At 38.5% G+C, this 72,089-nt stretch overlaps 2 protein-coding genes and 1 long non-coding RNA gene across 3 annotated transcripts; 1 reads left to right on the top strand and 2 right to left on the bottom strand.

The window, feature by feature from the left end:
• Positions 1-14,387: 14,387 nt before the first annotated feature.
• LOC131691935 (zinc finger protein 286A-like) lies at positions 14,388-17,057 on the bottom strand. The gene is made up of 6 exons (XM_058978700.1): positions 16,743-17,057; positions 15,757-16,681; positions 15,549-15,661; positions 14,954-15,488; positions 14,661-14,895; positions 14,388-14,598 (listed from the first exon to the last, which is right to left on the bottom strand). The coding sequence occupies exons 1-6, from the start codon at positions 16,814-16,816 to the stop codon at positions 14,411-14,413; spliced, it is 2,070 nt and encodes a 689-aa protein (XP_058834683.1). The 5' UTR covers positions 16,817-17,057; the 3' UTR covers positions 14,388-14,410.
• Positions 17,058-31,594: 14,537 nt separating this feature from the next.
• LOC131690829 (uncharacterized) lies at positions 31,595-44,502 on the bottom strand. Its single transcript, XM_058976886.1, has 3 exons — positions 44,245-44,502; positions 43,928-44,182; positions 31,595-33,591 (listed from the first exon to the last, which is right to left on the bottom strand). The coding sequence occupies exons 1-3, from the start codon at positions 44,271-44,273 to the stop codon at positions 31,752-31,754; spliced, it is 2,124 nt and encodes a 707-aa protein (XP_058832869.1). The 5' UTR covers positions 44,274-44,502; the 3' UTR covers positions 31,595-31,751.
• On the top strand, positions 42,953-44,183 carry LOC131690830 (uncharacterized). Its single transcript, XR_009305638.1, has 2 exons — positions 42,953-43,049; positions 43,992-44,183. It is a non-coding gene; the product is annotated as an uncharacterized LOC131690830 (long non-coding RNA).
• Positions 44,503-72,089: the final 27,587 nt, after the last annotated feature.

Genomic DNA, 72,089 nt, shown 5'->3' with positions numbered 1-72,089 from the left:
AATAGTTTCTACCTGAATTGGTATCCACTAATAAGAAATATGCATGGTGCATCTAGCATTTTAAACTGAAACAAATAGATAAAAGCCGTTTTCAGGTACATTTGCTGCTGTAACCTTCACCATTGCTCATTATGAGCAACGATGAACTTTTGATGCCACATGACAAATCGCTTGCCATACCACCACCTTTTGTCGAAGTGACATAAAATTCACATTGTTTCAGCTGTTATACCTACCTGAATCGTTTTCTCGATAAATCTTCTGTTTGCTGTTGTTTGGGTGTTCTTTGTTTTCTGTAGATCTTTATGTTGATCCTCTCCTATCGCTCATTTTTAGCAATAGCAATAGCGGTCAGAAAGCGTTTTGTTTGATATCAGGAGGCCTACGGCTGCATTTTCATTTTTGTGTTCTACGGGACCGTTTCTTTGTCGGGATGCAGAATTAAACTCAGAACCGGATCAGTAACTCGGCCCATGCCTATAAAAATGGTACATTGTTTATTCGTTTGTCCGAAATACACGAAGAATATGAATTCATCACTTTTCATCAAGTTGTAGTTGAGGAATTCCACGAAGATCCGTCCGAAAATCTTTAAAATCGTGGCCGACCATCTTAGATTCCAATGAAACTTTACACGTTTCACCGTCATACAAGACTAAATATTTTCCACAGGTAATAAGATTATTTTGACTCAAGAGCAATTTTTCAAAAGGGCGTAAACGTTTCTACGTGCATGAATTTCAATTTTTTTTTGTTCGATTACTGTATTTTATACAGCAAAACTATCTGAGAACGAGTTACAGGGAATGAATATTTCTGTCTGAAAAAAAAACACTGAAAAAAATGTTGTTTCTCATTTTTTAAATTTTTTATATTTTGTTACCAAAAACCTAAAGAGAAAAGAAACATTTTGAATGTGATTGCATGATGGAGAAAAAATCGGTAAAAAAGTTTTTCTAACAATAACTTCGTACATGTTTTTAAATTTCATACTAATTGACATACAAAATTGTAATTTTATTACAGAATATAATTCTAAGCACCATTTAAAATCGAAATGCATTTAACAAAAATCTTCCAAAATGCGATAGTTTTCGAGATATTTGAAATTTTGCTACTTCAAAAACAATTAATTCGTGTAATTATGCTCTTTTTAAAAGTTATTCGCGTTACCCCATCAAAAAATGTCAAAAATTTAATGTTTATCGTTTTAAAGACGTAAAAGCAACCTTTTAGTGCATTTGGATCATGGAGAAGCTTTCAATAAAAAAGTTTTCCTAACAATAACTTTTCACATTTTTTTATAATTCTTACTATTTGCAGTCAAAAATACAATTTTCTTTTTGAATATGATTCTAAACGCCAAAATTAGTAGCAAAATTTCAAATATCTCGAAAACTATCGCATTTTGGAAGATTTTTGTTAAATGCATTTTGATTTTAAATGGTGCTTAGAATTATATTATGTAATAAAATTACAATTTTTTATGGCAATTAGTAAGAAATTTAAAAACATATACGAAGTTATTGTTGGAAAAACTTTTTTACCGATTTTTTCTCCATCATGCAATCACAATCAAAATGTTTCTTTTCTCTTTAGGTTTTTGGTAACAAAATATAAAAAATTTAAAAAATGGGTTTTTTCGCAATTTAAATTTTTATCATAATTTTTTGTTTTTTTTGAAAAATGACACAACATTTTTTTCAGTGTATATTTTTTTCGGACAGAAGTATTCATTCCCTGTAACTGGTTCTCAGATAGTTTTGCTGTATAAAATACAGTAATCGAACAAACAAAATTTGAAATTCATACACGTAGAAACGTTTACGCCCTTTTGAAGAATTACTCTTGTATCAAAATATTCCAATTGCCAGAGAATATCATGGAGATTCATACAGCGAACACACCTGCAAAGTTTCGTTCGAATCGACGATGGTCATATTTTGCGGTCGGCCGGTTTCCCATGGAATCCCTCAGTTGTAGAAGCAACATCAAACAGATATCAACTATAATTATTTTTAATTTAAGCCTCGTCAGATACCAACATTCTTACGCCAATGATGATCAAGAGCACGCCAGACAACCATGGTTGACACTCTTCGATGCCAGTTTGGTCATACTACACTGTACCGCGGGTGGCGTCGTGCAAACTGTCGACCTGTTCGACAAAAGCTAACAAAAGCTTGAAACCACAAATGGATAGGTTATTTGTTTTATAAGTTAACATGCTTGCAAGCAGATGCTGAAAAATTCATGTTATTAATTATACAAAACAGCTTTTGCGGTTAAGGTTTTGGATTAAAAATAAAAGAATTTGGTTAGAACACGACGGGTAAGGTTGATTGGAACTGTCATCATTAAGGTTTCTGTTTTCCTACAGTCACTTTTCGCTCTTACCGGCAAATTATGATTTTTTCTGAACATTATTCCACATTCAATAACTATAAATGTAAATATATTGGACGATCAAAGGGCCGCACATCAATTTTTTTGGCTTGCTAAGCCAAACCAAATGATTTGATTTCACTAGTTCTCATCCGATTAAAATGAGTTTCTTTTTTGCGGGACATCACGTTTGACTAGTGGTTTGCTCAGGAACACAAATTATGTCTCCGTTTTTTTGGAGCTAGCACTAACCCGGCGCTAGCTTAGTCAAGTGAAAACTTAATTTTGTTCACAGGAAGTTGTACAAAAAATTACGGTATTCGTAATAAATCAACATTTGTTGCACGTCCAGTTGAAAGTGCTACGATCAAACAAAGTGTGTAAATTACACTATCACTGCACCGTATTGCATCATCCAGCGCTACAAACTAGAGACCACATCAATTCATCCATATGGTGTCACAAATATGTAGGATATCTCACCCGCTATTTTAAGGCTTTGTTTTGTTTGATTAAGTGGTATACTGCCACAATTCGTTTCGATTCACAAAATCGCTTGCTGCATTGAAATCTACAAACAGAACTCGACACAATTTTACAGAATTTACATCAAGTTCTCCCTTTCTCATGAAACAATCCTCGATGCCTCCGTAGGGTAAGAAGAGAAGAAGTTAATATTCATGCACCCATCGAAGCACTATTCCTAGGGAGTCGATTTGAGTGGGCTGGCCGTTTGTGCAGATAGAATGCTAAAAAACGAAAGTTATCTGTGCGACTCTGCTCTAGTGTGAGCCGGTATAAGCCTAACCCAGCCGAAAGAAGCAGCGATAGCTGCTTGCTTGTGGCTATATTTGCTTATCTCGTTGCGAATTTAATCAAGTCGTTTCGTGTTTGTTTTGATTGAGCTATTTGCTTTGCTGGTTCTTCATCAGGAATAATCATGAAGAATTGAAGATGCGAATGTATATTATCACTTCACAAACATTGCCGAACAGGTGCGTGGTTCTCGCAAGCTCTCTAAATTGATTAATACGGAGTTATTCACCTACTAGTGAAAGGAGTTTTGTTGTAAGTCTCTATCTAGTATACTTTGCTCGAAGTTTTAGAAGACGATAATTATTTTCAGGTTTTTTTTTCTTTTGGATGGGGGTCGACTGTAATAACTATGAGGTTATGTGTTTCGGCTATGCAGTCTGCGGTTTACAAAAACACTATTTTGTCTTTATCCGACGTTTCGGTCCGTTTGGGACCTTTTTCAAGGATTCGATAATGTGTGTTCTGTGGTCCGATGTCTTGTTTTGCACCAAGCAATTGTCATTTGTCTAGCCAAATTTCGCTGTTTCGATCGTGTCCACATCGATTTTCAGATCGAAACGCTTATTCTTCTACCTCGGAATTCGGGCTGAACGGATTTCAACCAGCTGACAGAGTACTCTGTCGTATCGTACGTTTCGATCGTGTCCACATCGATTTTCAGATCTAAACGTTTATTCTTCTACCTTCTACCGAGGTAGAATAATAAGCGTTTCGATCTGAAAATCGATGTGGACACGATCGAAACAGCGAAATTTGGATAGACAATTGACAATTGCTTGGTGCAAAACAAGACATCGGACCACAGAACACACATTATCGAATCCTTGAAAAAGGTCTTAAACGAACCGAAACGTCGGATAAAGACAAAATAGTGTTTTCGTAAATCGCAGACTGCATAGCCGAAACACATAACCTCATTATTTTCAGGAACAATAGCTTGTCGTATATCGTGATTAGTGAGCAAGGCGGGATGTTTTGAATGCCCAGTAGTACTTCCAATTCTCGTCAAACATGTCAAATGGTCCTAAGTGCAAATGAGAGCCTCTCTTTACTTTCTCTTTTGATTATTACTGCGTCATCTTAAAATTTTATTGTTTCAGGATATAATGTTAATAAATCATGTTAATTGACGACAATAGTTCAAGCATAGTCTTTCTGTTCGGTGTATAATTTAGTGATAACTAGACTCCACAGAGTACAAAAAAAATTACCAGCATCGATTCCTAGTCCCATCAGGAATGACTGCTTCAAATTTGAGCCATATCATATCAATTCTATAGTTACCGGACCAATGTGTACGAAGTGTGTATAGAATTTTTTAACAATTTACATGAAGAATGCACCCTACCATGCATGTTTACCGCAAAGAGAATAGTGAAAGAGACGAAGAGTGAAAATCAGTCAAAACGGCAACACTCCCTTTATGATGATTTCAACACTAGAATTTTGGCAACCGCTTCTACAGGCAGCACTTTAAATGACTCCTATTATATTTTGAAAACAAACCGTATGTCGATCGATGGATTTGTTTATGAAACGATGTGCATTTCGAAACAAAGAGATGAAATAATTCTAAAGCTTATTTTTACTCATACATATACTCTAGAATGCACCTTACAATCACGATTGAGCTAAATTCTGACGAAAATTCAAATTTCTTTTTTGATAGAAGTACAATACTTATCTCCTCCAACTCAGGCATGAGTAATGTTTATTTACATTGCACGATTGGTCTGCTCAATAAGGTATTTTTGGCTTCACACTATTCGTCTCTTTCCCTATTCTCTTTGGTTTACCGCTAGGTAGAACTGTATGACGCAGTATTATCACTGCAAATTTAAACAAGAACGGTATTTCAATTGTCCATCCCCAGGAATATTTTTTTTTGCAAAATAATGGTTGTGTGGGGTTAGGTTACACCAACTCTCGACAGCTTTAAGCTAGTCGCTACCTTAACAGAGCGAACAAGCCTTACCCACACACCGCCCATGTTTGGTGTTGCTGGTGGGATGATCTTCCACGTAGTCTGCGCCGCAGTGAATTTCTCGACCAGCGCCTTGTTTGCTTCGTTGTGTGCTTTTAACTCGTTGCTCGTGCCTTGGAAGCAAGTCGCATTATCGGACCAGAACTCCTTCGGAATACCGCGGCGCGATACAAAACGTTGGACCGCCATGATGCACGACTCTGTGCTTAATGAATGTACCACCTCCAAGTGTATAGCTCTTGTTTTGAGACAGGTGAAAAGGGCCACCCAGCGCTTGGCGTTGCTTCTGCCCACCTTAACCAGCACCGGACCGAAGTAATCCAACCCAGCTTTCAGACGCATCTCAGAAAGCGGGGCCATGGCAGGTGGCGTCGGTGCTGCTTTCACGATGCGACAACATGCACATTTGCTTTGTCCAACAGCCGTCTCAGCTTCGGGATTTTAAAACGTTAGCGAATTTCGTTGAAGATGGTCTCTCGGTTGGCGTGGCGGTAGCGACGATGGAACCAGTCTACAATTAAAAAGGTAATTAGGTGTTGATTGGGGAGGAGTACACCGAACTTAGGTTCGGTCGGCGCGTAAGGTGCAGCACCGATTCGGCCTCGACTCCGCAGGATTCCTCTTTCGTCGAGGAAAGGCCATTTAGTGTAAATATTACTGGACCTCTCTACGATTTGGTGACGCTTTTCGGGTGGTCCTTGCGTTTTGACGAGAACGGAGATTTCGTCCGGAAATATTTCGCCTTGCGCTGACTTCCATAGTGCTTCTTCTGCACGTCGTAGTTCGTCGCTGGTTAGGACGCTGCGCTCCAACACTTGTCTATCCTTTTTCCGACAAATGTTGTCTACAAGGCATAGTACGTATGCTGCTGCTCGGTGCATTTTAGTCCATTGGCCGAAACGAGCGAAATTCATTATTGGGGCTAAATGAGCTAAGTGACACTGAGTTGGTCGTAATTCTTCTTGCGTAGGATTGATGGGCTGTTGCCGTGGGCAGTTTTCTGCTAAGGCATGGATAAAACTCTGTCCCTGGAACCAGACATTATTCATATTCAGCTGCGGACCGTTACCCCACTTTGTTGCAAGATCGGCGACGTTCAATTTTGATGGCACCCACATCCATTCTTTCGGCTCAGTGGACGTTAATATCTCGCCAACGCGAACAGCGACAAACTGCTTGTATCGCCTGTGATCGTGTGAACGAATCCACGCAAGTACGGTTCCAGAATCACTTCAAAGGTAGCTTCGGCTAATGGGGAAAGTGTGTTGACTTTGAATTGTACTCATTAATCCAGTGCCAAGAACAGCCGCATTCAGCTCTAGTTTCGGGATAGAGAGCGTTTTCAACGGCGCGACCTTGGTCTTTGCACCGACAAGCGCCACTTGCACACCATTATCTGCCTCTAAGCGAAAATAAACTGCGCAGGCATACGCTGCTTCGCTGGCATCCACGAAAACATGGAGTTGAAGATTATCAAGGTTTTTGGGGAACGGTGAGCGGAAGTAGCATCTCGGTAGATGAAGAGTGTTTAGCTCCGGAAAAAGATTTGACCATTGTTGCCAGTGTTCATTGATTTCATCCGGTACTTTCTGGTCCCACTCTGTTCCTTTTGCCCAGATATCCTGAAGGAGGATTTTACCGTGCACGAGGAAGAATGCGATAAATCCTAGTGGATCGAACAAGCTCATGACCACCCGGGCTATCTCTCGTTTAGTGAGGATATGATTATCGAGAAGAATAAACTGCAGATCTTCTCTCAATCCCAGGGCGTACACGAACACATCCTCGTATGGTTCTGCTCTAACTCATCCGTCTCTCCTATTTTCTGCAGAGCTTCGGTCTCGTTAGATAGGAAGTGCCGTAGGGTGAAGCCACCTTTCGAGTGTACCAGCTTGATTTCGTTTAGAACCGCGATCACCTCGTTGACCGACTCAAAACTATCCAGATAGTCGTCAACATAGTGGTTGTTCTTGATGGCTACGGCAGCTCGTGGATACTCGGTCGCAAACTCGTCAGCGTTGAGATTTTTCACGAACTGTGCTGATGCCGGCGAGCAGGTGGAACCGAATGTTGCGACGTCCATCACGTACACTTGGGGGTGGTCTGATGGGCGTTCTCGGAACAGAAATCACTGAGACTGGCAATCGGGAGCTCGCATTTTAATCTGATGGAACATCTACATGATGTCTCCACACACTGCAACGGGATATTGATGGAACTGTTAGAGAACTCTCGGAAGAGGAGTCAGGAGGTCTGGTCCTTTAAGTAATTTTGAATTGAAGGACACATCACCCACTTTGGCTGCTGCGTCCCAGATCAATCGTAGTTTCTCTGGTTTTCGAGGGTTGGTAACGACACCCAGGGGAAGGTACCATACACGTCCGGATTCAACGGATGTCAGTTCTTTCAGATTTGCTTTATGAGCATAGCCCTTACGCTCGTACTCATAGATTTGCTCACGAACTCGCTTCTCTAGAGATGGATCCTTTTGGAGTTTTCGTTCCAGTCCCTCTAGTCGCCGCCAGGCCATTGGGTAGCTGTCTGGGAAATTTGGATTATTTGTTCTCCAAAGCAAGCCGGTTTCGTAGCCAGATCCGGACGTTACGCGTCTCGTTGTCTCCACTAGCAGCTGCCTGGCACGCTTGCCATTGTCGGACTCAGGGACCTCGCACAAATGGGAAATACCAGCTTTATCTAAAGTGAAGAAATCGCGGAGTTGCTCGTTCAATTCCCGATCCGGGTCAGACACTGCTCCAACATGAAAATTTACCACTGCCGTTAGCGACGGTTGGTCAGGTATACATCCATAGATACTCCATCCTAGTCGGCATTTTGCACCGATTGGGTCGCTAGGTCCTCCTTCTCGTAGCTTCAGGAGAACGCATAGCCTCAAGTTGTCTAGACCTATTAGTAGCTTGGGCTGAACCAGTTCATAGTCCTGCAACGGAAGACCACGTAGATGGGGAAAGCTTTTGGCCAAATTTCCATGTTTTAGTGATTGGGAAGGTAGAACCAGGCGGCTAACTGTACGAGTGCCAACGAGCTTGTACTGAGTGCCACATCCCTTACCGGAGATATTAACCTGCACACGTTGTGACTTCGGCTCGACCCGCTTTACCTTTCCGGTCCACTGAAGTGTGAGTGGTTCCGTATGACCTTCGACCCTCAGCTGCTTTGCAACAGATTCTTCTAATAGAGTGTACGAAGAGCCTTCATCGATGAATGCGAAGGTGGTTAGTCGCTTGTTGTCGCTAGATAGAACGACATGCACGGCCATTTAAAGTCACCAGAAAACACGTGACTAGCCGATACGCCTACGTTTTCGGTGGGAGGGGATGAGCAATGTAGGAGAGTGTGGTGTTTCTGGCGACACCTCTCAATTCCACACCCGTTCCATGATCTACATGGCCATTTTACATGACTATTGAGGCAGGTTCTGCAAAACCCTTTTTGCTGGACCAATTTCCATCGCTCGTCCAAACTTGCACCTTTAAACTGGTGACAATCCGCCACTCGATGACCCACACGGCCACATGCCCCGCACGGCTTTCCAGATTTGAAGTTTTTACAAGCAGTACCAGTTGCGACGGCGGAAGTTCGCTCATTGGATTGAGTATGAATGACACCGGTTTCTTTTGGCTTCCATTTTTCGTGTCTAAGAGCACTTCCTAGTCCAGGAATGTCGAAGGAAACCTCACTCGCAGCGGTGACCAAACCGGACATGAATTCCCCGAACGTTTCAAGGTTAGCTGGTTGGCTTTTATTTTTGTAGATGGCCCAATCCAATCGCATCGAGCCTGGTAACTTCTCTACGAAATCCTGCATTAGCGTCGGACTTGACAGGTGGTTTTGCTGGCCAGCTGCTTTAAGATGATCCTCTAAGTTCTGAATTGAGAGGCCAAAACTGATAAGCGTTTCCAACCGGTCGTGCCTTGGGGCCGGTAAGTACTGAATTTTGCTCAACAGCGATCGAATTATTAGCTCCGGTCTTCTGTAGAGCGTGCGCAGGGTCTTGATAACGTGCGGCACACTGGCGGGCAGAAGTAAACGGCTACGTACCGATTCAAGGGCGTGTCCCTTCAGGCATCGTTGGAGGCGGACGAGATTTTCTGCATCCGAGTATCCGCAGGTGACAGACGACTGCTCGAAGTTGGATATAAATATTGGCCACTCTTCTGGGTTTCCGTTAAAAATTGGTAAGTCCCTTCCCAAAATGTGCCGTGCGGCAATCTGCTCTTGTGTTAGCGTTTGGTTCGGCAAAGGGGAGTGTACGCGAGGAGCCGGTACGTTCTGCAGCTTCTGAACGGGTGTCGGTGGGCGTGGTGCAGGAGGATGAGGTAGTTCGAGGTGACGTGAGTGCTTTGGGAGTGCTGAAATATGACTAGCTGAATAATCGTCTGCTGGGTCTTCAGGAACATCTTCGCCGTCTTCATCGACGGATTGGCCATCGTCGCCGTTGTTATCTTGATTTCCCTCCGATCCTCCAGTATTTGCCGAGGAATTCAGCCAGTTTTTCATTTTGTTTCCCATATCCGAAATCGAACTACCTCTGCTGCTCGTTTGCGCCTGCTGTCGGATGATTTCTTGCCGCTTTTCGAAGGACTCCTTCCTGATTTGTTTGCTGCATTCTTTTTAGTGCCAACTCCTCTTTCAGTTTGCGCTCACGTAGGTTCCGCTCCTCTTCGGCGAGCTTTCGTTTTTCATCCAACTGGCGCTCTTCTTCCTTTAGCTGCCGCTGCTTGATCTCGTTTTGTTCCAAGAGCTCATATTCCTTCAGTCGAAGTTCTTCTTCGACGAGTTTTAGTTTTTCTTCTAATAGTGCCACACGGACACTTGAAGTAGTGCTCTTCGGCGGGTCGGGATTCTTCTTTCCCCTTCTTGAGCCCGCTTTTGACGTCGTTTTTGATCCCTTCAATGGACGTGTTTCCCCCGAAGGAATCTTGAGGAGCTGCTCAATGAACGGTTCCTGCTTGGCCTCACACAGCTTGCAGGTGTATGTGATACTGCGCTGCTTTACCTGCTCATTTACTCCGGCACATCCGAAGTGCTCCCAGACTTTGCAGATGCTGCACTGGACCATCTCTGCTTCGGCGGAGTCCGGACGATCGCATGACTGGCAGTTCCTTGCTGTGTGTGATGGTGGGGAGTCTTTCATTCTCGTTTCCACTTGCCCGATCAAATTTCTTAAAGAAATGTGGGGTTAGGTTACACCAACTCTCGACAGAAAACTCGAATTTTGTATATAGTTAGCTTTAAGCTAGAATTAAGGTTTATTAATATTAATTTCATTGTAAATAATTAATGCGCTTACAAATTTGGTGACCGCTTGAATCGAGTGGAAGGAATGGGTCGAGCTGTCCCACACGTGATAGATCTGATCTAGAGTAAATCCTAGCAAGATAGATTTAATTATAATTATTCCTTACAAAGCTGATCTGATTTGCGGGCAATTTACCAATTTCTGCACTTAATCCTAATCTATACTGCACTTACTCGTTTCTCGAATTAGAAACTGATACTGATTTAGCCGTAGCCGAAATAAATGTGTGTAGACAGCTTCCGTTCGTTCTTATAATTTGTATCCTGACGTTTCTCGCATGTCAGTGTCGCCAACCGGTACTGCGCCGCGTTCCGCAGCGTGACTGCGATCGGCAGCGTTGCCGACACGAGGGGGTCTGTCGGCACAGGTTGGTTGTAGCTAAATAGTATGTTTGATATAATTTTAGTACAGTAGTACATATATCATCTTTTAACTAGAAAATATTAGTTCTACATTTCACCACATAGAGGACGCCAACGCTAACGTTTTATTGGAAAAAGGTAACAAGTTGGTTTCATTTATAAAGTTCTAGATGAAGCCTTGTCCAATAATTCTTGTGAACATATCCATATTCTATCTCTTTTCCTTTAAAAGTTAGTATTTGCACCCTCTGCGGTGAAATACGGAACTAAAATTTTGTAGGCAAAATATGACTCATATTATGTACTAAAATAGTGTCAAACATACTATTCAGTTAAACTTCACCATTATTTTGGAAAAAAGTTCGTGGAAATCGACTATTGAATCACCACCAAGTGCCGTTAGGCCCCTTGGCTGTGGTCCACTACCCAGTTTAGCTAAGCCGGAAATAAACAGGAATTCCGCCTGGTTCCAGTTCGTATTCCGGCGTATTTCTAACGCGGCTGCGCATGGAGAAGAACTACTTGACGTTTAGAGACAACTTCTACAAACAAAAAGGAGCACCGATGGGGAACCCACTGTCACCGTTTTTAAGCGAACTCTTCATGGCGAATTTTGAGAAAAGATAGGACGAAAAACATCTGCTGCCAGAACGTTGGTGGAGATACGTCGACGACACATTCAGCATCATCAAACATGTAAAACTACCAGATCTATTAGAATTACACCAAGACATTATCTTTCTCCGGACAAAAGCGGCCTAGAGGCTATGTGTCATCCGACGGTTTGAAGTATCTCAACCAAGAATTGATCCACAGGGTCAGTGCTGAAGGCTGTATGGCTTGCAGGGCTAAAATATTCCAATCGTGCTCGGGTGTAATGGATATTACCCTTGTTATGTTAAGCGAACAGCGACTTTTCACTTAAACTGCCATAACAAACGGAGGAAATACTTCAAAGCTAAATCAGTGTGGTAAAGTTACAGAGTTTGGTGGGAAGTTCTGAGAACCAAAATCGATTGCAGAGAAAATACAGCAGTATCGATAACCGATCTTTGGAATTTCTGGCGAAAAACGATGGCTTTCTTCATGTAATTTGTTGAAAAATCAAATACAAACTGCGAACACGTTGGTCCGGTAGTTAGACTTGTTGAATTTTGATTCAAATTTATAGCAAGGACTCCTGGTGGAACCAGGAATCGACTCAAGGGTGGGCCGATTGAAGGTTTTGAAAATGTTTTTTTTTTCTGGGCAGTCAATTTCACATATTACACTCTTTCGATTCACACACCAACAGTTGCTTTATTGAAGATTATACACTGATCGCGGCAGGTCACTTCTTAGCAATGGATCAGTGGAAGACACATCAAATTGCATCACGAAAAAAAAAACGCTGTAGAAAATTACTTTGCGTAACGATCCTTTTCAAACTTTCAGACAATCAAATATAACCCATTATTAAGGTTTTGGCATTTATTTCATTCAACTTCAATACCATAATCTTACGCTCGCACCTTATGTTCTGTACAACATCTGGTTACCGCTTCTTCTGTACGGAAACTGGCATTTCCTTCATGTCTTAATCAGATTTGTCCTCCTTGGTATGTTTCCGTAGTGCTTGCTTCATAATTACCCAATAGTTTGGCGAGGTGTGTTGGGGAGGTTCATGTCCTCTGACACGAAAGCGATGCCGTTGGCTTCGTACCACTCCAGGACGACATTTGAATAGTGACATGCAGCTAGATCCGGCCAGAAGATCGTAGAGCCCTCGTGTTACTTCAACAGAGGAAACAGACGCTTCTATAGACACTCCTTAAGGTAGATCTTCCCGTTTAGTCCCGAACAGCGCACTTCGTTTGCCACATGAACAGATCGCTTACCAAATCATGTATTTATTGGCTAACTTTGAAAGTTCCTGCTTCCTTACTTTCTCTGGAACATCAAACTTGTGCTGGGCGGTGAAGAATAGTAGCCTTGGAAACTGCCGGAATTCCGCCCTGGCGTCTCATCCATGATGAGACAATGACTCTTCGTCAACATCTGGGTGTAGTTTCTGGGCCCGTGACTTTCCCACCGTATTTTGGCGTTCGTCATGATTTGGAGCCTGTTGCCTTTTTTACGTATGTAACCTATCCCGGTCCTTGTTTCTCTGAACGAAAGCTTTTGACAGATTCAACTTTTTGGCCACATGCCTGGCCGAAGCGTTGAAAATCCGCTTAAACGCTTTCACTACACGCTTGTGATCCTGTTCACTAATAGAACATCCATTTTGACCACATTTCCCCTTCCGTTCGATGCTCAGAATCTGGTAGTAACGTTTAATCACACGACTTATCGTTGGCTGCACGATTCCGAGTTGTTTTCCGATGTCCCGATGAGAGTTGAGGATTTTCCAGGTGCTTGCGCAAACTCAATTCGCCACGTTGCTCTTTTACTTCATATTTGAGTTATTTTCCGTCGACCTATTTCCGCTACAAGGCCAAACACCCATCCCAGAGAGGTGACTCCCACTATCTGAACTAGATATCGACCTATGGACCGGGAATCAACGGCCTTACTTCTCTTCCGAAGGAAGGTTTGATCATAGATTTTTTTCACATCAGAAAAATCTCAATGATCTCGGCTTGGATTGAACCCTGACCAACTGGGGCGAGTGGCGGTCACGCTTTCCACTCAACGACCGGTAGTTGCTATTCGGGTGACGGCATTTTTTTTCCGATTTTCGAAAAACTGACAGCGATAATAATACAGTATAAACAATACACTCTAAACTACTCCTACCTAAATTTTGAAGAGAAAATACCCAATGGGTTATTTTCTACAGCATTTTTCCGTGACTAACACTATATTTTTTCGACAATGACGGTTTTAAACAATTTTCTCCTCAGTGAAGAAAAAATAGTTTTTACATAAATTTTTCTCCACTAAGGACAAATATAGCATATTGCATTGGCTTGCTAAGCCAAACCAAGTTTCGATTACATTAACTCTCATCAGCTTAATCAGAACTCCTTTTCCTACGGGACATAACGCAGGACTACGGGTTTGCTAAGAAACACAAATAGTGTAATTAGTCCAGGTATTTGCGTTTTGACTTCGTCTCTTCAGAAACACGGTTCTTGAACAATGCACTGGGCTGACGCTAAGTCCAAAATTGGAAACACTACTTGTGAACACACTAAACGACTTCTACCATACGACGTCCCGTAGGTGAAGAGGTTCTGTTTGCTGATTAGTGTATTGGTTTTTGGAGCCAGAGTCAATATGGCGCTAGCTTAGTCCTGTTACTAAGTTAGTGATCGAATTCTGATGAGATGAAGTCGAAACGTAAATTCCATAACTGATGAAGCTGTTGATTTTCGATGCGGTGTGAAAATGACTTCTGTTTAGTAGCACCAGTCGCTACAAGTGTTCGCATAGGACTGATATTGAAACAATATGTAATGTGAGGACTTTTTGGTGACATAGTTTTCGACTGCCCCTTATAATGAATGTGATTTATAAAATATTACCAATAGCTAAGTTTTTGTGCCTAATATATGTATATTAAATAGGGTCAATGTTTGACAGTGAACCCTCGGGTTCGATTGGATTGATAATTTCTATCGAATATTGAATCATTTGGTCACCATCCCCGGACACACCTTCAACCAAGTCTGTGGACTCATTACACACCTGTAGTACGTAGCTTTCCGATTTGGCCATCAAATTTCGCTGCGATGGCTGAAGAAGCACTGTAATTAAATTACACACATAATAGTTATCAAAGCGATCGTCCAGCAAGCGGAAACCTTACATGATTCTCCTCGGTGGTTGTGTTTGATGTGCGATGCCAGAGCGCTGTTCGAAACAAACGTTTTCGGACAGTCCCGACAGTAGAATGGACGTTCCTTGGTGTGCGTTCGTATGTGAACCTGCAGCGAAGAGGGACGATCGAAAACCTTGTTACAGAACTCGCAACTGCTAGTCTTTCGTGAAATATTCCCCACACGAACGTTATGCCGTTTGAACAGATGTACCTCGAGATTAACCTGTGAATGACGATAAAGCTTAATACCAATTCCGATTTCACTAACAACTTCGAACAACCTTTTGTGAAAAAGCCCTTTCGCAGTGCTGACACATGAACGGTTTCTCTTGCGTATGAACTCGCACATGCTTATCCAGTAAACTTTTGTACAGAAATCGCTTAGGACATTGGGAGCACACAAACACTTTGGGATGCATTTTCCGCTTGTGCTTTCGGAGCAACCGTTCGCTGCGGAAGGATTTGAGACAGACTGTACACATAAAGCTCCCATCTTCACCGGTGACCGAGTATGATTCTTCCGGCACAATCAGCTCGGCGTTTTCGTTCTGTGCAATCATATCGATGCACTCCTGAAGCGTCAATTCGTCCTTGTGTTGGGTTTTAAGGTGATCGTAATAGCTGGTAACCTCCGCAAAGCGTTCCGTGCAGAGCTGGCAAGGATGTGGCAACTTTTTCCAATGGGTTTTCATATGAATCTTCAGTTCGCTCATTCGGGTACATTTTTTGTCGCAGAAAGGACAAGGGAATTTTTTAACCGTCTCTTCGCCGGTGTGGCGTCGCGAGTGGATGGTGAGATTAACCTTTTGAGAGAAGCTAAAAATCACTTCGTCTTAAGATTGATGCTAACTTTTACGTCCACTAGTCAACGCTTACCTTTTTCCACAAATGTTACAAACGTGTGGCTTTTCGCCGTTGTGTACGAACTCATGTTTCTTGAGACCACTTTCATAAGGAAAACCTTTCCCACAGGATTTACAGAAATGTTTCTAAAATGAAATATTTTCTATAAATGTTGGCAAATATCGTTGGCAACATTGGCAACATTTATTTTTTTTTACGTTGGAAGGCAAATCAGACTTACATCGATTCTAGCTCCTTTCCTTCGAACGGTCGACTGAGTACCAGAATCATCTAGCATTTCCACCGTACCGTACTCTGTCACTGGAGATTCACTGATCGCCAATTCATCGTCTTCAATAACTTCAATCAAAGAACCAACCTCCTCGTGATCCTCCTCCTTAACTACCACGTACTCAATATTCGATTTCAACTCCGAGTAATCGTTGCTTGGACACTCCGATGGGGCGATACTATTGGCAAATTCTATCATACTGTCGGCATCCGTTTCCATCACGATCTGATCCGTTAAACTGTCAGCCCCCAGCTTAGCCTGCTTTAAGCGAAATACTTCATCGACAACTATACTAAAATCACTAGCGCTTGGATCAGTTTTTTCAACAACGTGATCATACGAAATCACGTCTTGCGGGGGTAACGACAAAACAGTACTTTTGCATTCAGATTGATCGTCACGTTCGATCAAATCGTCGGCGCATTCATCTTCTGATTGCAAGAAGTAATACTTTCCATCGGCATACTCGATTCCAATCGCTTTTGTTGCCTGTTCCAGATCACTAACCGATGTTGCGACGGACATATCCTCTGTTCCAAACTCCTCCAATGTCTGTTTATTTATATCGAACAAAATGGGTTTTGTTTCGCAATAGGAAAGCAGATTGGTTTCATCCTCCACAAGATCGTTAGCATCTATGGCATCGTCCGGAACAAGATCCACCGAAGCATCTTCCTCGATAGGAGGGAAAACGGTCGGTATAGCCGTGGGAAGTAGAAAGCGATAGCCATGCACTGGATGCTTGCCGAAAGCGTCATCGTCAAAGTGGCAACTGCAAATTTTTGTTCTTTCGGTAATAATTCCATCAAGAAGCGAATTATTGGAGGCAAGAATATTCATCCATTCTTTGTGAAGCATAGGATTTGTTGGAAAACTGAGAAATAAAGGGTACATTAAAAATATAATATTTAACTCTATTTTATCGAGTTGTCTACCCAACAAAGAAAACAGACGTAGAATTGACAACATTCTCGTCAGTGTCGCAACTCACGACACAGCAGCGAATCATTTTGTGATCTGTATGCTAGCTCACTTCATAAGATACATATTTGAAAGTTATTAAACAGTAGCTTTGTGGATTCACCGTTTGTCAGGATAAGGGTGGGTTTACACGAGAAAACTATTCACACAACTGCTCTAGCCAATTATGATTAGGAAATCTTAAAAATTTACACAATAAGTATGCTTTCTAGACTCAAAATTTTTGATTCGAAAATTCGTTTTGAGCTGTTATTGACTTCCAAATTCACTTCCACAATATTTACATCTGACGTCAGATGTATGCTGGCAGTTTGATTGTCATCCAATCTTTAATTGCCGAGGGGCTACTGAATTTTGTTCAGAGTTTAATGGACTCTTCAAAAGCGCCATCTGAACATGAATTGAAATATTGAAGCACTCACCCGGATAGAATTTTACAATAGCATTTACCCTACAAACAATCATAAAACAATAAATATTATAGTTATTACTGTTTCAACATTGTTCGATGCCAAGTTCTCACAGTAGATTTACAATAAAATTTCATGTAACAATAAATTTCACTGTTCAGCAAAAAACTGATACAGTGCATTCACATTAAATTTTATTGTTTTTGAGAAAAAAATGCATGGAGAAAAATTGATTTTTTAAATGTTAAGATACATAACCACCCCCCTTTTTCACTGTAAAAGTCTATTTTACATTGTAATTTACTGTAAAAACGTTGAAGTTTCTTGTTTTTATATTGTAGCATAACACTAAAACTTACTGTAAATTATTGTAAAATTACTGTACTGTCACAGTGAAAATCAAGGTTTTGTTACTGTACATTTCTATTCGGGCTGTCCAGCAGGATTCGCGATCTAACGCTGAATTGCGACCGCCAGTTGACACGAGAGTTCAATGATGATTTATAGCATGATGTAGCCCCTGTCAAACTCATCCGAAATTGGGTCATTAAGCTATACGCTGTTTTCAATTTTTTCCAATGCAGCTAGCCGGTTAAAGATATGTACGAATCTAACTTTTTTTTCACTGTTTCATAACAAATATAACAAAACAAATTTCTAAAACTGATTTTTTATGACCACACCTTCCACTGAACTACAGTCGTGATTCGCCGGTTGGGCCACACCCTCTGTTCAATTAACAAATTTGTTTCGCTAGTTGGACCAAAAATGCATCTGCTCGCATCTAGGGTTGCCACCTCTGAAGAGACTTTGACCCGGAGATTTTCGCTGACCGCGGGGGGGGGGGGGTGGATTTTGAGTGGAACTAGACAGAAATTGAAATCAAAGCGATTGCTCAGCATTTTAGACCACTTTAATAGCTTTTCATTACTACGTTAAAATAAAGCTGTAAATTTTTCACGTTTGAGAACGGTTTTGTTGGTTTAATATGGTGTGGTATTTTACTTCCCCGACTAAGTGCCAGGAATACAAAAGCACAAGCTATTCTCGCTGTGGAGGATAAGTTGAACTAGCATTGCTCTCCTCCATAACTAACAGGAAAAGGAGAGTAAAGGAGGCAGGGCTGCGGCATTACATGGAAAGCATTATGTGGTGTAGGTTATTCATCACCAGAGGTCACAACTAAGGGACAAAACTCACCTACCTAACCAACAGTTAAGGGTCGCCGAAGGAGTGGAAACAGCACCGGAAGAACTCGACTGATGTTGACCTAGTCAGTTGGTTTAGAACAAATATCTGTCATACCGTGGTGCAGCTGGTTATAAGCACCACCAACAGTGAATTGATTTGGCAAGATTGCTGCAAAATAACTTTTGAACGACTTAGTGGGATGCAACAATTCAATTGTAGCATATAGCGAAATATTACTTTCCTTGATTTGTATTGGTTTTTCATTTTCATTACTTTGTGGAAGAAATCAGCAATATTTGGTGAACTCATCTTCGCCACCTTGAAATGAAGCATTACGCGGGAAAAATAAATCTGAACCAGAGTAATAGTTTACTTATGCTGATTTCGTTTTTAGAATCGAGTCGCTCTAGGTTCGCTCTGAGCTGTCACTTTTGTATGGATTTTGTAAATATTAGAGGGAAGCTAGGGCGACTCTGATCTAAAACCGAAATCGGCATTAGACTTTTTAAATATTTTGTAAAGAGTCAAATAATTCAAAAAAAAAATGAAATTATGCTTCTTCCCAGCAAACCCGGAGAAATTGATGTAAAACCCGGAGGCCCGGAGATCGCTTCCGAAAATCGGAGTCTCCGGGCCAAACCCGGAGGGGTGGCAACCCTACTCGCATCTCTAATTAAGGGGAGCGTCTGGTGTAAAGAGTTCAAAACGAAAGTTATTTTGTTTTACAAGGCAACAATAGATCTTTTGTGTAATATTTGGATCGCGTTATAATTCATTGTGCACAAAAAATATATTTTCAATCACACAGAGCAACACATGCGAGCGTTCCAAGAGTAGCTAAAACTTGTAGTTAGTCGATGAACCACAAAAAATAGAAAAAAGTTCGAGTTTCGGAAAATGGCTTCATGAAAACCGAAAAATCTCATATTTGAATGTATAATTCGTTTATTTTTTTCAAAATAATAGGAAAAAAAAATTAATTCAGTTTTCTATGGTTCATCGACAGGCTACGCATGTTGGGAATCCTCATTAAAAATCAAGTCAATTCGTTGATTATTTTTGAGTTATCGTGTTCGCCAATTTGAAAAACGCGGTTTTGAGAAAAACGCTATTAAAGGGTGTCCCACATCAAATTGCATCACGGAAAAAAACGCTGTAGAAAATGAACCATCGGGTATTTTCTCTTAAAAAATTGGGTAGAAGTAGTTTAGTGTATATTATTTACACGCAAACGAAAAAAATACCTAAAATTAAGTTCTTTTAACTCAATCCCGGGGTATCGTGCAGAAAGATAAAATAGGTAAACTGTGTTGATGGTAGTTTTCATTTAACCACAGCAAAAATCACAACTCATTGATAAGATTTTAATACTCAACCTTGAGTTCAATTTACTAATATTTAAGTAGAATTCACATAATGGGACCATTCATAAATTACTTAACGCAAAAATTGCCCAAAATTGGATCCCCCTACCCCCATGTAACAAATTGTCACAAATTTCTCTATCCCCTCCCCGATTACTTAACAAATTCCTGAAAAAAAAAATTTTTTTCGGTAAAAACATGTTACGTAACGTTCTAGCTTACTCCCCCTCCCCCATATGTAACAACATGTCACAATTTGTTTGTTGGACCCCCACCCCCCTCTAAAAGCGTTACGTAATTTATGAATGGTCCCAATTTTGAGTATACCCTAAACAACTAAAAAATACCTTACTGCACGGAAGACCTCGACTGAGTCAAATCTCTCGTTTTGTTTTTGATAACACTAATAAGTGCGAAAACGATGCACAACTCAAAAGTAAGTTAAAAGAACTTATTCTTTGTGTTGTTTTATTTTTGCGTGTACACTGTATTGCCTATCCCGAGATAAACTAGCATTTCGCCGATTTGTTGCTATATGTTTCACACATGAGCGCAAACGAAACAAAAATAAACGTCAAATCGTTTTTTCACTTGCACTAATGCAAAGTGAATAGGCGCGTGATTCGGCGCACGGCTGATATGTTACGATGTGGATTTTAGAAAAGATTCGCAATATTTTGATCGCTGTCAGTTTTTCGAAAATTGTTGCCGATAGTTTTGGGATTTTCGATTGACGTGCACCGGTGTAGTGGAGTGCACTGGTTTAGCACTTTCTAGCAGAAGTGTCAATGGAACATACTCAGTTTTCTGCACTTCTGCTAGAAAGTGAAAAAAATGGTGCAGTTCCAGTGCACTCCACTACACTGGTGTCAATCAATCAAAAATCCCAATTGAAATCTGCGTGTGTTATAGGAAATTCGCGCGTGAAATGCATGGCTGTTTAAAACAAAAGTTCAGCGTAGCCTGTCTAGAGGTTCAATCTAGGGGCAGATCACTTGTGATGCATTTTTAAAAATCAGCTAAATCAAATGCATTAATTGCATTAAAATAGAAATTCGTAATGTATTTTGCGTAACGTGCAATGTATTTTGCGTTGCGTGTAAAACGTCAAAACCCTACAAAAAACTACCCAGGTAACCAATAAGCATGCAGAATGCGTCTTAACGGCTACCTGATAAACATTTAAGTCATTTTAAATGCCATTTAAAAGTCGCTTTTGGCAAAATATACGGCTGCATTACAGCTGTGCCATAAAAATGCTACTTAACTGCTGTTGTGCATTCAGAATGCTGCTTACTGGCAAGAAGTTTTTAAGCAGTTTTTCGAATGCTGATTAACAACAACTATGCATAAACAATGCTAATATACTGCAAGTAGCATCTGAAATGCAAATTATATGCTATTTCACTGCATACATTAATGCTTGTTGGTTACCTGGGTAGCCCTACATTCAACAAAACGTCGAACAAAGTGAATCAGCGTAGGACGTTTGTTAAACGAACTTTTCTGCGAGGGAGTGCAAAGTTGATGCAAAAATGGAAATTAAATGCATTTTTTCTAATTTGATGCAAATTTGTTATACATTTCTAGAGTGATCTGCCCCTAGGGTTCAATACTATCAATTAAGTGGATAAAAAAGAAGGCGATCATTTTTACACTCTGCACCAGACGCCCCCTTAACCTTCCGGCAGTCGCGCTAGTGCACTCTGCTCTGAAAATCTAGCGAAATCGTCTTAGAGCAGCTGAGGCTGCTCGTTCAGTGAGCTACTTGCGTGACTTCCGGAGGGTTAGTGTCAGTTTGATTGTCAAAGTGAATTTGATACGAGATGCTTTTTAGTTGCACATTGGTCCAACTAGCCCACGTTCAACTAACAAGCGGTCCAGTTAAAAAAATGACCAACCAGCAAATCACAACTGCACCTTGATCCGTATCCATTTGCTGTAACTGTCAAAAATTAGCATGTGGCTAAATGAACTGCCAAGAAAGACCGATAGTGTCAAAAGCGGACGTGTTTACGTTTTTTTTAGAAAATATATTAAAAATCATTCTTAAGTTTTAAAGATTGGATATTAGACTGGTTCAATTTCTGACTTTTAACTCCACCAGGCTCTACTGATTCCTTTTATGGCCCCTAGTAATTGTGCAAATTTTGGTACTTATAGGTTGTGTCTACGGACCCTCCAAAAAATTCAAAGTTTATATGGAAGTTTGCATGGAAAATTGTTTTACTATGAAAATAAATTCATAAAAAATCACATCATCAGCCAATTAATCAGAACACTATATATTTATAAAGGTATTCTTCAACTGAACACATTCGTGGAATATTGTAAGCTTGTGAAAATTCGCTGAGAAAAGTTATTCACTTAAGAAGCAGCATGACTTCAAAACAAGTGGATTTTATTATTTTTCATAGCAACTCTGTTCTGCCCCTGCCGCCCTTAAATCGCCCCTAAATCGCCCAGGGAATGCGCCATTTAATCGCCCTTAATTGCCTGATATGAAAATTAAAAATAATAGTCATTTTCGGATTCACTATCTACTCACATAAATTTATCGGTACACTAGGTTATCACCACGAGACTATAGGAAGAATCGATGGTGAAATTCGTATTGCACACCAAAACTTACCACAATCTGACTTTCATTTAGACTCAGAGATCTTGTTCCACTATACTTACAGACGATTCCACAATTTTCCACATTCATTGGCTAAATTAAGTGCACCAAACAAACAAAATACAAGCGGGAACATGCCAATTGTTTACAAAAAAACAATTTTAAACTTAAGCCACAGAGAACAGACATATAAGCTAGAACAAACTTTTCCGAAAAACCTGTGTAAACATTTAAATGAATATACGTTGAAAATCACCATCGCATACAGGTTCGCATGCGTGAATCACCATTGTATCCAAGTTTGCACACAAGTCCCGTATAGTGATTGCTGGCCGATCGAAGCGCCGACCAGTGTCAAGTTGCTACTTGCTGTTGTCATTTCAAAGCGACAGTTTTATTTCTTACACAAGTTGAAAACTTTACTTGTATGTCAGTTCTCAGTGCTTAAGCCAAACATGAACCGCCATGTTTGAAAAACGCAAAAAACAACCAAGTCCATTTCAGCCGACAGAAAATTTGTCTAAGTATTGAAATTGCCTTTAAATCGCATTCGCAAATTGCATTTGTTCCTAGTGGCAATTGGCACAGGCGAGTTGAGTGAAACTTTTTAAATCGCCTGCCCATGTTCGTCCGCATTTTTTTGACAGGGCTTACACGCAACGCAAACCACATTGCAGGCAACGCAAAAACATTGCACGCAACGCAAAATACATTATGAATTTCTATTTTAATGGAAATAAATGCATTTAATATCGCTGATTTTTAAAAATGCATCACAAGTGATCTGCCCCTAGATTGGATATGTATGTTGTAATATTTAGAAAGATAAGCTCTATCTGTTTATGAAACAAAAGACGAATTTTATTCATCATTTAATGACCCAATAAAGGTGGAATGATGATTGATTTCCACAAGAGTTCCGGCTCAAATGAAACAACCGAACTCCGGCTGATTTTATCGAAATGTTACTTGTCAAGGTGTAATACAGTATATAAGTGTCTACATATCTCTATAGTCTTAACTACAGACACTTTATACCAGAGAACAGACTTGCGGAGAGAAAAACAGTAAAACTAGCAACCATGCATCTAAACTGGCATCACGGAAGCTCCCACAACCCAGTCAAAAAGGGTAAGTTGCTGGCTAACGGGGGGCTATTTGCCAACTCTGATGCGCTAATTGCCCTTCAATTTGCCAACAAATTGCTGGCAATTAGGGGGCTATTTCAAATGCAACATTTGGGCGATTTGTCGCCGTAATTTTTTGCCGCCTAACCCGCCCTTCAATCGCCCCCAAATCGCCCACGGAACGCGCCATTTAATCGCCCTTAATTGCTTAATATGAAAATTAAAAATAATACTTATTTTCGGATTCATTATCTACTCACATATACTTACCAGTATACTAGGTAATCACCACCAACTTATAGGAAGAATCAAAGGTGAAATTGGTATTGCCCACCAAAACTTATCACAATCTGAAGTTCATTAAAACTTTAGGTCAGAGATCTTGTTTTACTATACTTACACACGATTCCACAATTTTCTACATTCGTTGGCTAAATGAAGTGCACTAGACAAACAAAATGCAAGTGAGAACACACCAATTGTTCAAAAAGCAATTTTAAGCTTGAGCCAAACATGAACCACCATGTTTGAAAAAAGCAAAAAATAACCAAGTCCATTTCAGCCGCCAGAAAATTTATCTAAGTGTTGAAATTGCCTTTAAATCACATTCGCAAATTTCATTTGTTCCTAGGGGCATCTCATGTATAGACCAAGCTTTCTAGTTGCTCTCAAACAGATCCTAAAAGTTCAAACACTCTTGGATAACCCTAAGTTTGTAGATGTGTTTCGATGCCACAGGATTGTAAAATGGTTAATATTACGTCATAAAAATTCAATTCTTCCGTGACATTTTTTTTGCCTGCTAAATGCCCTGTGTGTATGCAAAGCTCATGAATTGCTGGAATATTAGCATTGATCGGAAAATGCTTTCCAACGCTGCGCATTTCATACATACAGGACATTTTGCAGGCCACCAGAAGCTGTTCATTTTACCACCGCCACATGTTCATTTTACCCACTCGCTATAAACATGTATCATTTTTGGACATGTTTAGAAATCAAGAATCATGTTTGAAAAAATGTGTTTATGACGAAGTATTTTTACCAGATATGTACTGTAACAAGTATCAGTCTATTTTAGTTAAACACGTTTGTGACATTACAATATGAGTTTATTGCGTCTGTGCCGTACAATGGTCTGGGCTGAATGAATGTATGCTGAGGGTTTATAATGATGATAATTATAGATGGGCGATGACAGTGTTGCCTGATATACTTAAAGACTATTCTTTACACGCTTCCTATTTTTTTTTTCAATGAAAATTAATTTGTTCTTAATCATAATCAAACTCATATCTGGTTGGTGGTCGTACCACGCGCCCACTTCGAGTGGTATAGGGCACATTGGAATATTCACGGTTAGGTGGATTAAGGCTATTGTTACAAGATTCAGATATAAAGGTCATTTCCGATTCTGATCCGAAGCTGTCCTGATCGGCATCGTAATAGAAAGAAGAACTTGGTGATGCCGAACCCGATCGATCGGCTTCAATGGATTCAGGTTTGTTTACATCAAGAGGTTGGTTTAAATTTCTATTTGTAGACTTTGATGGTAATGGCACACTAGTGGTTGACATTTCGGGTTTTTTAAGATATCTTTCTATGTGCTCTTCGAATAAATTATCATTAGCTTCAAATCCTACATTTTGAGTCCTCGATATAAATCGCCTATTCCTACGGAAACAATTGTTAAAATAGTCTCTGATTATATAAGATCTTCCATTCACATTTCTAATAATCTGTCCATAATGCCATTCTTTTCCACTTTTCTTGAAAATGTCTCTCTTTCACCTATATTCAGAACTGGTAAGTTTTTGGCATGACGATCATAATATTTCTTTTGAGAGGAGCGCTTGTTTTCAATTTCTTGTTTTACTTCCATCTCGTTCAAATTGTTACGCTTCAGAAGGGCTCCAGATGTTGGAAGACGAACTTTCAGTTGACGACCGAAGAACAATTGTGATGGAGTCAAACCCATGCCACACACCGGGGTGGTATTATATTCTAAGAGACGATATTGAAAAGACTCGCGTTCACCCAACTCATAACATCGCTTAAGAATATTCTTAGCAATAGCTACTCCCTTTTCAGAAAGCCCATTACTCTGTGGAAATCTCGGACTGGAGAAAACAAATTCAATATTACATTTGTTGGCATAGACCTCAAAAGCACAAGAATTAAAGGGAACATTGTCACATCTAATTTGAGTTGGATATCCATAACGACAAAATATACGATCAAGAGTGTCAATCACGTGTCTAGCACATTTTTCACGGAGAGTTTCAGAAACAATGAAACCAGAGTAGGAATCGATAATTGCTACATAATCCTGCCCCCCATATTCATAAAGATCAATACCAACCCGGAAGAAAGGATATTCCGGGGTATTGTCTTGTACAAGCGGTTCTTTCTGAGCGTTACGAGTGAATTTTTCGCAAATATCACAGTTTTTTACCAGTTCAGTGATATCATTTGTCATGCCGGGCCAGAAGAACTGTGATCGTGCACGAGCTAATGTTTTTACTATGCCAAAATGTGGAGCATGTAACCACTTAGCAATCTGTGTTTGCAACAACGTGGGAATAACTAAACGATGCTCTTTGAATAATAATCCATTTTCGTAATGCAGATTATCGCGATATTTATGGAATATCCGACTTACATCATCTAATTGATAGTATGGAGGCCACCTTTGCTTGACATACTGGATAATCTTTTGTAACGTTCATCATTATCTAGCGCTTCAATATACAATTGACGGTTATCCGAAGACAAACAAACACGTTTGGCGAGGTAATGAATCATACCAGATAGCTCAGCGCTAATGTCAGTATCATCTGACAAAGCGGCTCGCGACAAACAATCAGCAATCAACATATCTTTACCTGGTGTATATTGAATGGTGATACCTGGATATTTTAACAGATGCAGAAAAATTCGCTGCAAACGTGGAGTAACATCGTCAATATCTCTTTTAATAAGAGATTCTAAAGGTTTATGGTCGGACTGAACCACAAAATCTCGCCCATAAAGAAAATAATGAAATTTTTCGCAAGCGAACATTATCGCTAGAAGCTCTTTTTCTATTTGGGCCCATTTTTGTTCACTTTTTGATAGTGTACGTGATGCATATGCAATCGGCTTACCTTTCTGCATAATAACACTACCCAACCCATCCTTTGAACTGTCGGTCTGAATTGTAATTGGGGAGTCTGGGTCAAAAATTGCCAAAATTGGTGTTTTCGTTATCGATGATAAAATGTCTTTGTACTCGTCGTCATGAACGTTATTCCAGTTCCATACCACATCATTGCGAGTTAAGTTACGTAATGCTGCAGTTCGCTGTGATAAATTTGGTATAAATTTACTCAAGTATTTGAAAAGACCCAATAGTCTCAACACATCCGATTTATTGCATGGTTTGGGCATGTCGACAATGGCTTGTATATATGAATTATTAGGCTCGACATATCCTTCCGAAATCATATGCCCTATGAATTTAACCTTCCCTGTTCGGTAGAACAACAGCTAAAATGTTATCGTGGTCGTCGAAATCTGTACCAGAAATTGACAAGTCATCAAAGTATATTTCGACCCCTGGGATATCACCAAAAATTTGCACCATTCGTTTTTGAAACATTTCGGGTGCACTACAAATACCAAACGGAACACGATTCCATCGAAAACGTCCAAATGGAGACATAAAAGTGGTTAAATCGGAACTAGATTGGTCGAGTTCCATTTGCCAGAAACCATTGCGAAGATCTAGCACAGTAAATACACGTTTACCACTTAAACGACTGAGAATATCCTCGGATTTGGGAATAAGATAATGTTCTCGCTTTATGCAGCTATTAAGTGGCTTTGGATCAAGGCAAATACGAAGTGCACCGTCAGGTTTTTCTACGATTAACATATTATTGACCCAATCAGTGACTGGACTTATGATATTTTGATCAACCATTGCGGAGAGCTCAACCTTTAAACGATCATGGAGACTTGAGGGAATACGCTTCTTGTAGTGCAGAGTTGGCACTGAACCCTCTTTGAGAACGATTTTGCATGTACCAGGAAACTTACCAATACCATCAAAAACATCACTATTTTGTTCCACGAACAATGCTTGATCCGATGGAAACCGGTTAACAAAATGAATAGAATTCAACCGTCTAATAAGACCAAATGCAATACACGAGTCCAAGCCAATTAAGGGTTCAAACGAGTCGTCAACAACAAGAAATTTCGCTACATGAGTTGTGTTCTTTTCTTGGTCGAAACATGAAAGTCGTACCTGACCATGAATTTTAATTTTATTTGAGCTGTAATCAATAACCTTGAATGAGGTGGAAGGAGTAACAGGTATGTTTAGTTGCTTGATATGTCTTAAAGGAATACAGTTAACGTCAGCGCCCGTGTCCAATTTGAAATCAACCGGCCAATTCTGAATAAGGTATTGTTTTGTCCACCTAACACGTGTTTTTTCATCATCCTCAGTGTTCGAGTTTATTCTATAATTGAAATTTGTGCTACAAATAGTTTCAATCCTAGCCCTACTCTCATTTGAATATTTACCTGCATATGCCCAATTCAGACTGTGAACTGTTGTTTTAGTAGCTCTTTTTTCTTGGCTCGTGCTTCCTTCTGCACCACGAATGGTGTTGGTCTGACCTGCTGTTCCATTGGTACGGGTATTCACATTGGTATTTGATGATCTGCAAAACTTTTTAAAATGCCCACGACGGCCACATGCATCACAGGTTATATTGTTCGCTGGGCAGTGCCGACGATGACGTCCGTTATAGGGTTGACCACAGTTGTAGCACATTGCTCCTACCTTAACTACTGAAATCCCATCTGCATCCTTCAATGTTTTTTCCTGCGACTGTGTATACCTCTGTGTGTGCTATTTTTCTGTCCAGTAACTGTTTATTCTCTGCCGCCGCTTCAAAGATTTTACACATTTCAACAATTCTTGCTAGTGGTTCATCTTTTCCGTCCAACAGCTTGAGCTGGAGTTTTTTGTCTTGCACACCAATAATAATACGGTCTCGCAACATGCGGTCAGCATATGACGAATGGCAACCCAGGCACTTGAATTCGCAGTAACCTAGCTGTGTACGAAGAGCCGTTTCGAAATCTGCGAATGACTGCTTCTCTTTCTGCACGATCATGTTGAACTTGAACGCCTCCATCGCCACATTCTTGTGAGGCAAACAATATCCATCGAAAGCTTCAATCACCCTTACGAGAGATCTCGCCTGTTGAGCCTGATCAACACCATCTTGATCTGCAGCATTATCTGCTGCTTCATCATCCTCGACGATATCTGCAGCATCAGCGGCGGGTGCTCCAAACATACTTTCTACATCACCGTTGTTTGGGAACAAGGTATTGTAGATTTCTACACCTCTGTCACCAATAAGCCACAAAAATGTCGCAATTTTATTTTGCTCCGATTCAGCATTTTTGTTATTAGCAATCATGTAGATATGAAATTGTTGCTTCCATTTCGGCCACTCCTTTGCTAAATTCGAGCAATCTAGTGGCTGTGGAAGTCGGTGTTCTAGAACATTCGCCATCTTGAAACGATTTTAATCGACGCACTTTTTGTTTACTAGTAAACGAACGCTTGCACTTTTAGCGAGACAAAGAACCGAGAACTATGTTTTTCAGCGCCTATTGCGACAAATTTTGAAAACCGGATTAATCGCGACGTACAACTTTTACTTCTGACACCATGTAACAAGTATCAGTCTATTTTAGTTAAACACGTTTGTGACATTACAATATGAGTTTATTGCGTCTGTGCCGTACAATGGTCTGGGCTGAATGAATGTATGCTGAGGGTTTATAATGATGATAATTATAGATGGGCGATGACAGTGTTGCCTGATATACTTAAAGAATATTCTTTACATGTACAAAACATGTCTAACAAGAAGCATAAGGTGATTGTAATATCTCATTCACTTATTAGTTAGAAAATAATGACTTTGCTTAACGTGTTCATTTTACCGCCAGTTCCCCTACCTACCAACACATTCGCACCAAACATTGAACCCAAGCGTACAATGCAAAATGAGTCAACGCTGATGATGATGGGTAGAGCGAAAGAGACAACTAGTACCACCACGACACTATTAGCGCATTTCACCAAAATTCCACGCGGCCTTTCTCGATTGAAAGGAACGGTCGCGCTTAGCCCATCTGTCATAATATCGTGATTTTGCATAGCGAAGAGCTGAATGATAACACATTTTGTTCCAAAAAACAGCCCTGCGTTATGCAACACTTTGTGCAGGTTGATTATATCAGTTGCAAGTGGGGCCAAATTCACCAAGTTCCGTAAAATTCCTTTTAATTTACAGAATTGATAAAATTGCTTAGATGAGCTAAACTAATTAATCAAAACAAATGTTTTAAAAATTGCCCTTGCGTTTAAACCAAAATGAAAAGCTTATTTCTACCACTACATTACTTAATTTCAAGCGCAAATAGCAAAGACATGTGCTAGTTAAACCAAAAATTTACTGGCAACATTACAGCGGAATTTAGGAAGCAGTTAGAGCGATCGCCTGGGTAGCACACAGGGTAGCGTCCCTCCACAGCCGGTGTAACGGACTTCTAGCTCAGCTACACTGGCTGTAAAAAACACAGCGCAGTGATCTGCTTCACCAGCCGTTCAACAGGGAACTGAGCGTGTCTGGCCAAGTCCGTTCTTTAAATAGTCGATGATGACGTCATTCTTAGAAGCGTTGCACGCTAGGTACACCAATCCGTCGTACAGGGCTTGGGAAGCGCTGTCTTCTGTGTGTAAATGCGCGATATTTTGACAAGGTTGTATATTACTTAATTTTTTAATGCCATGATATCAAAAATCTTTGGATTTATCTATTGGAATCTATTCTTAGAAGTATTTCGGGGCGATTTGTGCAAAAAATTTGAAAATTTATCGTGAGATGGCTGAATTATATGCGTTTAAAATTGGACCACTTTTCGTTACATACCATTTTTGTAGAATTTGCAGAGTGCACCCCCATATCGAAAACAAAGACGTAGTCCTACGTCAAAAAAGTCGTTTTTATTACTTACATCGATAGAGCTGATTTTCGTGATTGCAACAATGTTTTTTCCAACTCAGGAAACGTGAAAATCATATTAAAATTTAAAATATTTCTTTATGTTGACAGTCTGGATTTGACACTATAGGAAGGATTTGACATATCGAGTTTCACGACAAATGATGCCCTGTCAGAAAAAATTAAGGCATGTTTTCTCGGCGTTTCCCGCAGGGTTATTTTTATTTGACATAAACACCATCCATTGCATTTATTTTTTTTTTTCATTTTGGGTGTTGTCTTGATAGGCCAGATGTAAACAACCGCAGTTTTCCTATGTATGGTTGCCAAGTTTACATAAGATTTAACTTTATAAATCGTCAGACCATGTTCGTCCGCATTTTTTTGACAGGGAAGCTTTGCATGGGCTTCCTCTTGTACTTTCCTTCTCAAAACCTTCATGCTCGTTTGGCTGAACTTTCTGGCAGTCCGTTTGGCTGCAATTTTTGGCACTTCGCTCAAGTCTGTGTATAAAGTGTCTGTAGTTGAAACAACTTTTTTGGGTCTGTGGGTCTAAAATGGCGGATCAAGCTTTATTCAAGACCAACCGTAAACTTGTTTATAGTGAAAATTTTCTGTTTTTTTTACTTTCGATAAGAAGACTGGAGGCTTGGTGTAGTTTTGTTATTAAAATAATATAGCTGTACTTCTACCAATTTTTGGAATTATCGGCTTACAAACAAGCGCAGTGTGAAAGGTGATTTTCCATTGGTATACTCTAATTGATAGTGACATAATATAGTAGAGTTGTCAGTATTAGTTATTTATTTGTTACCGTGAGTTTTATAGAAATTCAATACGGAATTCATTCACATATGTAGTATTCGTTTTGGATTTGGTTGTACACAAATGTAATATTTTACGAGAAAAACGGTGGTAGAGATATGCAAACACCTATACTATTCACATGCTTCTTTGACCAAAACAAGATATAAGCAGTAGGTTGGCATGTTTATTAAAATAAAACAAAGAAATATAAAATTTATCAAAAAGAAACAAAATCATCATTTATTAGACCGATGTTCTTTAATTCATTAGAACTAACAATTCAATTTCCTTTGAAAAGAACTCATTCGAGTGGAACAGGTATACCCACCTGATCCAGTAAAGCTTGCTAGTTGTAACTCAATCCATTAGGCGATCCTTCCAGACGTTCCATGGAGGCTGAGAGCATTTCTGTTGGCCTGTCTTTCCAGCTTCTCTTTTTCCTTTTTCAATTTCATCTCTTCGGCTTTCATGGAGGCAAGCTCGGCTTCCATTGCGTCAACGGAACCTTCTAATTCAGATTTATTTCTTTTCAGATCTTCTATACGATCGATCGTTTCCTTTGAAGTTTTCTTCCTTTCTTCAAGAATATTACTGTAAAATTCACCTCTTTCTTTAACAAACTTCACCACTCGACTAAGCATTTCCTTATCGCTGATTAGTCCTTCCTTCTCCACCTTATACATTCTTCTCAGCTGTTCAATATCGTTGGTTAATGTTGTGCGTTTGGCGTTCAATGCTATTCGGTGCACATTAATCCTGCTTATGTCATCAACGAGCATTTTCTCCGTTTCTTGCGCTGCCGCTAGTTTGTTTAGAATCTCTCGCTTTTCTGCATCGGCACTAGCTGCGACTTCGCGAAGATGAGCAATATCTTGGGGGCTAACGGTTTGGGTATCAAATTGTTTCGATTTGCAGTATTTCTCCATGTTCTGTCTGTTTTGTTGCTCGTGAAAGAAAGCTTCACTTAGCACTTCATTCAACCGATCATTATAGGGGCGGTTATAATCCCTACAGCAGATACCAGCTTTATTTTGGAAGTTAAGCCCACAACGATCGGCATGTTCTGCATCTGCGACCTTGTGCACCAATGATACTATCGCACTACAGCTCCATTCGTTGCTGGCGACGTAGACGGTCCTCAAATAGTGCATAGAACTAAAGTCAAAAGTAATCAACTCATTATGCTGTAGATGAAGCTCTTGAAGTTGGTCAAATGCCGTAGTTTTTGCGCCGTAACTCAAATGGTTATGAGAAAGGTCCAAAAATTTCAAACTTAACCTTAATTGCGGCGTCGTATGGATTTGGAACAAATGGTTATGCGCTAAATTCAAAAAGATTAATCCAACCATATTTACAGCTAGGTTAAAATTGAACTCTTCTAGAAGATTGTGTGACAAGTCCAAGTGTTTGATTAGTCTGCATTTAAATAAAGCGTGTACGTCTTTCAAATTGTTATGGGCAAGAATCACGTCCTCGACAACGCACTGCTCAGTTGATAGAGATCCAATGGAATTGTTTTTTGCGTTTAAAGTCTGCACGAATGTTGGGATGAAAAGCTCCTCTAGATTATTGAAGCTCACGTCAATAAATCGAAGGTCCGATTTGTCGTTGAATTGTCTTAAGTCCAGGTCACGGATGTCATTGAATGAAAGGTCTAGGCTCTGCATCCTGTAGTTGTTATCGAGTAGATTATCAGTAAAACTCTTTATACTGTTATGTGAGGCATTGAAAACCACTAGGTCTCGGTTGTACTCCATTATTGGTAAATTCATAAGTCGATTCGAATTAATATAAAGAAAGGCCAGACGAGGTAACGTAGATAAAGCATAGTCTTCTACAGTGTGAATAGAATTATTGGAGAGATCCAAAAAGGTTATGCCTTGACCACCTTCGAAAGATCCTTCGAATATTTTGGTTAGTTCGTTGTCCTTTAAGTAAAGTGTCGCCAAATGTCTCGCATTTTGGAATGCTTTCGTTTCAATTGCTTTAATGCCGAGATTCTCTAGGTTTAATAGGTTCATTTCTGGGAAAGCATCGATTAGACTTTTCGGAAGATAGTCCAATTGGGAATCCTGAAAGGTTATAGCCTTCTGCGCATTATTCTCCAATCCAAATCTGGCAGATTGTCCCTCTTTCAGATAGACGTACTTTATTTGACAATCGTAGTGTTCGGTGACAATGGTGCAAATGTGTGGGGGAGGTAATCTGTGAACAGAAGAGAAAATGTAAATAGTGTTACACTAGGGTAATTTCGGGAGAGAGATGCTGCGTTGGGTGAGATGCCGCACTCTCTACTTCTCGTATATAGAGTCACTTTACTGCGATTTAGATACGTGCGTTAAAGTATTTTTGATCGGCGGCAGCGTGAGCGAAATTTTGGACCAGCGGCAGCGTTGGCGCCGTCACGCTGTTGGTACTTAGAGGAGAGTGTGTAACAGTGAAACACATTTTTCTACGATTTAAATTTGATGATAATACATGGGTCATTAAACGTCAGATTTACAACCATAATTTTGATTCCTTCCAAAAAAATTTCTTGTATCGTTTAGCTAAAAATAATTGACACGTATTTTTTGTTTTGGCTAGATATGATATTTTTTCAGGTTACTAGTTTTTGAAGTTTTAAAGTTTGATAAATTGAACATATTTCAATCACTGATAACTTGGAAACGATTCGATATATGGAAAAAAACCTTAAATAAAAAAAGTTGCGTTTTCAAATTAGCTTACCCAAAAAATTTTGCAAAAAATTATTTTTTGTTATATAACTTACAAAATTTGCAATTATTTGAAAAAAAATTGGATTTTTTTTAAAGTTGGGCCAATTTTTTTTACTTATTTTTTAATAATAAGAATCATGTTAAAAAGACTATAAAAATTTGGCAGCGGATATCAAAATACTTTGCGAGATATTTCAATTATTTTTTTTTGATAACATTTTTTTTGATAACATAAGAGTATTAAGAAGATTATGTGAAAATTTCAGAATGAAATTCGAAGTATTTTACGAGATATTTCAATTATAACACTATTATTTCTAGGCGTTTAGGGTAAAATTGCCTTGTTTTAAGTTTATAATTGCAATATCTCGCAAAGTATTTTGATATCCACTCCCAAATTTTTAAACAATCTTTTTAACATGATTCCTAATGTTTAAAAAAAATAAGTAAAAAAATTTGGTCCAACTTTTAAAAAAATAATCAATTTGTTTGAAATAATTCATAAGTTATATAACAAGAAATAATTTTTCATAAATTTTTTTCGGTAAGCTTTTTTGAAAACGCATCTTTTTTTATTTAATATTTTTTCCCATATATCGAATCGTTTCCGAGATATCAGTAATAGAAAAATGTTCAATTTATTAAACTTCTAAAGTTCAAAAACTAATAACTTGAAAAAAATATTTTTTTCAATTATTTTTAGCTAAGGAATGCAAGAAAAAAATTTGGAAGGAATCATAATTTTGGATGTAAATCTGACGTGGAATGACTCACATGTTATTTTTGTAATTAAATGTGGTACATAGTGCCCCTCTGTTAATAATTAATCCATATTGGACTGGTGGTATCCTACGGGGAAAAACGATCGAATATGGTGAGTGGAGCTAAGCAATCATGAGAAAAAATACCCCCAGAGGCGAAATTCGAACTCGCAACCTTTGAGACTCCGGCCCAATGCACTAACCCTTATGCTATCCCTGGGTATGATGACATCTCAGAAAGAACATATGATTATCACACTGGCGACGGTGATCATACACTGCCTGCAAAGCGAGATAAAATAAGGCAGCTGATCACCCCAAATACATTTGACCTATTTAATTTCCCCGCTAGATACCGAGGCCCGGGTTTTTATTATTGTCTGATATCTAATTTTTAGTTTATTACCCATCGTAGTTCGGTGGGTGGGGTGACAGAGCTAATGAAGATGGTCGATTTTCCACACCATAATCTAATTTTTTTCAGAAAATGGCTTCATCAAATCTTACTAAACACCCATGAACTGGAAAAACGGTACCCTTCATCAATATAGTGGATTCAAGATACAAATTATTGCCGGCATAAAATAAATTAACAAGACTCCATTTTCATTGCTAAAAATAGATATACTGTTCGGACGAATTCGGCAGGGTGAAAATGTGCGAAAAGAAGAATTCCAACGGAAAAATAAAAAGCCGATTGTCACGTCATGTCTTAGCATCGACCCACCCTGGACTCGATTACTAATCGCACCAGGAGTACTTACTCTAAATTTGAAGCAAATCGGACAAGGCTAGCTACCGGACCAACGTGATTAATGTTTGCATGGGATTTTTTCGATTATTTACATGGAGAATACCCTCTAGATCACATTTTCACAACTAGGTGGCACTGTATGCATCAGATTATCACGGCAAGTGAAAATAAGAAACTTAATTTAATTGTGTATAACATTGTTGTGTGGTACAATCTGAGGTACTCAGACATTGTATGCTGAACATAAAAAGGCAATCATCCCGGAGTGTAAGCTCAACACACTCATCGTTGCAACCGCCATTACAACACCCTCTTTCGCCTTCCAGCCTTCAAGTAGGTAAGACGTGTGGAAACAAAGATTGCTGAGTGGTCCATTTTCCGGCACCTGTTATTTCTTGCAACATAAATTGCAAACAAAAAGGAGACCAGTTAGAACGAATACTGCAGAAAGTTTAAATTCTAATGTAAACCAAGGACAAAGTTTAGATGTTTCGAAACTTAGGTTAGGTTGCAAAAAAACAGAAGCTAGCTTTGAACGGATTTAAAAGATCGCGCTGGTCGAAAACACCGCACAGAATAAACTGTCGAGCGGGTCCAAAGACCGCGCAAAGCGGGTCGAAAGACCGCACAAAGCGGGTTGAAAGACCGCGCAAAGCTGATCGAAAGCGGGTCGAAAAACCGCGCAAAGCGGGTTGAATGACCGCGCAAAGCGGGTCAAAAGACAGCGCAAAGCGGGTCGAATCTGGTCGGCAGATCTGGTCGTAAGAATCGCGCCAAGTTTTCTTGAAAAATCATTGATCAGAGTGAAAACACAATCAGAAAACATTTCAACCCCATTATAAATACTTTCAACCCCATTATAAATACTTCAGACGAGGTATTCCAAATGTTTAAATTGGCTGACACTTTTACATATGACAGCTGGAGGAAAACAACCCCCCCCCCCCAAGTAGTGTGTGTGAAATGATTGTCATATAACTATATAGGCACAAGAGTTCATTGTTGGTCAAATTTTGAGTGTCGTCACTCTCCTTATATGCACTCAGATAGGTAGCGTTTATAGTCAGGACGGAAACAGGTGTGGACATTTTTTTCTATGTGTGAGAGCGGTTGTCATTTTTCTTCGATGAAGCCGAAAAAACAAGCGGATATGAAGAAGAGAAGCACAAACAAAAGACGTAGGGGGCCTTTCTGTTGCTATAAGCTTTGTTTCGGTTCGGTCATAACTATTTTAATCGGTATTTTCGAGGTAAAAAGTGTCCCTAAGTGTTCGAATGCGAGGTGAAGCTCGGCCAATTTTTCACTTTTCATCGTGCGCCAAAGAATCAGGATGCTCGTTCGGATGTTTATGTTTGCTTCCAGGGCCCCGGTCGCCATGCTTAATTTTGCAAGTATAAAACTAACACACTCAAAAGTGTCAAATGTTTCCACCATTCTTTCTCTTCATCTTGGTTTGTAGTGACAGCTGAAAGGAAACTGTCAATTTATTTTGTGGTCAGAGTGGATATATTTAAGGCGCACCAGGTCAAACTTAAAATCGTTTTGTTTATGTCTACTTGTCTATCAATCGGGCAGGCCTTCCCAGTAAAGTTCAGCCAGAAATGAACTGGAATTCTGGCTGGTTCCAGCTCGTATTCCGGCTCCAGTGACACAACCGATTATAACTTCTAACATTTATACCAAGCGGTAAGTATTGCAAATTTCTTTCTGAATATTGCTCGCAGGTTTAAAATGTATGTATTAAATACTGTACTATTCCGGTTCATTTATTTACTCTGTGCGATATAATAAAATAATCCATTGGTTTTCTATATCAACAATTATCGGTTGTAATGACGGTACATACATTATGATGCTACGCCCCAAAAAAACGAGCATATGTTTTTTAATCGCAAGGGAAAGCATAGCATAAAAGCAACGATTGTAAGTAAATCTTTCGCTTATAAGTTATATAACTCATAATTCAATCCTTTTTCTCTAGTTTTGAAATGAAACGCTGGAAATGATGTCTGTGAACGCTAAATATGGAGGCTGTGCATATGACAGTTTTGTTTGGCAACAGAGTAATATTACGTTCACACTACGAGTTAAAACGTGTTTTAACGCTATCTTGATAACATTTTTCTTGCTGCTAATTATTATAACATGTTTTAACTCTGTAGTGTGAGCATAGTATAAGGAGCGTGCTATGTTGGAAACTGAATACGATAAAGGAATGCGAAATTTTTGGCTTCTAGGCATGATCAATCGTTTACTCTGATAGTTCGAAACTATTGATGAATTATTCAGAGGAGATAGTGGATATAGGCTGGAAAATTATTTAATTACGCCGTACCGGGTGTTTGAAGAAAACTCACCTGAACATGAATTTAACAAAACGCATTCTAAAGCTAGAAGCATCGTTGAAAGAAGCATTGCACAGTGGTCGGGAACGCCAAAAACGTGAACTTAAACCATCGAATATATTCACACTGTGTCTTTGGAGGAATTGTTCATATGAATATTCCCCACAATCTGATAACAATTGAAATTAGGCATGGCTTACTATGAACGAACTAAAAAAAATAAACAGATCGGAAAACTAGAAGTAGCAGGGTCATTAGAACAGGCTTAATATCGCACGAACTTAATCTTTGTCTTCTTATACTGCCTAAGCTCGACCCTCATTAACAGAAAACAAAGATTAAGCCCGTACGATATTAAGCCTGTTTTAATGACCCTGCCACTTCTAGTTTTCAGATCTGTTTACTTCACATCCTTGCTCTCACTTGAGTACTATGGCTCTAATTTTCATAACTTTCCCTACTCAGTAATCTCTAGCTAATTGAATGTCGTTAAAATGTAAAAAAGAAAATGTGACTAACATAGTCGAAATAAAAAAGGAAAAGAAAATAACTTTTTATACTGACGAGATAGAAAGTTGGTGTCTTCGACAAAGTATCAGGATAGTGAAGAATTTTGTTGAAGAACTTGAGCTTATAGGACTAAAGGTTATCGATTTATAAGGCGTTTTCTACGGCAACCCCCTTGAATCTAGTTTTTTTTAATGTAACTTTTCATTGTGACTTTTCGTGCAAACTATGTTCAATACAAATGTGTAGGTATCAAAACTACATAATATTGTCGAAGACTGTTTGTAAAAATACTTACTCGTTTCAAAGTTATTGGAGATTTTTATATTTTTTTACACAAACTTCAACTAGGTATAAGAAAGAGAGGTGCAAACCAAAATGCACGAACAGGAACTTTTTCCACTGTCCAAAGTATGCACAATAAAGCTAAGAAGGCTTGGTGCGTGGCACTCTAGAACCCTATGAATAGGGTAGGCTTACTTTATCATGTTTTTTGACATTTTCCATTCAAAAATCAGTAAAAAATTTTTTTAGTTCACCGAGGCTTCTGTCTGTCTCGTTACAAGTTTGCGCATATTTCATACGATAAATTTACAAAAAACGATAAAATCAGATTCTATCACAATTGCACATTATTAAGGTCACTAAGCTCCACATTTTTTCTACAGAAAGTTATTTTCTATCATGAACGGTTTTCACGTTATTGTCATTTTAATACGTCTCCCGGATAGAATTTTACAATAGCATTTACCCTACAAACAATCATAAAACCATAAAGATTATAGTTATTACTGTTTCAACATTGTTTGATGCCAAGTTCTCACAGTAGATTTACAATAAAATTTCATGTAACAATAAATTTCACTGTTCGGCAAAAAACTGATACAGTGCGTTCACATTAAATTTCACTGTTTTCGAGAAAAAAATGTATGGAGAAAAATAGATTTTTTAAATGTTAAGATACATAACCACCCCCCTTTTTCACTGTAAAAGTCTATTTTATATTGAAATTTACTGTAAAAACGTTAAAGTTAATTGTTTTTGTATTGTAGCACAACACCAAAACTTACTGTAAATTATTGTAAAATTACTGTACTGTCACAGTGAAAATCATGGTTTTGCTACTGTCCATTTCTATTCGGGCTGTCACGTTACACAATTTTCGCAGTGAGTTTGGAGGTTGCCCGACTAAATTGCAAGTCTGTTCCGTTGGCCCCCAAATTTTCGTGAACACAGTTTTACGTTGAAGCTTGGAAAACAAAAAAAGAGTTTAAAATATAGTTTTCCTGAAGAAAAACTTTTTTTTTTGATTTTATGGAGTGTTCTCAATGATCTGTCACGTTACAGTTCTGTATTTTTAATGAAGCAACGATATCGAGACAGTCGTACACAAGTCATCCTTGATCTGCGAACTGAGTATTAACAGGAAATTTCATATTTATTTTGAAAAACATATTGGTTTTAATGAACAAACGTCAAAAATCTAAAATAACTTAAAAACATCTGCATTTTGAAGGATAATTTTTTATGAGCGTTTTGAATAGGAAAATTCATTTTGGAACGCATTCTATAACTAAGTTATTTACAGAAAAAAAATAATTAAAATTTCAAATTAAAAAATTTTTGAAATGTGTTTCAAGTTTTTGTTATAAAATCTCTTATTGTTAATTTCTCCACAATGCAATAATATTTTAAACCTTTTTTCTTCAATTAAATTTTAAACGTGTTATGCTTTTTAGCGTTTGGTATTTGTGAGTAACTTATTAAAAGGGCGTATTTTCACTACTAGATATTTTTGTAAAAAAAACCGCCTCGAAAAAATATGGATTTTGTTTACCTTTTCATCTTCTTACGGTCTTTTAGTCATTTTCAGGTCATGTAAGAAACATCAACAAACTTTTATAAATGACAAACATGGAATTTTTTTCTGGGCTCACCATTCATTTTATTTAATATTAGAGGTTATATACATACGGTAAAAACAGTTTGACGCAAAATTTGATAAAAAAAAATTTCGCCTGTGGTTGCCATTTTCTCAGCTTTGCCCATATGTCGCGTATGCGACTACAGTCCCAGCTAAAAATTTATTGAAAATTAGCATTAGAGAAATTATCTATTAAAATTAAACTTTTCTTCCAGTGTTATGTCTGTTAGTCTATGACAGTATGATGACAAGTTTGAGTTAAGCGATCCAATATTATTTTTGCGCCATAAAATCCGTAAATGATGCTACATAATAACGTCGTGCAGTACAATAATGGGGCCATTCATAAATTACGTAACGCAAAAATGCAAAAAATTGACTTCCCCCTCCCCCATGTAACAAATTGTCACAAATTACTCTATCCCCCCTCCCTATTACGTTACAAATTCCTTTAATTTTTGATTTCTTCAGTAAAATTATGTTACGTAGCGTTCTAGCTTACTCCCCCTTCCCCATATGCAACAACATGTCACCATTTGTCGGACCCCTCCCCCCTAAAAGCTTTAGGTAATCTATGAATGGTCCCTATCCGTAATATACCCTCTTTGGACCTTTACGGTAACACCAAGACAACATACATATAACGCTATGTTTTCAATTGGCGAAATCTGATTTAACCTCATTTGGCAAAAATTCCACCCGATTTAACCTCAATCTCGCACTAAAATAACTGCACATGGATTAGTCAATATCTTGTTTTTTCCGGCTTCATCGAAACAAATTGACAACCGCACTTACACATAGAAAAAAATATGCCCACCTGTATTTGGCTTGGGTTAAAATATATGCCATTGCACTTTGTTCTATATGCTATCTACCAGAGGGGGAACAACTTGACAGCTCCTATACAAATCGTCGAAACCACTTTTTTGGGTCTATGGGTCTAAAATGGCGGAACAATCTTTATTCAAGAGCAATTTCTAAAAAAGCGTAAAATTGTTCACAGTGAAAATTTTCATGTTAAATTTTTTTTCAATTTCGATAATTCATTTTAAAGACTTTTTGGGGGTTTGGTGTTATGTTGTTATAAAAATAATGCATCTTTATTCCAATGCATTATTTTTAAATGATTCGTAATTTTTTGGAGTCATCGGTATACAAACAAGCGGCGCTCATACTAGTTAGTGAGCACCACCTTTTAAGATATTAGGTAGTAATATTCATATTGCAATGTAAACAACACACACATACAATGATACAGGACTGTTTTTCTCCCTCTTCGATAAAAATGAGCTGTCATCACTTCTGAATTTCGTGAAAACCTTTTCACCGTAAATGTCGCAGCGCCTATCAGTTAAATGCTGTGCTGTCAGAAATAAACAATCGAAGTCTATCCAGCTTTTGTTAAAAGTGATAATCACGAAACTAAATGTATTTAAGAATTAACGACAAACTTTTTTTTATGCGAAAGATGTTTCAAGGGCGATGGGAGAAGGAAAAGTTCACACTAGAAGCGCACTCAAATCAAATCATGCATTTTACATTCGGCACAATTTGTAATCCTTTCATGAAACTCCAAAATGATGAATTAACTTGTTTGTATTTATATTAAATTATTACGCTGTTTTGAAATGATCGCCTTCATTACCTCTTCCGAATGTAGATAAAGAAAACAGGTTCGTAAAAGACGTCACGGAATTATTTTCTCGCATATAAATTTACAATATCACAATTAGGGGACGGCATACTATGGTGGCGACATCATTCGAAACACGGTGGTTTCAAGCAACTTAGGCTAAACATCAAGTTGCAGGAGGGTTGCTATCTGCCTTATCATGCCATTTACCGTAGAAATAGTGAGGATAGCACCAGTGCTGCCAGAAATGTTGCGAGAACATTTTTACATTTCGAAGATATTTTTTTTCGAAAAATTTACTGGTTTCTTGCAAAAATTTTGGTCAAAATCACCAACCGTTCTAGTCTAGTCCTTCGAAGATAGATGAAGATATTTTTATTATATGTGAAAACATTTGAAACGTATATTGTGCCTTGCAGGATAATCGCTCGATATGCGATTATATGAAAGCTCAATTGAGATAGGCGCGTGAAAGCCGTCTATATAAATTAATAGGCAGCTTTTTCCTTGAAGCTTTCGAAAAGCACACAGCTGGTAGAAAAATAAAGCTCCACTGAAATCTGCTTGCGGAGCAATTGCGGCTATATTTGATGCGCCTTTCAGACGCCCGCAATGTGAGATTTTATTATAAGCGCGACAATATCGGTTATCCCTGAATAACACCGCAAGAGCTGCCGAGGGGTGATGCAATATAAAACTGTTCACATTGCCTACCACACCTAAAATCCGTGCCATTCATTATATTCGAAGTTGAGTTGCTTTTTTTGGAGAAAGGGGAGGATGTGTGATACAAGCTGAGGTACTCAGACAGTGTATCGTATGCTGAACATGAAATGGCAACCCTGTGCGCGTGCACTCATCCCGGAGTGCAAGCTCAACACACTCATCGTTGCAACCGCCATTACAACACTCTGTTTCGGCTTCCAGCCTTCAAACAAGTAAGACGTGTGGAAGCATAGTTTGCTGAGTTGTCGATTTTCCGGTACCTATTTGAGAACGCACAATTGTCAAAGAATGTAAGTCAATCCGGCTTTGTGAGAAGAAATTATTAAACTTTTAACGAAATGAGTCAGTTTTGCATGGGGCCTAACAGCGCTTGGCTGTGTATCAGTACTCGATTCATTTACATTTTACAGAAATTCTTCTGAACTTGTCGATATTTTATCTATCCTCATTGAAAAGTTAGTGTTGGCGCCCTCTATGCGGACAGAGGTGGAACTACAATTTTCTCATCAAACGTGACTCGTATTATGCACTAAAATTCTTACATACTATTGAGCTAAACCTAAAAATTATTTCACAAAAGTGTATGATTGGTGGGAATCGAGTACTAATATACAACCATGCACTGCTAGCACCCATGTAAAACTGACTCAGGTATCCTTTCGTTAAAAGTTTAATAACTTTTTCTAACAAAGCCGGATTGACTTGCATTCTTCGACAAAGTTGGAGACAATTGAATTATCTTTTTTATTTTCACTCCCGTGATAATCCGATGCATATAGTGCCATCAAGCGATGAAAATTCAAGCTAGTGAGCTTTCTCCATGTAAATTGTCAAAAATTGTATTTATGGTAATATTGTACAATTAATAGTTCAGGATCAGTACCTGAGTAGAATACAGAATTGTCGCATTTAGTTGAACCAAGAAGTAACTGCTATTTGGTTCACTGAATTTGCTAGACATTGTTCACTTTGATTTCACTCTTAGACTTCAGGCAATAATCACTTTTGCATAATGATCCTGTCCATGATTTGTAAATAAAAGCTGAAGTAGTGTTATCACTTTGCTCAACACGAAACAGTATTTGCTGTATGTTTGATTATGTGTAATCGTCAGCAAATCTCAAAATCTAGTTGAAATTTTCATTAAAAATAATTTAGATTGACTCACCTATCATTTGATCTAGGAGTGGTGCTTGTTATCCCTCTATTGAGAGTTACATAATTTTTTGCAGGTTGCTGATAACCGCCGGATGCTGCGAACTCGTTGCTCGTTGGTCTAGTAGTCATTTGATATGCACCTTGTTGATGTGGTTTTTGCTGTCCCGTTCCGTCATAGTTTGCCCCTTGACCTGTGGCGTATTGATGATCATAATAGCTTCCATAATGTACTTGAGCAGATGTCCATCTCAATAACACCCACAAACTGGAATTGATTTAGAATTAAATTATCCGGAACTCACTCGATCGGCGATCAGTTCATATTACCAAAAGCACTGCAACCAACGAAGCTGCATTTTGCCTTGCAATGGTGTTCCTACAGAGACAAGCGTAACGATAGTTTGAGCTGGTTTAGAACAAGAAATGTGCAGTTCTATGCGATCCAACGATCGGCAGTTAACTGCCCGAGCTTTCAAAACTTCCCCTCCATGAATATTGCTCGTTGCAGGCAATATTATAAGTGATGATAACGAGTGCGTGGAATCGACGTGAATTGCGAATGGTCACCGAAATTAGTATCTGTGATATACAATACTATTTTATGTTATTTAGAAAGTAATAAATACTTATTTGACATCGATTTTCCAATCCAAAGCTTAATCGAAATACCGTCTGATATTTGGTACAGTTTAGCTTTCTATCAGCCAAAATTCATGCATCAATAAAAATTTCCGTTTTGAGAATTGTTTGTTCAACCGACACTATCGTTCCCACGAGGGAATCCCAGGGCAAGACCGCGAACTCTCTGCATCGGACAGATTAAGAAACGACTTGCGGATCGTTTGCACCGAGCGCGGGTAAACCCTGCGATATTTTCGATTCACGCATCGGCCCGAGAGCATGAGCAGCGATCGAAGATTGTGGCATGGGAATTCCCCGTTTCGCAAAGTCGCGACCGAAGACACGATCGCTGCGCGTCCCTAGGTGTGGGGTACGTTTTGTCTGCATTGCTTTTCGGCATTTCAAAATAGAGATAGAGTATAGCAAAAGTGGTGAATTTTTATGTTTTGTTTACGAATAGTCAACAAACTAGTCATTTTAAATTAACGAGCTAAAAATATAATATAATTGAGGTTCAACTGATTGCAACGTATCGATATCCTTCATTTTTGCAGTGAATGTGTTCGCACACTTTCCTTTGCTTCAAATAGTTTCCAAAGTAGCAAAGTTCGTTGGCTATCACGATTGGACTCAACCCATTTTGACACCCTAGTGTAGTGATGCACACTATACATATGTATATAAAATAAAATAACTTTTCAACAGAATATTAACCTTACCATATTGGGCAGTGAGCTTCAAGCAGCTTACGGTTACAGTTCAAATGCCTTCATATTCAGGAAGAGCCTTGCCGCTTTTCAGCAACGAACGACGCCGTGCCATGGACTGCCTCTGCGTGCCTCCTTTACGGGAGTGCTATTGCAAATGGGAAGCAGCCGGCGAGTTTCGAACGATTTGCCGAGTAAGTCAATTAGCTTCATAACTTTTTCCTGCTTCCAAATGAAATCGACCCTCCATTGGGACGAACGGCTGTGATACATGTTCGGGAGATGGAGCAGTATTTTACCATTTTATAACATTCTGGAAAATTTTTAATTCAATTAGCTGTCCCATTTCGTCTATCGCCGGATATGAGATTTTTCATATAGACTTTCAACGGCTGTTGGCTTTCAGTCTCCGTTCACAGTGGGGATTTTCGTTGGACTGCATTCGCACGAACTTTTAAGCGAGTATTGCCGTAGTAATTGAGTATTCGGCTGACTTCACTACATAAGCGTTGAACAGATTTTTGAGATATAATTATATTACTGAACGTTTCTCATAATTCAATACAGACAGTCACTATCGTTGTTTGTTGCAATACTAATCTTGATTGAGTGAACGAAATACTACCATTGGTGTAAATTATCATTGGTTGTCAGGAATACATAGCACAATCTACCTAATGGTGTAATTGTATCTTTCTCATATATTCAAACCGCTGGATATTCGCTTTCGTCAAGAAGATCTGTCCGGACTCTGTCTCGGTACACAAAACGTACCGCCGCGCATTTCCTTGCGATACCGCGAACGAAACACAGTCCTCAATAGTGCAGTTTTCACTCGCTCTCTCATCATGCAACAATAACGTCCCGGGTATAGAAAGAATCAAATTCAATTTGCTGAAGAATCTGCCTGACCCTGTGAAAAAGTGCCTTTTGAATTTATTTAACATGTTCCTCGGGGGTAACATTGTCCCTTATAACTGGAAGCAAGTGAAGGTCATTACCAATTCAAAATCATGAAAACCAGCCTCCGACCACAACTCGTACCGGCCAATTGCAATGTTTTCCTGTATTCGTACATAATTGGGCTTCCACAAACTTGTACGCAGCTCTCCTAGGTTCGATTCCCAACCCCGCATATAGGGTTAGAGATTTTTCCAAAACAGATTATTTCTATAACCCGAAAAGAGGCGAATGACTATTAGGTTAAAACCTCTATAATCAAAATAAAAAAGGCCTCCGCAAAGGCAAAGGGACTGTGGCTGTGGTCAGGGCCGTCGGGCCCCATGGCTGGGCCCTTTTAAATCTAAGCCCTTTAGTTCAGCATAGGTTAGTACCTCTTCAGCCTTGGAAAACTCATGAGTACATGGTTTCAATTAATCTCCGGTTGACTCGTATTGCCACATCCACAGATAGCGTGCCAGACAGGTAAATTCCGACAGCTTCTTATTCCGTGGTATTCAAATTAGGTGAAATTGCCATAGTTACGAGTTTATCAATTCGCTGGTACTCAGGAAACAGAAATCAATAGCGCCTGGCTCAAATGGCACGTCCCCCATTTTGATCGGAGATTTGTGCTTTGCCATGAATCGTCCTTTCATCATTTCCGTGATGGGAAAGATTGGGGAAGTGGTAAGGCTAGGGGTAAAGAATATATCGAAGAGACCACGAAGCATCATTTAATGGCTTGAGATATGTTCTATAATCGCACACAAAACATATTCTTTCTTTACGGCTTCATAGTTCTGTAGAGACATTAAAGCACACTTATACTATGTTCACACTACAGAGTTGAAACACGTTATAATAATTAGCAACAAGAAAAATGTCATCAAGATAGCGTTAAAACACGTTTTAACTCGAAGTGTGAACGTAGCATTAGTCCCGGAAAAGGCGAATAGTGTGCCAGAATAGAGCTAGTTCAGAAGCACCTCAATGGCTGTCAGCAATGTTAATGTAGAGCCGCGTATTTAAAAATAACTCTTTCCTTCTTTACCGACACAACAAAAGAAAAAAATAACTTTCGATAACGTCCCCACCCTTCCTCTCTTCTTTCGTTTGATATGCCGACTGCTTAAATTGACGATTTAGTGCCTATAGAAATGGAGTTCGATCCGCAGTCAAAAAGCTCGTCTCAATTTGGTATAGGCGCTTGATCACCAATCTGTGAGAAGATTTGTATACTTGATTTAATCTAACCTCTACCTAGATGTTTGGTTGAAATTACGCAAACGTCTATTGTGAACTATAAGAAGATTCTAAATTAACACTTAGTTTTCTATAAAAGCTTCAGAGCATTTATCTTCAAAAGCTTTTTAGCACGATGTCTATGTTCTGTATATCGATATAGTGCTAGATTTAATGCGTTGTATTTTTGGTACTTGTATACGGCTAATTAGCAATGAAAATGCTAACTTACAGCTTATCTAGAGTTTTAAATTAGTGCTTATGGTTTATTGCGGCGCAACGTTGTTATTGTACGCTCCCCTACTCTGCGACTACAATTCCTTTTTATCGAATAACAGCTTGTCAGGTGCAGGCAGCTGGTGATAATGTATGTGTAGATATTAGAATATTATTAGATATAATGTAAATGGTTCTCAGAATAAAATTAATAGCCAGTCCAAGAAAGTAGTTTTTATTATTCAGGCCGTATCGACCGTGTATCCATATCTGGTCGTGACTAGAAAAGTCGTCGCATTCGTATTGTTTGTCGATCTGTGCACCTAAAATATCTGGTGTCTCTTCTACCGACTGCCGTACAAAACACAACGTAGGGACTAATCGCTGGCGCGATCATGGTTATTTGGGTAACGACACATAACAATTAAAACACAGCACTATGCAACCCTGGAAGGATGCTGAACGATCTGCAGGTGCTACAGTAGCAGGAATAATACTTCCAAGCTCCGGAGGGATTTAGAATTTTTATTTTAAGGGTGAGCGGATATATTTCGTATCACGAAACAAACGCTTCTGCTTGATTGATGGTCTGGAACATAATCAGCACGCTATGTCTAATATGGTGAAATTGTAGGGTATAAATATTGGCCATCTTTAGCTCCATTTGTACTTTTAACAATAGATCTTAAGGATCGTCTCGAAAAGTCAGCACGAATACAGTTTGACCACAATAGGCAACATTCTGCTTGTAATCATCTCTCATTTTTTCGATATAGTGGGTGCAGACAAAGCGACACAGGCATCCATTTATTTGCTGCTAGCGGTGGAGTAGTTGTCAGTTTTTGTTGTAAACAAAATGAGAAGGTAGCAGATGCAACTCGAAATTCTCGTTTAAAATTCTTAAATCAAAAACTAACTTTTTCTCATGTTGAATCCAATCCGTTTCTAATCGTAGATTTTCTGCAGGTCTTATTAATAATCAATGTGGTATTTTTAACGTAAGATCCGGTTTCGATATCCTGTAAGAATATGTAGGACCCGACAAAAATATAGACACGGAACGCAGTAATCAGACGCAAATTAAACATCTGCGAATACAGCGGGAAACCGAGTACTGCAGCTGTCGGATGAACTGAAATGGTTCACGCATCTTTGGCGAGGCTCAAAATCACCGTTCTATCTCAACACAATGCATTTTCAGGAAAACAAATTCTTTGAACGAACTATAAAATCCAAAAATTATCCATTTTAATCACCGGTTAATTAAGCTCAGTCTACCTTCTCATCACACCCAGAGCAGAAACTAAAAATCGTTCCACTAGGTGATACAAGGCCAAAACGACTGCAGACGAATTGTGTTGCTGAAACAATTACTAAACGTGTTGATTGTGAAGTTAATGTTGCGTAACCATTTTATGCGGATCAAATGAAAATGGGACGTTTCATCAGACAACACTGGGTATGTACCCATGGTAGATTCCTAAGCGCAAATTCTGTAAAAGACCACGGAAAACTTTATACAAAAGCAGCTAAGAAAAGTCCACCTACCACAACCGTAAACAGCACATGCCAACATCTTATGCCAAACCACAAACAAAACCAATATCTCTGTATCTGAAAGGAACAAATATTCACTCAGCAACAATCACACCCACTGACTTCAAGCCAATAACCGGCACCACCAGCAAAGAAGCGAACGTAGAAGAAGACGGATGAGTTTGTCCATGCCCTCGCATTTCTGTTTGATGACTTTCTTCGAAAATACTTTGAATTGGCTTCTCAATATTTTGTAGTGTATTCCGTCGATTCAAGCAATAAAACTCGTTTTTTTTTAACTTGTACACAAAGTAGACAACTCCCTTAGAACGTTTTAACAAATATCAACTATCCAACAAAGTTTTTGTTTTTTCACACTTTCATCATATAACAATTTAATAAGGTGAATGATTACAAAGAAATTATTATTACTATTTGTATTGTTCTTCTATAAATACCGAACGTGTTCGCGGGCCCCCAAATGCGACCTGGGCCCCAGGGCAATTGCCCTGGCTAACTCCCCCTCTCATCGGGCCTGGCTGTGGTTTACTAGGAGGTTGATAACAGTCTATTATCTTTCTCTGGACAAAACCAACCTGGAGGCCGTGTGGCCAGGGCCAGCGGAATACGTGGGTAGTATGGGTAGTACTACAATTTCATATTAAACTTGTAGTTTTTTGACAAACAGAAAAACACTGTCCGGACATCATGAACCAGATCGCCAACTGGCCTCCTTGGATCCGCTTGGAACGCTTGGAATCAGATTTCCAGGTAGCATGTCAAGCAAAAGAGAAGAGATCGTCGCTGTTGTGCTATCTTATGACAAACGCCATTTTGGGGTGAACAGAGTTAGATATGCCATGTTACTAAATTTTAAAATCTCCATAAAGTCGCGTTTTCAGAATTTTGAAATTCTGCTGGGTTACTGAGATATAGCGAAACACGATTATGACAAGCGCCAATTTCTCGAGTGATCGAGTTGTGCTATCTTATGACAAAGAAAAAAGAGACAACATTCTTAGTTTGTTGGCTTGCTATAAGCCGAAAAGCTTATAGCAAGCCAACAGATGTCTCTGATGACATAGGTAATTCCTATGCAGATCAACCATAAGCATTAGCTAGGTTCTTGTCTCGGGAGCAAAACTTTTCCTACCATAGTTTTTTTCAGGGAATGGTTGGCTTATATATTCATGATTATTGAACAAATTTCCTTTTGAGATTTCCACTTGTTTTGCAAAGTATACCGAAATGTAGTGATGGATTATGCAAGAAGAACATTTGTTTCGTCTAGTCACCTGTCAACAATAACATTGTTTGATATACATTGTCTCTAAATTGTCAATGAAACCAATTTTTGTTCATTGTTTTTCCTGAATACAGGAGGAAAATTGGAAAAACTTTGTGTTCTAATACCATCATTTTGTAACCTGATATTACTGCTATCGCATGGAAAAGTATGATATTGGACATAGTGATCTATAACGCATAATTTTACGAATCAGTTATAATTCATTTTTATATGAAATCTTCTGTACACATTTGTGACACGTCATACATATTTTATCATCAATACACACTTATGACACGTATGTGAGCGACTTTGGTTTACATTTTAAGCAAAAATTGTAAATATAGTCAACCGATCTTCGCACAAATCGAGAGATTACTTCAGAAAAGATAGAAGCATCGAATGCCTTCTCCGAAAAACTTCTAACATTTATAAATTTTAAGATATTTAATCTTAAACTTTAAAAATCGTTTTTCTCGAAAAGTGCTAAATGGCGCTTGTCATAAGATAGCACAACAGCGACGAGATAACTAAATTCGGATATCTATCGGGGGTTTAAAAACACGACCAGACAACATGTTTAATGTTGCGATAATCGCCACCACAAGCGCAGAGACCGTTCTTCCCGACCCCAATACTCCAAAGATGCGCATTCAACGTACCATGATTGGACATGACCCGATATACCACCCAACCCAATTTCATGACCTTCATCTATCCCCTTTAACCAAGGTTTGCTGATACCTTTCGGATTCCAAAACTTTTATTGCCCCACGAAATTTGATAAATTTTCAAGCGTCCTCTGACAAGATATACTGAAAAATTCGTTTAAGCTACGCGATCTTTCATAAATATCTCCTTATAATGCCTAAGTGTCCGAAATAATAGCATATTTTGATCCCTAAAATGCTCCTACATAGTGTTTTTGCGGCTCTGACGAATAATATTAAAATTAGGGAAGGTCTACGTCGAAAGTTAACCAGGTTTTTCTATAATGCAAATACATTTTGTATAACTTAGGAAAATAATAGGAATGACGCACTTACTTCGGTTTTGTATCAGCACCCATCAAGGGACACTTTCAGGCATTTACGAGGAAGCTCAATTACAAGATATTCCTTCAATGTGGTTGTCAGAATCTCGCTCTTTAGTGAGCGTAGAAATTAGTCGTGGTCGATGGCGTAGCCGACTTTAGCATTTCTTCTCGGAGTGGACCTCAAAAGAATGCTTCAATGTTTCCCAGTCTAATTTATGTGTGGAATATGTCGAGAGTTCATGCGGAGTCTCTCCACAGAAGGAAAACTTTTCACGATTCTCTCTGCATTTTCAACTCCGTGCTTTGATTCTACAATGGGTAACGATGTAACCCTATTGTTTGCAACGTTGGTAATTCATGCAGAAACAGGCGAACAGCTAGACGGGCCCCGTTCAAAAGAACAAAGTTTGGCGAAAGGCTCGAAATGAGGCCAATTGAAAATTAGTTGTTTTCTTATACTCCTCGATTGTTGCCGCAATTGCTTGCATACCAGAATTTTCACTGACTGAAGCGAAGGGTTCTGGAAGGAGCCGATCCCATATTTCGCAATTAAGGTCCGTCCCGGAGACTACACCATCAATCTCTACTTCCCGGACGGTTACGTATACGAATATTTATTCGTACACGCACGGGTGTTGTTTAGTTAGATCACGCGATATGCTGCGGAAGTAGAACGTCCAAGGGCCGGTTGTATTAGATGGATATGGTTTATATTGAAACGGAGACTTATCGGAATTATTTTTGTAATAGGAGAAATATTTAAATCGTTCTCTGTCGGTCGTCGGAGATACATCCCCTTTAGTCAATATTATCATGCGGGCTTCAATATCCACCAAATAGAACCTTCGCAGGGAATCCAACGAAATTGTAAAGAATGTAGTGATTGGTACCTAGCTGTACAAATGTTCTATGTAGTATCAGTAATTTATAAACACATTTTCGCTAAGCCGTCGGTCATACAGCCCGTTAACATGTTTCCAAATGAATACAAGCTATTATCAGGGAGATTTGATTGTATACTATTCCCCCGAAAATCATTCCCCAGAAAGCCATTCCCCAGAATTCCACTCCCCAGAATATCATCCCCTAGAATGTACTATACCCCAGAAAGTCATTTCCCAGAATGTACCATTCCCCAGAATTCCATACCCAAGAATGCACCATCTTCCAGAAAGTCATTCCCCAGAAAAGTTTTTTTTATAGATTTGATCTTTTCAAACATACTACTCGTTCCCATTTCCGTCGAACGACATTCTTTGATTCGGTCACATTTGAAATGATTTGCATTGTGTTGAAACCGGAAGTTAGGATGACATTATTTATTCCGAATTTAAATAAAGAATAGCTAACTTTCCCGAAAAATCATTCCACAGAAGCTAAAATACCTAAGTGTTTTTCCCAGAAAGAACTATTCTCCAGAAAACTATATCCAGAATAAACCAATGCTCATTAGTTCATTCCACAGATATAACCATTTCCCAGACACTTTTTTTTAAGTGGGAAATTTCGTTGATGAAAATCAAAACATTTTTTCATTATGATGGCCCTTCGAAAAGTGTGCTGGTAGCAGCATTAGACAATAGCAATATTTTTACTATTTTTTTAATAATATAAACATACATTATTCTATATTTCACCCTAAGAAGGAAAATTTGGTAAAAACCAAAATTTCTCACTAGGGTGGAAATTTGTTGGTAAAACCAGTCTTTGTACAGGAGGGCACAAATCCTTATTTCATACTCCGTTATGTTTCGGCTTCGCCTCATCATTTGCGTCAAGCCGGCGCTAATCTATTCCGACAATAAGTTAGTGTCGGTTTCTGATGAGGCGAAGCCGAAACGCAATGGAGTATAAACATACATATAGGACAAATCGCAAAATTCAGCACAGGTGTGTTTTTCAGTGCCATTTAACAACAACCATAGAAAGCGGTAGCCCCCTTCCTAGAATCTAAAAGAATGTAACTGTGTTATGTAAGTAAGGTTGTGTGGCGAAACGAAAACTTTGTACATTACCTAAGTTTAGGAACTTATGCATGATGCACGATGTTAAGCTGGTACGGATAAGCCGTCGAAAGCGGCGGCTCCTCGCAAAAATATCGTTGCGCCAATTCGGCCAAAACACTAGTTACACCTTTTATACACGGTTCCAACCACTCATTTACAAATTAGTCAACCCTCAGGCACAGGAGCAATTGGTATATCACCCGTATACTTGCGTATATGTCAGTGGCGCCATAATCGCAAATGCGATAACAGTTTCAACTAATAATATATTCAATTCAAAATGATCGCTAACATTGACGAATAATTGTTGTCGAGTATTATGTCTGTAACTCTGTGCTATAAGTACCATTTGGCGTAAGGTATGAAAATACTTTCGAATGTATTTAGTGCAACCTATTTGAGTAAACCGAGCAATCGGGTGAATTGTACATTTGCGTACGAAACATTCCCAATACAAAAGAAAGATAAATGCTCTAAAAACCCACGAAACCATTTGTCAAAATATGCATTCATTTCGATTTTAATATGGATTCAACCAAAGCTCCAAAGAAGGAATCAACATATATGTTTGAATAAACCGGGCAGACGAAAAGATCGCCAAGCGTGCTTGGCGTATAAATTCAAAGAACTGCTCATGTTTGAAAGAAGGAAACAAGTCCTATGTTCAAGTAAACCGGCAATACGAGAGGATAACAGGTTTGCTTGCGAGAGGCCGCCGCTTTCGACGGTACATCCTCAGCAGCTTAACACAGCATAAGTTTCTTTAATTAGGTATGCGTAAACCTTTGGCTTAACCACAAATAATAAATAAAACCATTACTTTTCTGGGGAATGGGTCATTCTGGGGAATGACTTTCTGGGGAATGGGGCATTCTGGATAATGGTTTTCTAGGGATTGATACATTCTGGGAAATGTCTTTCTGAGGAATGGTACATTCTGGGGAAAGGAATTCTGGGGAATGGCTTTCTGGGAAATGGCTTTCGGGGGAATGGTATACAACCGGGAGATTTCATTTTCACTTATACACACCATATCTAAAGTTTCATCAATACGAGTAGAAATTACTTCGAATATTACTACCCACTCGGGAAAAAAGTATTCCGCCGGCGGAATGCGTGTGGAGGTGGGTTGAAATATCTCCACCAAGAATTAATCCGCTGGGTTCCTGCTTCCCGCCTTCGTAGCTTTCAAAAAAAATGGCATGACAAATCCACGTGAAATGCCACGTGCATGTATACTTGTGAATAGTGCTATTGACGCATATCTTATATCCGACCTCACGACTCGCCACAAGGATGCAAAATGCCTACCTTTTCTGCGGCTGTAATTTTTCTGCCTACATTCTCATTTCTCTCTCGATGCTGCTGTCATTCGCTAGTGCAGGACGCCCAGCGCTGTACGGCTGCCTGTGTGCAAAGCAGTAACATGACAAAAAACTACTGTCCCCAGTACAGCCACCAGACGCGAGCGGTACAGCTTCTCTTTCCTTATTTTACATTTTTTAATATTTTCGATCTTTTTAATATTTCTATTCAAAAATTACGGCAATGAATGCGGCTCATTTACGCCACGGCCGGCAACAACGCTTTCGTGTGCGGGCCTCTCCCTTTGACTATGCAGAGAAAAATGTACAAAGCGAGAGAACAAACTTTACTACGCCACACTCTCACCGAGCAGTCGGAGTACAGCAGCAAAACAAAAATGTATTCTACTGCTGTACGGGAAAATGTACTCGATTTGGCTACCGTTCTGGCAAGAGCTGTAGTGATGCGTCGCTGTAGCGGGCTGTACGGCTTGTACAAATGTAAATATACCGAAAAAATGTAGTTTATCGGTACCGTTGGCATCCCTGCTCGCCATATTGGTGCTGTCATGGTAAAGATGACTGTTGACAACATAAACAAGAAATACGTCTATTATTCGGCATATTTGGCGCATTACCTTCTAATGCTTTCAAAAAGGTTGTGTCATACTGCAGTACAAATTGGATTTTACTTGTAGTCGGCAGTGATACAAATCCCAAGTAACTACGGCACTTTAAATGATGTAAAGATAACAGTCTTAAATGAGTTGTCCGCGGAATGCGATAAAATGCTTCATTACTGTAAATGCAACACCAATGTTGTTATAAAATGGAAAAGTGCGAATGATGTAAGATTTGCCAAAACCAGCATTGATTCCACACTAGTAACACTCTTATAAAGCTTTTGTCTACTAAAAGCATTACTGAAGGCTGCAATGAAGCATGTTTCATTTTGACAGATCGATGTTATATAGCACAACATAAATGAAAATGGTAAAAATATTCTAAAATGAAAAATTAAGGGGAATGAACTTTTTTCATGAGTTTTTTTTACGGTTGAAGACTATGAAGAAGCACACTAATTCAAGATGTAATTTCAATTCTGTGAGATTTTATTAATTCCTTATTGCGGGATTCGATCCATGGTCATCTGGCATCAGCTTCATATGAGGTAGACCGTCAGCACTCTTATCTGTGAAGGAAACTTGTTGACCGGTTCATATTTGCAATATATAAAGAACGCGTTGCATTATATAGTCTTTGCTAATGCAACGAGCAGATGATACGATATACAAAGAAAGGTGCAAACATTTGTCATTGTTGAGTGTATTGGTATTTTTCTTTTAAATTATGCATGGCTCTCGAGCAGTGTTGCCACAATTAAATCTGTACCGGGAGTTGAAAAACCTTTCCTATCTGTACTCTTCTAGAGGAAAATCTGTACCGGATTCTGTATCGAAACAATAACGAGGTTGTTCTTAAAAAACCTGTTTTAATCCACCTAGCGGTGCAATTGTGCCTTTCTCATTTCTCTAAACTATGGCACGGAGGCTTTTTATGTTCAACATAATTGTGGAAATGTCCATTACATTCTTAGTACACTTTGCACTTATACACAATGGCATGCCAGCCACGAACTTGATGAGCTACGTGTCGACGGTGAAACACTTGAAACAAAAAAATATCATACTCCATTAGCCTAATCAGCATTAGATCAATGTTATCTGCTTGCTAACTCATTTTGTCATGCGGGTATGCGAGGAGGGCGAAAGTCCCATGAGCGAACGACTCCCCAGCTTAAATTGGTATGCTTTGTAATATAGTGGTGGTTTAAAGATGATGGGGTTGAAAGGGAGGGGTATGAGGTGGTGGTCTGATGGGTGATTTAAGGAGATTTTTAAAGGAGGGGAGTGAACAGTAGAGGGGGGGGGGTGTAACCCCTCTCCGTAAACCATCAACTACGCCCCTGTTAAAATCCAGAAACCTTATGCGAGTCGAAAAAAAATTGGGCCCTCCGGGCCGGGATTGGGTTGACGTTTTTCAGAGTGATTGCATAACCTTTCTATATGAGAAAGGCAAAAATGTGCAAAATCCAAAAAAGTGAATCTTCGTCAAATTTTTTTCGTGTTTGCATCAAATCTCGACGTTTTATGCACCTTGAATACATTTAGCATCAAAAATAAAAATTCTATTTTTAATTTTTCCTATAGTTTTTATGAGAAATTTCTGTGTGGCCGCACTCTGAAACCCGTAATTCCGGAACCAGAATTCCGATCGATACAAAATTCAATAGCAGCCGATGGGAAGGTTGCACCTTTCATTTGAGACTAAGTTTGGGCAAATCGGTCCAGCCATCTCTGAGAAAAATGAGTGACATTATTTGACACATACGCACATACATACACACACATACATACACACACATACATACACACATACACACACATACAGACTTTTTCCGATCTCGACGAACTGAGTCGAATGGGATATGACACTCGGCCCTCCGGGCCGGGATTGGGTTGACGTTTTTCAGAGTGATTGCATAACCTTTCTATATGAGAAAGGCAAAAATGTGCAAAATCCAAAAAAGTGAATCTTCGTCAAATTTTTTTCGTGTTTGCATCAAATCTCGACGTTTTATGCACCTTGAATACATTTAGCATCAAAAATAAAAATTCTATTTTTAATTTTTCCTATAGTTTTTATAAGAAATTTCTGTGTGGCCGCACTCTGAAACCCGTAATTCCGGAACCAGAATTCCGATCGATACAAAATTCAATAGCAGCCGATGGAAAGGTTGCACCTTTCATTTGAGACTAAGTTTGGGCAAATCGGTCCAGCCATCTCTGAGAAAAATGAGTGACATTATTTCACACATACGCACATACATACACACACACATACACACACACATACACACATACACACACACACATACAGACTTTTTCCGATCTCGACGAACTGAGTCGAATGGGATATGACACTCGGCCCTCCGGGCCGGGATTAGGTTGACATTTTTCAGAGTGATTGCATAACCTTTCTATATGAGAAAGGCAAAACGTTTTTCTTATACATATTTTTCATTCGGGTAAATCAAACTAGAAATTCTGACTACGTTTTTTTATTTGAGCTGGAATACTGCAAAAAAAAAACAGTCAGAATTCTGGATGAGTTTGACGGGTAATGTCGACATTTGCTCCAGTTCAAATTTTTGCCGCCACTTCGTTTGCAACCTATGGGTGCTTACAGAGTGGTGGCGAGAAGCTGAGCAGGGGCTGGTACTGACAGTAGGATGCGAGATTTGAGAAACCTGCTTACAGCAAATCAAATAGAACATGTCGGAGTAAAGGTGGGCACTCCGAGAAGATTCGCTCGGCTTTCACTCAGACACCATTCCTTTCATTTGCTGGAAACAGGTTTCTCGCATATCGCATCCTAATGTCAGCTTCTTTTCAAGTTCAGTCATTACCAATTCAACTTCAGATTCTCGCCATCACACTGTCAGCGGCCCAACTCCGTTTACCTGCTGTATACTGGGATGCATCGCGGGGTTATATTATTTTACTAAAAAAAATCTGTACCAATCTGTACTTTTCTACAAAAATCCGTAATCTGTACCGTACAGAATCTGTACCAAATGCATTTTAAAAAATCTGTACCTTTTTAGATAAATCTGTACTTGTGGCATCACTGTTCTCGAGCTCGCGAAACATAAAAATGTACAAACGATTAAAACAAAGATCAGTCGCAAAACCACAATCGAAATAAATTCCAGACGTAAGTGGTCACTCTGGTCTGCTGAAGTTAAACCTGATATTTAGGGACAATCGTACTATACAATCAATTCGCGACAAGTATATGATTAGGGCGCAAAAGCCAACTGTAAAAAATTCACTTTGAGGAACAAGCAAACTTTCTCTAATGCGGCTATTGGCAAGTAACGCTTTGTCCGTAATTTCCGCTCAAAGATAATTTTTACAAATGGCTTATACGTCCTAATCATAATACACCTGGGGGTATTAACCAATTGAAACAAAACTGTGATGTCAAAGCACGGTTAAGGGGTTATATACAAAGTTGTGGAGAAAAGGTGAGCTAAGTTTGCAATCCCTGTTTGTTAACGGATGCATGCGTAACCTGCATGATAGCAATCTGTGCTTTCATTGCGCAAAGACGAAAACTTTCTTAGCAACAAATTTACGCGGATCGATGGAAAGCACAGATATATGATTAAGACCACTGCATTCGCTACATTTGTATACGTACTTTAGGAAAGTTAAAATAATGGCAAAATAAAACTAGAAAGCTTGGTCTATACATGAAATGTGATTATGTTGTCTAAAATTTGACTTTTTTTCACCGATCCGGGTTTTTTACCATACACAATCGAAAAGTTTTTCCAATTTTTGAAAGCTGATCTTGTGCTATAAAGATTTAGTTTCAGATATTAGTTCGGTCACGGTTTTCTGTCATCTTTCTTCAGATCTTCTCAAATAAGTTTAATTGGATTCGTTCGCCTACTACAAATGAAATAACTTGATAACCAAGAAGCTTTGGTTCAATATGTAACATACGATGTTGATTGGTTGTGCTTAAACTATTCGTAAGAAATATATTTGATTTATTATTACTCAAAATGTAATAAGAAAATAAATATTTTACATTAAGTAGTATAGTCCTACGTCTACAGTTCGTGCAACCCCACAGGGTTGCCCCTTGTAGTTTTTAAAGTGTTTTATGTAAATTTTATTTGAAAAAGCAAAAGACAGTTCGTTGGTAGTACTATCGAAGATAGAAAAAAACCAAGTGGAATTTTAAAAAATATTCTAGGTGGTCGGAGTTATGGCCCATCCCCCGAAGCGTGTTTTTTTGGCAGAGGCTCAACTGAAATCCAAAAACTAAAATGATTATGTGGAGTACTTGAATAGATCGGTTTCCCAACAGAAAATTTTTTCTTGTAAAAAAAACATGTTGACCAAAAAATTAAGTTTTTTGGTGTTCCAAATTTCAAACAAAAATTCATTGTGAAGAATCGAAAATTTTGTGATGCAAAAGGAACCGTTCAAGTAGACGAGAATGTAAATACAAATTCAAAAAAAAAAAAAATCTGAAGATCGGATGAATATTTTTTGAGATATCACGTTCACCGCAACGGTACTTTTCAAAAAATTTCATTCGGAGATAATTGCGTTTAAAGAATAGATACAGAACACTAGATTAGGATTGTCGTTGGTGTTCCCACTGTTTTCACTTCAAAGCATGTTTGTTTTGTTTTCGGCACATGTCTGTTAAAATATCGCACGCCTCTCTGGTAAAAGTCTTTGGTCCACATTCTTGGTACACGCCGAAAAATTTGGCTTGTTTGTAACAACAAACTATTTAGTTGAGGTTCAAATTTGCAGAGTTTGCATATTTTTCATTTCCGTCTCTTTTATACTACTGTGATGTTTATGCATTCAAGACCGAAAATGTCCAATGCATAACATTTACAGCAGAAAAACGAGAGGCAGACAGAAAAAATGATGTGAAATTTGCTATTAATCAAATTTATAAGTGGCATACTATTTTGCAGTTGATGTAAGACGAATGAATTTCAATAGATTTATCATGATATTTCGGCATGACAGATAATTTTTATGTACTGTTACGATTTGCAAAAAATCATGTGTGAAATCAATAGATTTTTCTCAGTGTAAATTTTCGACTGTTATTGTTATGAAATGAAAGAGTTTCTATATACCGCACAAAGAAAAAACAACTTATCAAAATTCAGTACAGGTTTAGACAATTTGTGAATTCTAATTAATGAAACTACACTAGTCAAGAATGGCCATTGTTTTGCTGGCTAAAAGACATAAAAAAGATGGGTGGGTAATGTCTAGGACATAACCGGAGTGTCGTGACTACTCGTTTGACTTGTAATTCAAATCGAATGATACTCAATGAAATATGTGGGAATGTTTCAAGTTATTCTTTATAATAATTATGGTGGTTCTGAAAAGAACCTTTGTTGTTGGCGTCTGCGTTGATAGGGGATGCGCTGGATTCTAAGCTCGTTGAGACATTCATTCATGAAATGAATAATTTTCTTGCTTTGAAATATCAATGTTAAAATCTCTCGAAACAACCATTGGAATCTTTTTCGTACAGAAATGAACACGCTTAGCGAAAAACTAGGGGCGGGTAATGTCCGGGACATAACCACGATGAGCATATTCTTAAAACTCTGCTTGTATCTCTTTCAAATGGCTAAATTTTACGCATTAAGTTCGATTCACCGGGCTCAGCGAAATTTTCCTGTGGATCCCGTTCTATAGTATATTCAGCAAAACAGATTTATTACCGAGTTCTCCGCGTTGAATACAGGTCAATAATTTCATATAATGATTTCAACAAGCAGACAATGTACAATGTTCCTTACACATATCTTAACATGTTTGAACAGGTGAACATAGTTCTAATCGCAATAGAAAATTTGTTAACTGGATTTTTATATAGAAAAGTATATCAAAACCAAGGAAAATTAGTAGTATTTTTTCTTGGTTTTGGTATTCTTTTCTATATAAAAAACCAGTTAACAATTTTTTTATTGCGATTAGAGCTATGTTCACCTGTTAAAACATGTTCAGACATGTGTAAGGAACAACCTTTGATAATAGGTGGGCATGTAGGGTCTATCAAATCAGAGTGTAAGTGATCTTCCCATGGAAACATAACAAAAACACGATTTTTCATTGGAGACACCTCTAAATCATGTCCAAATTAAGCCATTTTTGGCAAAAGTTCTTAAATTCACACCTAGAACAAAAATTTGAGCTGACCCATGTATATTTCAAAACTTTTTCAAAATGTGGAGAGGTCTAATGTACATGTATGACAGGTGGGAGTGTTCTGAAATGGTTTTAGTGGTGGTAACAACATAAAATCATGTACTGGATATTTTACAATGATTCTCCTTAATCCTGCAAAACCACGGGGTTGGCAGCAGAGGGTTAAGTTGTTTGGAAGAGATGACAGTTAATATATGATAACTAAAAATATAAAATTGTTCTATAAATTGTAAAGTTATTGCCGCGTTGACCTGAAAATTTGTCATTTCATTCATAAAGGAACAATCATTGAAATTATGTCAATTTATGCTTTGCAAGATTTGAAATAACTTCGAAGTGTGGTCACGACACCCCTGTTATGTCATATACATTACCAACCCATCTTTTTCCAATTTGCCTTCGTCCTGATAAGGACGGTTTGTCTATTTTGATACAAGACGGGAATCTTTTAAAACAATTCAAACCTTGCCGACGATTGTTTTTACTGCGTACATACATACGATCTTTCCCCTTTCGCAGCTCACACCGAATGAGTACGCTTTGCAGCCTTCGATGTTTTGGTGGCATTTTTAGTGGCAGTTACTACTGCCTTTTCAGTGACTGCACTGCGTTTCTTAGCCTTTGGCTTTTTGGCCTTCTCACCACCACCACCTCCACCAACGTTTTTCTTCTCTACGGTGGTAGCCGATTTGATTGGTCGTCCGATGCAGCTTCTCACGACCACGCACGTCTCTTATGCGCTACGTCTTACACACGTCTGGCTTTGAGAAAAGCTGCGACACCCCTATTTATAGGTTTTATCATTAATGTTGATTCTCATTTAAAGTAGTTTTTGAACTATTTAAACAAATTTTATATAGCAAACAACGTATCGGTAGCAAGCGTTCAACGTTTTCCTTCCGATTTATGAAACAAGATTGGCAATCCGTTTAGTAGATGAAAAGTTATTAAGCTTCAAAATGTACGTAACGCTTTCGCTAATATGCACTACTATCGCTTTCTCGCTCGTTCTCGTGGCGTGCATGAGCCTTTCCTTTCCGTCCGGCTTCTAATGGCTTAACCAAAACTAATATGCCGACTTTCCCCCACCAACTGCTCTCGTCAAGCAACCCAATACGAATAATCATAGGAACAAACATGTAGTGGACCTATATATAAACTTTTCATTATTTTATTGTTCATTTGCTGCACCATTTTGACGGCTCTGTGCGGGATGGGCTGAAAATTTTCACTTTTCCGAGTCGTTTTCGAAAGATTTTTCAAAACACTATTTTTCCGTTGATGATGAATGTCCTACATATTCCAAAATTTAATACAACATTGGTACAAATATTTTCGACAAAATGCCGAAGAAATTAATTAAATCCATTCAGTACAACAAAAGATATAAGCGTTCAAAATCTTACATCATTTTTCTTCCGAAATTTTGAAAAGGGGCCCCTATATTGAAAGGTAAGTCGTTAGTCACGACAAAAAATTAGTCACTATGAAACGACGATAGAGGATTTTTTTTTGCTTTTTTCTATTTGGCTCATTTGACAGGTATATATCGGAATCAAAACAATGTTGTTCCTACCACTGATGCCAGCGACAATCCTAATCTAGTGTCCTGTATTTACTGTTTACAGTTTTATGTCAACTCATTCGTGGAAGAACCAGCTCGCTGCTGTAATTTGAAATCTAGTGCTCCGATCTGGATGAAATTTCGCACAGATACTTTCAAAAGCATTTACTTTCAGAATATTCAATAAAAAAATTTCCGATTTTTTGAGTTTCAACTTTGTATAACCCCTTAAACAAATATATATATGATATGAGATATGAGATGAGAAAAAAATATGAGAAAAAATTCGGGATCAATTTTCCACTAGTAGTTTGTCTCTATTTACGCATATGTCAGTGGCATCTCGCATATGCGACTCCTACCCAATCTAAAATTAATTATATTGAAATTGACCTTTAAAGCTGGAAAAGAAATACCTTGGAGTGTTATACCTGTTTGCATGTGTTTACAGTGGTGTCCCGTACGTCATCTCTTTATGTTATTCTTCTTCACATCTTACTGTTTTCCTTCAAGAATTGTAATGAAAACTGCATTGATACTCAAAAAAGTGACCACCTTATTTTATTACACCGCGACGTGATAATATCAAATCAACATAATTGGCAACCCTTGAATTTGAAAATACAGCAACACGGCTAGTTTATTGACGTTCGGTATAAATACTGCGAATTAAATTTTGCCATGCAACAAGAATTATTTATTGTAGAACTCATCACTACAAGTAAAATTATTATCATATAATTCTTAATAGTGTGCATGCAAAATGTTTTTGTGCTTGTATTTTCAGAAATGATCCACAACAATTTTACGATTGTACAGTCCAGTTTCGACGATGATGAAACTTATCTGTGTACCTTGCCGACCAATTGGGTTATACGGAAAGGATGGAATAACGATATTACTGAGTGTTATTGATGGTAGTGACCTGTGCTATTGGCCGAAAAAGGCTAGTGGGTATCGCTTGCTGGAAAAAGCGAAAAAAATCCAGTCATCGAGATCGATGATAATTTGCTTTCCGGTAGTAGATGCAAAATCAAGCGAAGTGTCCTTGAGACATATTCGGAGGTAATTAACAAATTTACCAAAATTATCGAAATCCTAATTTTTTTTGCTGTTTTAAGGCACACGAAGAACAAAAGAAGTATTCTCCGACACCGACGAAATGGAATTGAAAATTAAAATGAGAAAATATGCTAGTGTAGCTGAATTATTTTCCGCTATAAAGCAAACTGGTGGCAGTAAAGCGGCTGGAAACTCTCAAAAATCCCCTGAGCTCTCTAGTCAGGTTTCATTTTCGGAGTACATCATCGACTCTTCACAAGCGGATTATATCTGTCCAATCAAACCCACTGGAGTTTCTTATCTCGACATGATTGCAACTGTCGTACCTGGAAAAGTTCGAGGACAAATTACATCGCATGGAAAAGCAATTAGATCAGTGTGTGTTTCTTTTGTCTCAAGCAAATGCTAAAATTGATATGTTTTCTTCGCGCAAGCAATCTGAGGTAAAGAAGATAAAGATGTCATTGAACTTCACATTATTTCCGTGCAACCTTACAGGATTTAGAAGCACTTGAAAAAAATGCCAAGATGAAAGCTACATTAAATCTGTTATTCTTTCGATAGGAAATATTCACGGAAAGCAACGCTTCACTGGACAGGGTTGGACATTATGTTTGCAAGTGATCGACTATTTTCTGGATCGGAAATTTATGCGTGAAGTTTCCTGGACCTAAGGCGAAAACGGAGAAGCTGTGACAAAAACTGCGTTCTCCAAATATGAACATTTTATAAATTTATTCTATCAAGTAATTTTACATGCATATGAAGTTTTTCGCTAGAAACTTGCCATAAATTATTCAAGCAGTGTATCAGAAATTCGAAACAACGTTTGGAAGACATTAAGCGAGTTCGGTTGTTTGTTGCTCGGAAGAGACGAATCCCTGGGAATGTCGAAAGTACGGATGACGAAAACATTAAGCCAATGGACGATCAAGCTGTGCATAATGACATAAGTGTTCATTCGAATGAATAAAATGGCTATTTTCAGGTTTTAGCTGAAGAAGAAGAAGAGAGTAGTTTAATTTTTTAAAGTATTCTTTAAATAAATGAATGAATCTTTTCATGACCTACAGAAAATGTTACTCTACTCCTTTGTTACATTTTACATTTTTTCATTTCTTGGCAAGGTATGTAGCAAAGGGATGAAGATGATTTCATCGGTAATAACTACCGCCACCAGTTTGCAAAAAAAAAATTGCTCGAATGAGAATAGTTGGCAATCTTTGAAATTTTGATTATTTTTTGTCTTAAACACGATAATATTAGCGGATTGAAATGGATAATCAAAAAGGTTACCGAATACTCTTAGTTCTGAACCATAAACTCTTTTCGAATCAACAAATTCCATAGCAATACTTCGCTTATCTCTTGTTAGAAAATTTGAGAAAAATTGAATGCATAAATATTTGGACTTACAATCTGTTTTTAAAGGTGTTTTCAATTGAGCGTAATTTACAATAACTGCTGTTTTGAGTGGTTCTGCAGCGTTCCTCTCTGAAATACGATTAATTATTTGTTTAAGTGGTAATCTTCCTGACCTAACGAATCGTTTGATTTGATATAAATAGTTTTCAAATGGATATGACGAGATAGACGGAAGGGCACCAAACATTTCAACTTCTTCCGCAAAGTGTATCAAGTTATGTACTTAAGTTATTACTTGTTACGGAATTGAACAAAGCGTAATGTTTCACAATAAATTTCTTAAACAATACGCTCGCTAGAGGTAGAAAACGGCTATAATAATCACTGGAGCAAATCGTAACAGCGCAAAATAAATTTGAGAAGTTATCACAATGTTCATTGTTTATGAATCTTTTCAGAAGTAAAATTTCAATGTAATTTAGAAATGATGCGCATTCCGATGCTTTCCAGTGTTTCATGTCAGTTCGACTAGAACTGTTAATGGTGAATACTCGTTTGACCAAGTTGCAGTAATCAACTGTCTTTTTGACACACACTTTCCAGGCTGTACGGAGCCATCACTGACGACTGCCCCTGATTTCTTTTCACCACTACATTCGGGACGTAAACTTGGGCGAGCACCTGCTGCATGTAACATGCATATCAGCGGGGGAAGTTTACTACGCACCCTGTTACACAATCTTGTCTACAACATTAAAAAAGATTTTTCACAAAAGCAATCAAGTTTAGGAGTTTTTTTCGATATTGAAGGTGCTTTTGACAACATGTCTTCCGAATCCATCTTGGAAGCAGTACGAGGTCATGGAGTACCTTCATATATCACGAACTGGATACCCGCAATGCTTAGCAATCGACATCTGTGCTCATCGTTAAGACAAATAGAGACAAGGAAACAGAGTGTCTGCGGATGTCCTCAAGGTGGTGTGCTGTCACTACTTCGATGGAACCTTGTTGCTGATGGCTTGTTCAGGAAACCTAATGATCTTGGGTTTCTGACATATTGTTTCGCTGATAATTATCATATAATGATCAATCAAGTTGGGATTACCAGGAGTTGTACATTGAACTATGATTTGTTACTCCCAGGCATTATCATCAATTGATTCGCTGTGCAATTTCAGCTAATCTCGATCAATAACTCAATCAAGCTCAAGCTCAAGCAAAATATTTGTATACAGTTTATACAAAGCTCTTATAAGTTCAAGCGACCATTTTTATGCAATTTTGAATTTTTTTCCCATTTTATGCATCACCGTATCTGTGTACCATTTAATCGACTCGGAGATGTTGACACAACGGCACAGTTGATAAAATAGACAAAGGAACAACGAAAATAGTATCAGGAAAAAATCACAAAGATTCCTTTCTCCATTCAACAGCAGGCAGCACAAGGTGATAAATATACGCGGAATTACCCAGTTGTACAACTTTACGCCATTTGATAACCTGACCTCGACATACTTCAACTGAAAACCCTCTGCTGCCTCGCTTCGACGTTGAAATCGGTCCAACCCTAACTCGCTTCGACCAGCAACCTCCCAAACTACTAGCAACCATCCATACTCGCACAGAGCACAGAATAGAATTCAACGAGTGATGGCCTCACCGAGGGGAAAGGGCAACATAATTGCACTTGTAAGGCGAGATACTGCAGGCGTTTCCCCATTCTCGAATTCCTCCACACAAAATGATGGAGTTTCAAGTGGAGAGGAGATGCCTAGTTCTGGTTCAAATTGGCAGTGCGAGGCAAGTTTATGGATACGAGATAACATTATGGTCCTGCTGTGAACTGTGGGGCTGGCCGGAGCCGGCAGCCTTCTCTGGCTGGGTGAAGTTGTCGCCCTTAAGTAGCAGGGGACACTTTTATGGGTTTCACGTCTAACCGTTCCTGGCGGCGGTAGCGTTGGCGTTGGCGTCGGGCCGGTTCATACTGGTATCAGTTACCCACGCTATCGCATCTTCAGCGTAAGAGTCTCCAGAGTATGTTCAAGTGTTTAGTGTCCTCAATCGGGGTGCGCTATGGGTGAGGTTAAGTTTGTCGGAGTTGAAGCTCGCAAGACACTATTTGATAGGTAAGATGATTTGTATTTTCAGAGCATATGTTGTATGTAGTTGTTTTTAGGTCCTATTTAATTTTTTTTATTAAGCAGAAAGGTACTTTTTCAATCATTTCTCATCTTATTCTACACAACGGTAACCATGTTCGCGTCCGGTAATAACGATTTTCATGCTATTGGTTTATTGAAATCGACAGTGATAATATTTTTTTGTAATTTATTTTCAAAACAGCAGTCGAAGTGGCACCTACAGAAAATAAGCAAAGTTAAACATTATAACTATCAGGTCGCAATCTCTACGAATCTACGAATAGCATCGGGGTTTCCTACACAACTGAATTATTGACCAGAAGCACAAAACAAATCATATTTCTCCTAACATTGTTACGCTTAGACCAAAATATAAACAGTGTAGCCTTCAAAGGATCAGACGGAAGTGGGAATGAAATGTAACAGAGCCACACCAAAAATGGTTTGGTTCCCTCGAACGGTAGATTGGCTGAATGAAAATCTCGTAAAAATCTTATTAGCAGCCGTAACCTGGGTCACCCTTATTATGCGTAATAGCAAACTATGTGAAAAAGGCCGCCGGAAATTTGTTGGCGTAGCAGGTGATGGCAGGAAGGAAAATCGTAACGCTTTGGGAATGGAATCTAATTCTATTAGGCCGATATTGCATTCATTATGATTCAACTTTTTTCCATTTTGGTTTTAGTGTGGCTCAAATATCTTTAGAATCTGTATATATTTGTACATTTGTAGTTGAAGTAGCACATTTTTGAGAATTGAAATTTCTTGTTTGTTCTAGATTGCTAAGTTAGGGTTTGATGGGACATTTTTGTTAAAAGTGATTGAACTTTTTCATCTACAACTCAGAATAGAACAGATATAAGAATTGTTGAAGATTCTCGGGGAATAAAAGAAATCTCACATTATGCAAAATCTTTTATACTTGATTTACTATTTTGCCAAGAAAATTCGTGAAAAAGCCAAAGTGTTTATTAGTTATTCATGTAAGTTGACAATTTTAGAAGCGTAGTTTTTTTCTGATTTAAAAACAGATTTTTTCGTAATCTTTGAATTCCACTATCACTTTATAGATACGTCGAAGCTTAAAAGTTGTTAATTTAATTTGTCCTATAACTTGAGATTACCGACCACTTCGTCACTGAAAATTGAATAAATTTTGAAAAGCCCTTAAATGAAATTTTGAAAAGGTCTAAATCTCGACAAACTTACGATTAGGGCATATAAGCCAACTGTCAAAATTCACTTTGAGTTTTCTTTTTCGTTATCTTCTGAGAATTGTGCACGGCGACTAACGGTTTGGTCGGAATTTTCCTCCAAAAAGAATTTGGACCGTTGCCTTTTACGCCGTAACCATATATTTGCTGAGTAATGGAAACCAGAATGTCACTTGAACAATAAAAGTATCAGTCTGTGTTTTAGCACAGCATCTTTTATGACCGCTCGCACTAATACTGTGAACAATCAGCATAGAAGCGATAAATAGCTTTCATCTGGGAGGAAGAAACAAAGTGTAAATAATAGTATTTGTTATGAATCAAGAAAAGTATCGACAGACAAAATCAATCAAGGTAAGCGACGCTTAAATGAAGAATTTTTTTCTGTGTGTCATTAAAGCAGTGTGTTACCGGCGCATGACTTCAATCGTGTGATGAAAATTGAGCTTGGGCGAAGAAAAAATAAATTGATTTAAAGTAAAAATTAAATACTTGGTTAAGAACCGACTTAATCCACCTATCAGTGAGATGAAACATTTCGTATATTTATCACTGTTAGATCATTCACTAGTTTGCAGAACTCATGCGAAGTAGGCACCCAACTAGAGATGAGATGAATCCAGCTTCGAGCTTTACACTTTGTACCTCGAATAGCGAATAAAGTATATCAAATAAATAAAACAAAATTGACAAAACATTATCAAATTCATAAAATGAGTGGAATGATCCATAGAAACTGAATTAATAGAATAAATACATCAATTTAGTTCAGGTCACTAAGTGAAAAATTAGGCAACATTAAAAAAGTATAAAAATAATGGAATGAATTAACTAACAAATTAGATGAAATCAATAAAAGGAAGGACTGAACAGAATCAATAAAATCGATAAAACTAAGAATCTGAATAAAATATATGAACTGGAAGAAATTACTAAAATTAATAAGACTAATAAAATCAATAAAATAAATAAAATAAATAAAATAAACAAAATAAATAAAATAATTAAAATAAATAAATTAAATAAAATTAATAAAATCATTTCAATAAATAAAACAAATAAAATAAATAAAACATGAAATGAATGATGCGGATGAGATCAGTAAAATGAATAAAACAAACAAAATAAATACACCCCCGTTTTATGCACACCCGATTTTATGAACTTTTTGTACCCGTTTTAACGTTAATTCATTCTTTTATACCAGCTATTCTGGCGTACAATCTTTCAATTGTATTCAATCAAGATATTTGGTCCTGCACCGTCAGATAGTAGTCGAAAAGTATAGTAGTTCACCCAATTTTGGCCCTACTTCAGGTAATTTTCCAAAAAAGGTCGTGTTTTCATGATACACTCACACACTTTGATATATTATCTGTGGAAAACATAGCAATTGGAAGAGATGCTGTATGTAGTAAGTATTTTATGCTTAGGGACCATCCATAAATGACGTAGCATGTTTTGAGCGATTTTTAACACCCCCCTCCCCCATCGCAGCATTTCGTCACAAGCTTCTAAATACCCCCTGGTAATTACGTAGCTTGACTGTAACTCTACCTCCCCTTCCCGATCAGAAACACATATCAAAAATATTTCAAGACTATATCTCGAGCTGTTACTTGTTATAATTTTCTGTTATTTTAACTACTAACGAGACCAGATTTATAACACAGCCTATTACGAAAATTGCATTCTGTTATAATCTTGTTATTTCATTCTGATCGGGTTGTCACCGCAAAATTTAAAAAAAAACCATGATAGTTATTCCCCTTTAAAAAAGCTACGTAGCATGACAAGACCCCCTACCCCCTGTCGTCACAAAATACAAAACTCCCCCTCCCCCATATAATGCTACGTCATTTATGGATGGACCCTTAGTAATATTATCTTTTATTATGATGTAGTTCATGTCAAACTGCAATCAAAATTTAAACCAAAGACCATTTTGGCGGATTGTCTGTGAATACCGGTCCGGACGATACAGTTTAGCGCATATTTGTCTCTAAGATTTTGATGTCTGTTTTCTAATTTGTCTACTCCTATAAAACGATCTCCTTTCAGGGCGTTTAATTCATGACTGAACAAAGTTCGAGTTCAATCAGCGATTGTCTTGTTCCTGTTCCCTTTTGTTATCTCCTATGTCATCCAAGCCGATTGATCTATTCACTTGTAATTAGGAACACACCAACCTGTCCGAACCAATCAGAATGAGTCATGTCAGTCGAAAGCCATAGACCCCGGCTGAAACTATCCATCTATATAAAAATCCCGGGAATACCGACCTATTTTGATACCGAAATGCTTTTTTTCTGACTATTTTGAGAAAAAAAAATCTACCGGCATTTTATCGGTATTACCAGTACTGAAGGTAGCAATACCGTAGAACCGGTTCTCGCCAGAATGGGTCGGTACTATAGGAATCCTACCGACAACCAACTCATTGCCTGAGCGTATCGTGGCAGAAGGTTCAAGAGACTATTAGTATAGCAGTGACATGGGTACTGGATAACACACGAGGAGATCAGTGGAATAACTGGTTCGATGTGGAGTGCCAACGAGCAACAGATATGCAGAATCAGGCTAGGAGCTTATTGCTCGTAGTGGTTACATGTCGGAACAGTGTAGTGAGCTGAAAAAACGGAAGGATGGAGTGAGATGAGCATTTTGAGCTGGTGAACGACAAACAAAGGAAGGCTTGAGGATTATGGATTAGCACGCTAGAGGAAATGTTAAACGATACTCGGGAGCTGCATAAAACCGCGAAAAGTGATTAATCACCTGATCGTGACGCAAAAAATGCATACTCGGGTGTCATCATAACTTATCTACTGTGATAATTATCGACACAATATTACTTACAGGCTCGCCAAAAGAAAATTCTGCATTTACTTATCAGTCAAACAAGGAGATTTTTCTTACGCTTTCGTAAAAAAGCAGAAATCGTTCTGATATTTTACGATCAATGTAGCTGTTGAATTTTCGTACAAAATATTGAGAATTAACAATGTCACAGCACATTACAATTAAAGATACTGGGAGTGGACTTCAGCCAGGCGTTTGCTGGGTGCTTCACATTTCAGAGCGAGCGACGA

Source organism: Topomyia yanbarensis, chromosome 3 (genome assembly GCF_030247195.1).
Source record: "Topomyia yanbarensis strain Yona2022 chromosome 3, ASM3024719v1, whole genome shotgun sequence".
Taxonomy (NCBI): Eukaryota; Metazoa; Arthropoda; class Insecta; order Diptera; family Culicidae; genus Topomyia; species Topomyia yanbarensis.
This window is presented reverse-complemented; position numbering and strand designations above follow the sequence as displayed.

Coding starts and splice junctions, on each gene's coding strand:
- LOC131691935 (XM_058978700.1), bottom strand. CDS start 16,816: ATGATTCGCTGCTGTGTCGTGAGTTGCGACACTGACGAGAATGTTGTC. Junction 15,662..15,756: donor GGAAAGGAGCTAGAATCGAT/GTAAGTCTGATT, acceptor ATTTCATTTTAG/AAACATTTCTGTAAATCCTG. Junction 15,489..15,548: donor TGTAACATTTGTGGAAAAAG/GTAAGCGTTGAC, acceptor AGTGATTTTTAG/CTTCTCTCAAAAGGTTAATC.
- LOC131690829 (XM_058976886.1), bottom strand. CDS start 44,273: ATGCAGCTTCGTTGGTTGCAGTGCTTTTG. Junction 44,183..44,244: donor CGTTGGTTGCAGTGCTTTTG/GTAATATGAACT, acceptor AATCAATTCCAG/TTTGTGGGTGTTATTGAGAT. Junction 33,592..43,927: donor ACTCCTAGATCAAATGATAG/GTGAGTCAATCT, acceptor TTCTGTTCACAG/ATTACCTCCCCCACACATTT.